We start from the raw sequence: 72,089 nt of genomic DNA, 5'->3' as shown, positions 1-72,089 counted from the left end.
TTTGAAATTGGCGTTTGATTTTCCTTTATCCCAAGTGCCTATGTATCAAATTTCGTTTAAATTCTTCCATAAATAAAAAGGTTGGCACTGCGCATGCGCAAAACCAAATTTTGAAATTGGCGTTTGATTTTCCTTTATTCCAAGTGCCTATGTATCAAATTTCGTTTAAATTCTTCCATAAATAAAAAAGTTGGCACTGCGCATGCGCAAAACCAAATTTTGAAATTGGCGTTTGATTTTCCTTTATCCCAAGTGCCTATGTATCAAATTTTCGTTTAAATTCTTCCATAAATAAAAAAGTTGGCACTGCGCATGCGCAAAACCAAATTTTGAAATTGGCGTTTGATTTTCATTTATTCCAAGTGCCTATGTATCAAATTTCATTCAAATACTTTTATAAGTAAAGAAGTTTGCAATTCGGTTTATAAATGGTCGAGATGCGAAAAGGGCACTGTGAATTTTGAATCGATTCGATTCAACTTTTGGCATTGCGTATTATATGGCTAAAGTTATGCCCATATTGAATTTCATGCAATTCAGTTCATAACTAACGGAGATGTAAAAGCGATCGAACATTTCTAAACAAAGTTATCGTTCACATTCATACGGACAAATAGATGGACAGACAGGCAAAGGAACAGACGGAGAGACCAACCGGCAGGCGACAGATAGCAATGCAAAATTATAAACGATCTCTAGGATCGTTAATAAACGGCAAAAGTGTAAAATTATGGAACATGTAAAAAACGGTTTTTTATTATACCTGAATCACAATTTCTGTTTTAAACACTCAAATGCGTGCGAAAAAGGGCCTTTAAAACACACGTGCTTTAAAGTTGCTAAGTAACGATACTTCAAGTATGACTTTTGAAACTGTCATCTGGATGCAATAAAAAAATCCTTTTAGGTCGCTTTCTGTAAATGCAGAACATTTGTTTGGCTTTTGTAGCTATCCTTTGGTTGAAGCTTTCACAAACGCGCGTAATTTAGGGTATGCTTCCAAATCTGCTCCACTTTTTAATCGCAGCATTGCTTTAGTTTTGAATGAATGCACCAAAATATAGAAGATTTAAATACCTTTGACATTTCCTTCATATATGCCAGCATTATGGATGCATTTAAGACTGTATTCGTAAGTAACTTCCTATTCATCCATGGAAACCACTTTTCATATTCTTTATAATAGGCTTTACTGGAGTTGGATTTTACACCTACCAACGTTTGTTTAGATTTTACAACAATCGATTTAATGGACGGTGTATTATCTTTTTCAACGGAAATCGTTTAATTCACAAAGACGATGATTTTTATAAGCAAACGTCAAGTGACATTTCCATGGCAATCGTGAAATTGCGAACACCCAGCCCACTTAATTAGACATGTATTCGAGTATAACGTCAATATGACTTCATTGTATTTCCTATTTTTAAATTATACTGCAGGTATAATAAAAAATACTATAAGATACACGTGTATAATTGGTCTTTAAAGCACTTGCAACGTTAAAGGCACTCCGCTTTGCGTCGTGCCCTTAAACTCGTTGCGCGTGCTTTAAAGACTTGATTATACACTTGTATCTTAATATACTATTTTGTTTTTGTTACAATAACTTTTTTTGTAAGCGGTACAGAAAAAATTCCTTCCTTGGTACAAGACTCGACACCATAACGAACCAAATAGCGAAAAAGTAGAACAATAGCTCTTAAGATAAAGAACTAGTAGCGTCGCAAAACGAGCGGACGGACGGACGGACAAAGTGGCCACAATAGCGCATTTTTTTTTGTGGAAATGCGCTAAAAAGTGAGAATATTATAAGAGATGTTTGTTGGCAAGAGCGCTTTGTTTAATTTCATGTAATAGTGACAACAATGTTTGGTAAATGTTATGAAGTTAAGTTCAGTCGAATGAATAAGATGGTGTCTATGACATCGTTCGGCAAAGATGTAATGTTCTCAATGGTTTGATTTAATAAAGAAGTTAAGTATTTTGTGAGTGTTTGTTAGAGGAGAGATAACAGTTATCAGAAGTGGGATAAAGAAGATACTGAAGATATGATTGGTGACGATCGTGAAGCAGATGTCGGGAGCGGAATGGCTGCTGGAGCGAGGTACTAGGGTTGGCTTCCGCAGGACATAACATCACGGTAGAAGATTTAATTTCAATCGTAGTCTCCACGTTAAATAGGAGAGAGGAAGTAAATCGAAAACTGTCCAATGCCGAGATAGCTGCGTTGATTCCAGAGTTCCATGGCGGCGATGAAGACGATGCTGACACATGGTTTAAGAGAGTGGAAACCGTTAAAACCACGTACGAGGTGACTGACCGCGTTGCTGTAGTTCTTTTGGCGGTAAAATTAAAAGGCAGCGCGTCCAAATGGTACAACTCCAAGCCTGAATATGCAGCGTTGCAATACAATGATCTCAAAAAGGAAATGGTAGCCATGTTTAGCAGGTGGGAAAATCGCATCATGCTCATGCGCAAATTCGATAATCGGAAGTGGAGAAAAAACGAAACTTTCTCCAATTATTATCATGAGAAGTTAATGATGGGTAACAAGTTGGATTTAGGGGAACACGATTTAATTGCCTACATGATTGACGGATTGGATAACCCAGTGTTGCAGGCACAGGCAAGGTTGAGTCGCTTCACAACTTTGGTTGAATTGTTGGATACGTTGAATACACTTACTGCAAGCGAACGTAGTGGGTATGTGTCAAGACCAGGCGGCAGTGGACTCAGGACCGAGAGTAGAAGCATACCCACACTGGCAAAAGAAGAAATGAAGAGAATTACATGCTTCAGGTGTTCGAAGGACGGTCACTATAGTCAGTAAAATGAGTAAGTTCGCATATCGGATTAGCGCCTATATTCACAGCGCGCATGAGGTTATACATCTTTCCTTATTTAAAACATGACATTTGAGGTAGAGGGCAAGTGCGTATCTAGTTTTATGTCTTACTAACCTATCATAGCACATTTTATATCTGTGATACGCGGGCATAAAGTACCACTTTATGCCCTAGGGCATAAAGTATCACCATAGTAACTCATTTATGCTTAATGACAAAACAAACAAATATTTGCAGATCATTGAAAATTAGAAACGTCAATTATTAATTGTCAATAGGTACCTACTAAATCACAAGATTGGCCTTATTTCGTATAGTTTCTGGAACTTCTTGCTCATTCACGATGAATTGAATTATTTAAAATTACGTTTGACGTTTGGATGGTTTCAATCGAATTAACAAATTCGAACCACGCATACTCGATCAAACATAATGAATTATTTTGTAAACGAATTTTGACGAAGAAAACTATTTGTAAAACATAAAATTGTGTATGTACCACGGGCATAAACTGATGTTTATACTCTCGGGCGACTAAAAAGCTCTCGGGCCATAGGCCCTCGAGCTTTTTAACTCGTCGCCCTCGAGAATATAAACATCACTATTATGCCCTTAATACATAAATAACTATTATGAACCGCGGGCGGTGAACTAAGAATTACACTGGACGTTACAGACGTTTAAAATGGAGGTTGTTGCAGCAAAAAGAGAAAGCAATAGTTAAGGTATGTTGGTTTCGGAATGGGAAACACCCACTTAAAAGCGTCAAGCCAGTGACACTCAAACGTGTTTTAAGTGGGTGTTTCCCATTCCGAGACCAACATACCTTAACTATTGCTTTCTCTTTTTGCTGCAACAACCTCAATTTTAAACGTCTGTAACGTCCAGTGTAATTCTTAGTTCACCGCCCGCGGTTCGTAAAACTAGATACGCACTTGCCCTCTACCTCAAATGTCATGTTTTAAATAAGGAAAGATGTATAACGTCAAGCGCGCTGTGAATATAAGCGCTAATCCGATATACGAACTTACTCATTTTACTAACTATACGCCTCAGCATGCACGGAGGTAAAGGCGTCGGTCTGTTACTCTTGCAAGCAGCCCGGGCAGTGGGCACCTACGCTGAGATTGTCCGCAGAAGGGTAGTGGTTCGACTACAGTGCAACAGCCAGATAGCACGTCAACGTTGTTGGTAGCGGAACAAAACTCAAATCCCATTTGAGGGCATCGTAGAATCATCTCGAATGAAAGCTTCGTCCGAAAACAATCCTTCCACATCTTTTTAGTTATGATCGAGGTGATCATATTTCAGGAATGGCCGAGTTGTAAGAGATGCTTGTTGGCAACAGCGCTTTGTTTAATTTCATGTAATAGTGACCACACTGTTTGGTAAATGTTATGAAGTTAAGTTCAGTCGAATGAATAAGATGGTGTCTATGACATCGTTCGGCAAAGATGTAATGTTCTCAATGGTTTGATTTAATAAAGAAGTTAAGTATTTTGTGAGTGTTTGTTAGAGGAGAGATAACAATATCAGTGAAAACCGCATTTTGAAATCTGTTTTCTAAGCAGAGATATGGCGAAAATACGAACATTCACACAATACCAAAACAAAAACCTAGTTAGCTCTTTATTTATTATCACGGCACAAAACTTCTCCCCGGCACAGAGGAGAGATTCGACTCTGCTCTCAGTTAACCTGTTAACTTCCAGCAGATAGTGGGTCAGACCAAATGCCTTAAACTCCAAACTGAGCTTCAAAATTTTTAATAATTAAAAGGACCTTGGGCAACATCCAATACAAACAACAGGTAAATTAGAAAAGACTCGTTGTGAATGAAACACACGGAAACCAATGTGAAAATTAGAAAAGTGCGATTAAATCTTATCACACAAAAGAAAAATGGTACAAAAAAACAAATAATTATTACAAATAGACTTAAATTAACGACTTAACTACATTACTTGTCCATAAAAGGTATCCTTACACAGCTCACAAAAACAATTTCAACACACTTGTGGGACGCCGACAAACACCTCTTTTTGCAGCACCTTTGATGGCCAAAATTTTAAAACGTAGAACAAAAACTAGCCGCGAATTAGACTTCCGGCTACGCAAATGGAACTTCAAACTCACATTAGGCGAAACTTTCAATGCTGGCTGTTTTTTCAACACAAATAATCCACGATGGAACTCGCAAAAATTCTTCTACGAAACGTAACCTGGTGCTAACGTAGCAAAAAGCTGAATTAAATTGACCGCACTTTGACCCGAAACTTGGCGTAAAGCCGACTTTAAGAACGTAGTTCCGCTCTCATCGTGGCAAAAGGCGACCCTTTTCTTCTTGACGTCCTATTTAAGGCGAAAACCCTTCTTTCGAAAATCAAAATTACAACCAATCCTACACAATTGATAACAAAGACTTAAGGTAGATTAATCTTTATAAATCAATTTGTTATCAGACATTAAGAAATAAATCCAACTTAATTTCTAGGACAAAATAACATTTCATGTCTCTTAACTACACAAAAAAGGCGATAAATCACATCCACTTGCAATTAAATTAAGCATTTACAACTGATAACAGATAACACCAAGCAGAATCTGCGCAGAATCTACGCCGACTCTACGCAGAATCTACGTAGAATCTACACAGAATCTACACAGAATGTACATACACAAATCTACGCAGAATTTGGTGAATTCACTTTGAAAATCGCTGAAATTAAAAAAAATAAAAAAATAAACACTTTTCAAACACAAATTCAAATACGTTAGCGGACTCCCGTTACAGAATTGTCATGAATCAGTCAGCACGATTAAGTCGGTCAACTGCAATTGAGCGTGTGGTACGTTTGATAGGTTGGTTGGTTGGTTGGTAAAAATTTCACGTCCAAACACGAGCGAAATTTAGTCACCCACCTGTAAATTAACGTAAGGGAGATTTTATTTTATATCAGCGTGAACCACCTGTAGATTACCGTGGAATTTTTGTTAATTCCAAGAGAAGTTAAACACGATTAAGTTAACTGCCTGTAAATTATTACTTTGGGAAAAATTACGTGCGACTACTTTGGCGACCGTTTAAGTACGTGTGAAATAAATGTGAATTAAAGTCATACTCAAGGAATAATTTAAAAATTAGGAACTATTACTGCGAATTCTAACAAATGCGTTAGGTTCCAAAATGAGAATTAAAGTTGGGTAACTTGCAAAACTATTACGATAAATTCGAACAATAGCGGAAATTTTAACCCACAACGATAAAAACGGTGTAACGTTAAATAAAATTAAGTTGCGAGACAATATTACCTCTTGGTTGATTTCCGAATGTCACCATGCACTAGAGCAAGTAGCAAATAGCAACACCTTTGAGCTCGCATGCGTCAAAGGGCATGTTGGAATGGAAGGTAATGAGAGAGCCGATGAGTTAGCCCGACTTGCCTCAATACAGGTGTTTTATGATCCAGAGCCGGCTCAATAGCTCAAACTCAGAACAGGGCTAGGTGGAGCATGATGTTAGATTGGCGCCGTGCGAGAGAAGCCTTCAAATGGAAATCTCGCTGCCTGGTTCGTTATTGAACAGCGTTATCAAGATAGAACCTGAGGTCTCGGGGGAACACCTTCCGGGCCCTGCAAACTAGACAAACGCATGCACCGCATGGGTTTGGTAGAATCACCAACTTATAGAGGACGAGATGGCACACCACATACTTTGTGAATGTCCCGCTCTAGTCCACCAGAAAGGATCCTTGTTGGGAGTATCCTGTCGGGACATGGCTACGATTACAGTTGCCTCTCATTCCAGCATCTTTAGGTTCATCTCACGTGTAGGATGGTTTGAATGACGGTCAAGAGTAGGACCCGAATTTGCGTTACTTTCATCTAGACATAGATAGTCTCTTTCCCCACGGGAACGGTTACACAACTGATACATTGTTTTTTTACTAGCGGCAGTTGAAAACGGTTTTACCAATTAAATCAATTACTTATACACTTCATTGGCACCTTTTGAAATATAAATAATGAGAACCTTGACATAAGGAAAGCTGAAACAATTTTTATTTTATTACACCAACGAACACACAGGAATGTACAATGTACGTACTTTAGATAGTAATTATGGGTGTGTGAATATTCCGGATGTGCCATACAACCTGTTACGGCATTTCTATTAACTAATTACAAATTCTGCCCGACTACCCTTTACCTTAAGTGCCTTGTTTGGACTTCAAGTAAAATACTCATTTTAAATTAATTTTTTTATTAGGAAACTTATTTGCTTCTAACACATATGTGAAATTTATGATGACGTTTGGTTCCAGCAGACGGTATGGTATTTTCTTGTGCACGTGCAAGTTTCGCCGTATCGACTAGTTGTCACTTTTCCGTAGTCGGTACAACTTGCCATCCTTAGACTCTCTTGGTGGCCGCTAAATCGGCTACGTTAGTAACATTTACGCGTTAAAGTTATACTAACCATCGCATCCTGGTACATGCCAATCCTCCATCCAAGCAGTTGCAGTAGTTGCAGTCATTTTCGCGATAGCTCACACCACTGTTGCACGCTGAAAACCGTTCGGTTAGCACAACATTAAAGTAAAGGGATGTTGCACTTACCCCATTCAGCAGAGACGTACACTATCAAGATTGCGATGAAAAAAATAAGTTGGAGTTTCATGGTGCTGCACATGGAATACCCCAGATAGATCCATCGCTTTTATACTCACCTGGTCGTTGCACAATGAGAGCTAATTACAGATAAAATTACTTTGTCAATACAAAATTGCGCAATTTGCTGACATTGGGAGATTAGTACGTTACTGTCAGTTTTTGTTGTGGAAAAGGCCAGACCAATTTCCTATGTATCACCAACTTTAACACCTGTTACCGACCGAGGCTTTGATAAATAATTCAATTCATTATCTCAATTTCAGGTATTTTCTTTTGTTACGCTCCAGTTTTAATATTCAAAGGTGGCGGAGCTCTGTTTTTTTCCTAGATACTCGTACATAATCTCACTCACACTCGGAAGTGGATCAGTAATGCTCTCTCAGTGTCGCGATATCTTCCAATTTACTGATTATGCCATATATTCGTTTCAGTATCAATTGGTGTTTACTACTTGAGTGCCTAATAATAGTGCTAAAAATATCGCTTATCATTCTTATCAGTCCCAGCACTGTCGCAAATATGCACCGCCCCACTAGGGGATAGGGTCGATAAACTTTGGCACCTCCGAACTCTCCGAATTAAATACAGCCAGTTCTGAATGTGACACCCTTGTTTGAATTTATAGAAGAGGTGATAGGCTGAATTTGTCATCTTTAATTTCTTTCATACAAAATGCTTTTTGTTACATAAAAACAAGTCGAAAAAAAAGGGACTTTTTGAAGAATTTGTTGCAGAAGCAAAAGGAGAGTCGCTACCTACAACATCCAGCAAAGTATATTACATGGAATATGAAAGTTATTAGCGAATGTATTAGTGAAAGCTTCAAACAAATGATAAGTATAAACCCAAGAAAAATGTTGCATTTGCAGAAAACGACCTAAGAAGATTTTTACTTCAGCCCCACATGACAGTTCCATACTACTTGAAGTAAGGATACTTAACAATACGGTGTGCCTTAACCACCTGCACACTTGAAAAGCATATGCTGAAATCATTGGGTAACCTATCCTTTCTACTTTATTTTAGGGGAGAGACCGCTCTACGTTTAATCGTTTTCAATTAAAATTTTATTTTGCTCAGTATTGGAAAATTTACACGTTTACCACTTCATAGCGAACCTGAACGAAAGTATGTTTGGAAATAAAAGCGATACAACGCGTGCGCATTTGTAAACTTGTCCTCGCATAATTGCGACTATTTCGCAGCTAATGTCGCGAACGGCTACGTAACATTTTAGGTACGCTAAAGCATTTGAAAATATTCATCAGGTGGCGATAAAGTGTCACCAGTTTTATTTTGAGCGAAAAACTCCAATATTATTGATATTGCTGCTATTTTTCCAATCGCGTCGTTAACGAACATTAATTGAAACCAAATTAGTGACCTACTTTTGCGTTGGGACGGGGGTTTTGGCCTAACTCGTAACAACACCGTTTATTTACGATTGAATTTATGCGTAGGATTATTTTAGATGACCGTTTTTGATTATTTTCAATTCCCCTAGGTCAAAGTTGGTATTTGTTGGTACACGAAGTTTTTTATCTACGGGAAGTTGACTTCCACCAGGTCAAGGATCTCAATAGTTAGATTCGCAATTGAAAAATTAATAAAAGTTCATGAACATGTGTACTGTCTTGGCGCGTATCGCCTATTGTGTTAGCCATTGTTTAAGACAGTAACCATCTATATTAATTTGTCTGTAGGTAAGCCGCTTCAAACTCTTACGCTCAAAAAAAAATTAAGTTGCCGTCACTAACGTTTTTGTTAGGATAATGTTGTATAAACAACGCCCTGCATACGTTTTGTTTGTGCTCGCAACCCGTAATAATAATGCGTCACTCTGGTAACCTTTTTATGTGGAAATTTGGTCGCCGGTTCTAGGTTAAACACGTAGTTCGTTCAATTTAAATTTGTAGTTTAACCTTGTTTTGTGTAAGAATAGGAAAGTTCTGTTTAATTGATCCCCTTCTAATTTGTGAAATTTGGTGTTAAAACGTAGGATCATCTGGTCGTATTTGCGCATTGGATTGAAAGGTTCATCTGCCCATTGCGATAAGAACATTTATTATCGCGTTGCGTAAGGTGAAATTTAACTAGTTTCAAGATACACACATGATATCGCCGATAAGTAAACAACACATGTGTGTAGTTTATTTTGAATCTGGTGTTGATCAAGTTTGGTTTTGGTGGTCTGTTAGTTTACAACATCTTGAAGGAGGGTGGAAGGGAGAAGTAACTTTAAATTCGAGAAAACGCACGTTCTAAACGCTGTTCTCTTATTGCTTGGGCAGTCAGCCTGTTGGATGTGAAGACGGCGTTCATATTTTTGAGCGTGAAGTTAGTTTATTGAAGAAAATAATAGTGTGGGTCTGTGTCAATCAAGCCGTTCTCAAAGTCGTTTCTTTCCACCATTCGATAAGCTACAAGTTTGATAATCAAACTCAACAGAGCGAGTCCGTGTTTTTAAAACCTAGTGTAGTGTTTTGAAGCTGTCGGCAAGTGTTTGTTTTATTCTTTGTACCCCAGAAAATCGCAGTTAGCGACCAGATTATTGCATTACTAAATACTACGAGCAATTAGGTTTTTTTTTAAATTAATTGTCTATCGGTCGCTTGCGTGCGTGGTATCTGTAAACAGGCCCTGAGATCTTCTTTTTCTTTCAGCTTTGTCAATTTGTATGTAGCCCAAGTAAATGTTACCTTATTTGTCAGTGATCAATTTTGCCATCTCGTGTTCCAACCCTCGTTCAATAAAAGTGCACGTAGTGCAAGATTAGCCAATATTTATAGTTTTTTTCTCAGCCCTATTGGGATCTATGCCCATGTGGCCGCAGAGAAGTATATACCTATTTCATCTAAACTGTTGGATTAATTCACAGGGTTCACTCGCTTCACTCCATGCGGTCGTTCATGGAGACTATTAAACACAACAAGGAGTTAATTTGTATAAAGAGAAATCTTCTTTGTACACTGTAAATATCATATTTTATCGTTAGCAACGGAATTTTTAGAATGTAATGTAAGATAAATCGTGTAAGTGCTCGAATGTGTAACTTGAAGTTGTGTGCAGAAGCAGCCCTAAAGGCGGGTACGCATCTGAGCATGAGCGCGAACGAGGCCACTGTGCATTGTTCCTCGCACGGGGAACTGTCGACATGTAAGCATCGAGGCACAGCGTAGGGAAGTAAGCTGTGACTGAGGCATGTGCACAGCGAGCCACTTGATTTTGATCGGGCAACGTAACGCACCGATTGAGGCGCGGCTCGTCCGTCCATCCATATCTGCTTGCCCAAGCTCAAGCTTAACATCCGTAGCTTGACCGTAACATGTCACAGTTTTGTCTATTTAAAGTAATTTTCTTTTCTTTCTAAAGTAGGGATTTCTTGTGCTTTATTCAAATTCATATTGTATCGCTAGCAAACTAAACGCATTTTTAGAATTGAATGTAAGATAAGGCGTGTAAGTGCGCAAATCTGTAGCTTAAAGTGGTGCGCGAAAACGACATTCACATTCGTAGCTTGACTTGAAGGGCATAAGTGCTCTATTGGCGATATTGACGTCACTCAATTGAATTAAGGAGTTAAATTTGTTTTTCTAAGCAGACTGAGAGGTTCCACCCTGTATACAGAACTTACCTGCGCCATCTAGAAAGCACGAACGGTGGTTACGTTGGGCATCTTGTCTTGAACGGCGGTCATCGCTCCATAAATTTTTGTTGTTATTTTGTGTTATGTAATGCAGGTAGTAATTTTTACATTTATTTATACCGTATTTGTGTTTTGTATGCCACATTTTATATTTTTTGTGTGTTTCAACCCTTGTTTTTGAAATTTACTTAGTTTCACCGCAATGTAGAATGACGTGTAATATCGTTATCCTTTTGTTTATAATCATTTACGTTTTTGGTGTAATGTTTGCTTAATTTATGTTTATGTGTTGATGACTTTGTCTTGTCCGAGAAGTTACATTACATTCATATAAATTTTGATCATTTTGTTTTAATATGCGGAAATTACCGATTCGTTTGATGTATGTACTGACTTGTTTGTAATTAACAATTTTCTCCGCGAATGAATCTGACCCGGGGTGTAAAACTGTAGTCAAAATTAACTTACGACACCTAATTCCGTGATTGTCTTCGACTTTCAACTGTAGGCTCGAAACCCCGAAACCAGGGGAGGGTTACCTATCTTGCCGGAGCGGGATTACGCTAATCTAAGCGATAAATGAGTTACGATTTGTAATTTCCACATATCTTGTTTTTACTTAAATTTGCCTACAAGGCCATGTAATTTTCCATCTTGCTTTTAACAAAAGGACTTCATTCCACCAAAGATGAGTCACATCCCGTGTGTTTCTCCCTTTCTTGGAATCTTAGTACCTACTTACTTGACCCATAATTCCCAAAACTCGTTTTTAGCTTATATGTTTACCTATTGAAGTCAACATGCTACTTTTTGTGATGTTATAATTTTATGTTACGCATTCACAATATTACAAACAATTAATTTTACTACACAATATAATATTAATTTGACGGCTGGTTTTTATATTGGTAAGTTCTTTTTTTTTCCCAGCCTGTTTTTATTTTTATTCGGTGAACTACCATTTTCAATGTTTATTTTTGCAATGTAATTTATTTCGACTTAAATTTCCGAGCTTTTACAATCATAATAATTACGCTCATTATTAATACAATGTCAGTGCTATATTTTACGTTCCTTCCCTACTGTACTTCTGGTCATAGCGTTGTTTACAACTAATGTAAGAGGGCCCTGCCTTCGATGTTTGATCACGTGCCACTTTTCAAATTTTAGCGGGATTTTGTTTAATTTTGGTGGAAATCATCTTTTGGGTGGCCATTTTTAACCGTTGCCGGGTTGACTTTATTTTCGTGTTCTTGTAGTGTGAAGTTAGCGTAGAACCTGGGGGTTAAGTACACTACAAGACGGATCTCTAATCGAGGGTCCATTTAGAAATAGAGATTTAATGAACCCGAATGTAGCAGCGCCTTGTTGTAAATTTGAAGCGTTTCGTTTACGTTTGTTTTGTTAATGAATTTTTGGGTAATTGTTACGAAAATGAAAGCAATCGAAGGAAATGGTGTTGCCACACTTTAACGAGCGATTGAAGTACATATGTTGGGGAAGGTGAGTTGAAAGGTTTGGACTTTGTGAGAGAAATAAAAGAGGAGAAAGGCTTACAGATTTCTTCAAGGAAAAGAAAATGTTTGTGACAAACGCGTGGTTTAAAAACCATACGAGGTAATTTTACACTTTGGAATCGCCTGGCAATTGTTATAGGAAACAAATAGACTTTATAATGGTGGGCTACAGTGTAAAGCACTCGCACGGGTTCTCAGGAGGACGGTGACATCAACAGTGACTACATGCTGCTGATAGCGGCGCTAGAGTTTAGACTGACGCTACCATTTGGAGAGATTAAAGAATGGATTGGCATAGAATTGGGGATAGGCTACTGACGTGGAGTGTCTTTCTATATGGCTGTGAAACGCCGACATTAGAGAAGAAAAGGAATGGAGGTGCGTTGTCCAGAATAGGGGAGAAAAAAAGTTTCTGAACAACATAGCACCAAAAAAAAGTGATTGGATTGGACAGGTATTAATTAAGGAAGGACTGTTACTTGAGGGAGGCGTTGGAAGGAAGTATCGAGGGAGGATCCAAACAAGGAGGCAGAAGAATGACAATGAGTTGAAGGGATGACACAGAGGATACCTGCGTGAGTATTTCTGAACAAAGTGCTTTGATCGTTTAGGGATTTATTCGAAATCTATTGCTGCTCTCCCGACGTTGAGAAAGATTTTTCGGGTTTTTCGAAAACAGCTGGGCTACAATGGGAGTTTTGGAACATTAAAGGCCGATACGAATTATCGGTCACGTCACGGTCAGATCACGGTGCGGTCAATTGTTATCGCGTATATTTCTTATGTACATGTTTTGACCGTAACCTGACCGATTATGTGAATCGGCCTTAAGGAATACACGCTATAACAATTGACTGCACCGTGAGCGGACCGTGATCTGGCCGCGACGTGACCGATATAGTGAATCGGCCTTTCATTCTAAAGAAGGAAATTAATCGTTTAGGGATTCATTTAGCGCCCTTTCTGTGACGACAAATATTTCAGGAACGACAACGGTAACGGTACAACGGAAACGAATCTTGCTACAATGAGGTTCATTAAATCGGAACCACCAACTTCAAGACAGAGACGTACGATTGAGTTAGAATGCGAAAAGCTATCGTGACGTTACGCTTTCTTTGTCTGGCGTTGAAAGGAGCAGAATGCGCGTTTTGCGTAAACGTAAACTTTAATTACACGTTGGCTCTATTAGATACAAGCCATGGTTAAAGGAGGGTATACATTGGCGAAAGTTTTAGGAGCATTTTTTCACACTGCAGACCGTTCCAATATCTTCCACGCAGTAGCACATGTTGCAAGCGTCTTGGGCCTTGTTGGACGACCCGATTTTGCAGTGCCTCAGCTTATGGTAATTTTGGCTAGAAGTGCACAAGAGTTAGTGCCGAGCCCATTTATGACTCACACTTACCAATCGACAATCTTCTTAGCGGTGCTACACACGAGGCCCAGACTGGGATTGCAGGAGCACTCGTTGCAACCATTCTCGACGTACTTGGTATCGTTACTGCACTCTAAAAAAAAACGCGAAACCTGACTTTCTTCGTGCAATACCTTAATACTCACTGAACTCCGCCATGCAGTAGGATAGCGTCATCGTGATTAAAACCAAAAGTGTCAACTTCATCATGAAAACCGGCCGATCGTCGCAAGGATTCAAATGAGAGTGTTGCACATTTTGGACGTCCTCAATTACCTTAATTGGTTAAGCGGATGTATTGTAGAAGATTGTTATTTATTAGCTAATTGGCGTAAATTAGTTTGGTTATTTCGAAACCGGTCAACTAGGTTTGTGTGTTAAATTTTCGACACACGCAGCATAGTTTTTTCAAAAAATCGATTCGATTCTTGTCTTCTTCTTTTTACACTTTCCAGATTGACTTTTGCGGCCTGTCCACCTCCATTACACCTTACCACTTCTTTCCCTTCACATTTAGCCTATAATTATATTACGTTTGTATGATGCCCCACGTACTCCCTTGTTTTTCTTCACGTCGGACAAGTAAACAATATCATGTAGTCTACCGTAGTAGCCTACGTGCCAACAATTACGTACACGGTCTCAGTGTCTCCAGTTTTAGATTATTCGAACCTTTGGAATGCTTGTGCTCCAGATTCCTAGATAACCAGGCTTCTCGGATTCTTCAAAACATCTGAATCTTCAGGTTCTTGAGCATAAGAAGTTTTTCACTTTCTTTTTAGGGTCCCATTCTTTAAAGTGTTTCCAAATCTTCAGTTTATTTTGTCTCTCACTTTCTTCAATTCCTTTCAATTCTTCAAATTCTAAAGAATTCGACACTTTGCCTCCTTCTGGTCCTGTTTATTCTTCAAATCTCTTCTATACTCTCTAATTTTCTGATGTTTTGTGGGTTCTTCGTACGCTTCGCCTTCGTTACACATTAAGATCGTTCATATGCTTACGGGTCTTCACTCTTCATTTCGGCCGTCTCTTTTCCACCGTTATGTTCTTCAGATTTTTGTAATATTTCCGATTCCTCGGCCTTTCTGATATTTCACATTCCCACATCTCATCTGCTTGTGCCGATTCTTCAGTTTCTGTCGATTTTTTCTTTGGTTCGTCATATTCTTCTATTTTCTTGAATAGTTTCAATTTCTCGGATCCGTTCCAATTCTTTCGATCCTTCAAATTCCTTAAATTCATCAGATCGTCCAATTTTTCAGAAACTTAGGACTTTTTAAATGCTGATGGTTTCTTAGCTTACTCGAATACTACTAGTCGTTCAGTGTTTTACCTTTCTCCGTTCCTTCGGAAAATTTCAGATGGAATTCATCAGTATGTCAAAACTTCAAACCTTTTCCATTTCCACAATTTCAGGTTTTTCTGATCCTTCAATTTGATATCTATTTCTTTAAACACTGGCATTTTGACTGCTTTCCTTTTTTGAAAATGCAAGACTCTTTGAATTCCTCAATTTCTAACTTCGTTCGTCTTCATAAAAACATTCAGGTTTCTCCAAATCAGATGAATTTTTTTGAATCCTTTAGATGTTTCAACTTCTCAAGATTGTTTGCTTCCTTCATTTCTATGAATTCTTTCGATTATTTAATTTTTTTTATTTTTATGGTGTCAGATTCTTCGTTGAAGATTCTCTTACCTCAGACGTTATCTTTCAAACTTCTTTTCTTCTCTCTTCTTAAAGCTTGCCCTGGCACATTTTTTCACCCTACCTTTACCTTATTTTATTAAAGGAAATTTTGATTACCACTTCCCTGCATCCTACCATTCGTATACTCATAAGAAGGGTGGGAGAGATTCCATACTCCCCCGACACCACGGTGCTACGTAAGATGGTGTCATGCCGAAAACTGTAATGAAAGTGATGAAGCAGACGGTTTTGAGGGAGAATGCAACAACGGAGGGTCTGTGGGGGTTTTCGATCATTTTCCGACAATCATTATCACAATGAGACCATTCGTATCCATAATATCCAGTCTTACCACTTTAACTTTTTGTGCTCGTCTTTTTATGTGCCTCTCTTGCGTACTTCTTCCCTTTCTCCTATGCATCGTTTTGTTTCTGACTTTCTTTTGGTTTCTTCTACACACTGACCGAATCCTTCCACGCAACGTTAAAAATTACCTGTATAAGGTAGTTATCTTCTTTTCCTTCTTTTCCATTATTCTTCTGATTTTACTATCTCACGTTCCGGCGTCCTCTTTCGGATTTCGATTACGGTTGTTCACTCTCTTTTTTTCACTTTTTCACTTTTCCACTGACCTCTACTCCTTTTTATATTCATTTTATCACTATTTTGTCTTCGACACCAGTCATTGACTTTTTTCCCAATATCACTTTTTCATTATCGTCTGGTTTTTATCACCCGCACGTTAGTAAAGGAGGTATTTCATTGGGGTAAAAATCCACCCTCCACTTTTTTTTGGAAATACACGTTTTACAAGAAGCTGAATCGAACAAAATGTCGATGATGTCGGTGTGTCTTTCTATCGGTCTGTCTGTCCGTCCGTAGCCTCATTTCCAGCTAAACGGCTGAACCGATCGGAACCAAATTTGGTATGTACATATTCTTAGACATAAAAGGAAGAGCGGAAAAGTTTTGGGGTAAAATTGCGCAGCAAAAACTAGCGGAGACGATAATAATTTTGCTATGGACGCGGCGTCAAGCTCAATGTTATTTATTGCATATTATAATTAACTCGTTGAAAAAATGCCCGTAAAGGCACGGTAATGGTTGAACATACAAATACCGATAGGTTGCATAGCAACAGGAGATGCTAAAAAAAAGAGAAAGAGTGAGATTAGAACTTTTGGGGATTACAGAGAAAGAACCGATTGGGACTAGGATTGGGAGAACGTCCGAACTATTTTATCGGTCGCGCATTTAAATAACTAACCGACTTTATCAGCTTAACTTAAATCGGAGTGCGCACTTAACGCCTTCGTGACCATAGACCGAATTTAACCGTAATTCGTCTTACCATCTGTGCCACCTTCAAAGCTTAGTGCTGAATGCATGCCTAGGCCATCTCCCTGGACGCATCCCTACATTTTCAACGCACCGAAATGTCTGCTAATTGGTTACAGCCGCCATATTTTCTTCTTTGTTAATAAAATTTTTTCCGTCTGACCAATATCACATTTAAAAGCCACTCTTCCGTCAGATAGGATTGACTTCGTTGCTGGGGCAATTCAAAACTTTTCATAAGGATAATGAAATCAGTACAATCCATAAATTCAATAATTTGAAGATGTCCATGATGGTTGGAAGTGAACCAGCAGCGATTGTGGATAGTCACTTCAAAGTGGGAGAAGCTGGTTATACATCTGCTATTGAAGAATTAAAAGAAAGGTATGATCGAGAGGATCTTCTTCTCCAAGTTTATGTAAGAGAGTTGCTGAATTTGTTTATCTCAAAAGCAACAAGTAAGGACAAGCAGGTGAATTTGACCAAGATGTATGTTGGTTGGTGGGACAAATTATGAAATGGTCATTTGCATCGTATACTGATCAAAAGTACTTGTGCCACTTCAAAGGAAGTTGAACTGATCATACGTGAGAAGTTGAAGCTGAATGGTCAAGTACCAAAGGTTCTAGTCCCTATTGTCCACTGGAAAAATTTTCAAGTGAGAAAACAGCCTAACTGCCGTGGAGACGTTATTTGGATGGACCATTTCTGGTGATACTCATGGGTTCAGCGTTACTCAGGACAATATACAGGTGTTTTTGTGCAATGGAAGAAGTAAGCAAAATCAGTTATGAAAAATAACTACAAGAACGCAGTGAGGAGGCTGTACTCAACAACGAAAAGATTGGAAAAGGGAAATAAGTTTGAAAACTATCATAGCGTATTCCAGTCGTGGTTGCAAGAATGGATCATGAAAGGAGATCCAGACAAAAATTTGGATGGTCATTTTCTGCCACATCAACCAAACTAATTCAGAAGTCTAGGTGACGCATTTATATGAAGTTGAAAGGAATTGACAATACCTAGTTTGAAGCATGTGGCCTTACGTTCCGCCCAGATTTCCATAGGGTTCATCTTTCCCGGTGTCAAGGTGCGTCTTTAGTGATACTTAATGGGCTAATTGGATCAGAGATAAACGTCCGGCAGACTCGAATCACGAATCCGAATCATCAATAATGGATTCGAATCACGGATACTTTGATTCGGATCCTTTACCGCTTGCGACATGATTTGAATCCTAGTACTCGAATCATTTTTCGGATCACGGATCACATATTAACAAAAAAACAAAAACCACAGAATTTTAAACAGTATTTGGAGTTTACCTCTCTTAGAATCCTACAAAACTAACACGGGTAGTTATAAAAATCATCACTGGGGTCACAGGGCTTTCTCTAGGTTCTCAATTTCCGAAGTGTTCCGTTCTTATACTATAATATTATTAAAGTATCATAAAGTAAAGTCCGAGAATATTAAGTAAAAACAAGAATAATGAATATGAAATTTATTTAACTTTAAAATAGATAACCGAACAGGCATTATGCTAAACTAAAAATAAAATTAACAAAATAGTTATTTATATAACAAGAGCGCGAAGTTCAATTTCGCGCATTGAGACTGAAGGTATTTTGACGAGGCGAAGCCGAGTCAAAATATCAGTCAAATGCGCGAAATAACTTCGCGCTAGCGTTATATACAATATTTTTTCTACAACTGAACCGATTGTTAATTAAATTTGCTGTTTAAGTTCAACTTTGTCACGTGCGCGAAATACTTTTTTATTATACCTGAATCACAATCTCCGTTTTAAACACTCAAATGCGTGCGAAAAAAGGCCTTTAAAACACACGTGCTTTAAAGTTGCTAAGTAACGATACTTCAAGTATGACTTTTGAAACTGTCATCTGGTTGAAATAAAAAATCTTCCTAAGTCGCTTTCTGTAAATGCAAAACATTTCTTTGGCTTGTACCTATCCTTTGGTTGAAGCTTTTACAAACGCGCGTAATTTAGGGTATGCTTCCAAATCTGTTCCACTTTTTAGTCCCAGCAATAAGTGAAGTTTTGAATGAATGCACCAAAAGATAGAATATTTATATACCTTTGACATTTCCTTCATATATGCCAGCATTATCGATGCATTTAAGACTTTATTCGTAAGTAACTTCCTATTCATCCATGGAAACAACTTTTCATATTCTTTATAATAGGCTTTACTGGATTTGGATTTTACACCTACCAACGTTTGTTTAGATTTTACAACAAGCGATTTAATGGACGGTGTATTATCTTTTTCAACGGAGATTGTTTTATTCACAAAGACGACGATTTTTAAAGATACACGTGTATAATTGGTCTTTAAAGCACTTGCAACGTTAAAGGCACTCCGCTTTGCGTCGTGCCCTTAAACTCGTTGCGCGTGCTTTAAAGACTTGATTATACACTTGTATCTTAATATACTATTTTTCACTGTTGACGATTTCGCGCACGTTGTCAATAGCAACCTTACTTATTAATTAACCGTTTAAAAATCTAGGACTTCGCGTTTCGAAATCCGTCAGAAAATGACAGGTTTTTTTGACAGTTGTAGAAAAAAATATTTATTGTTGTTTGCCTTAGACAAAACTCATATTTCAAAATTGTCGGTGATTCGGATGCATACACTGAGGATTCGAATACGAATCCTTTCTGATAAATGCAACGAATCCGGATCACGGACCGTTTTATTTTAAAGTATTCGGATCCCACTTCCGAATCACCGAAAATGATTCGAATCCAGGATTCGATTCCTAAGTGATTCGAATCCTCCCCAGCTCTGCCGACAGATACGGTGTGACTTGGATCACGGAATGCATGTGTCCAATATTTTATTTCGTTAAAAATAACTTTTCTATTACAATTTCAATTTTACGATGATTCTGTATACTAATGGACCCCGTGGCGATATGTCTCTACCTAGGTTTGACATTGTCTCCAGACACCCATATATGGTGGTGGGGAGGATTTAATTATTACACCCCATTTGTCTTCAATATTTGTGGGAACTCCATCATTCTATCTAATACATTAGTGAGCATTAATATTTTTAGCGCATTTCCACAAAAATAAAAAAAAAATGCGCTATTGTGGCCACTTTGTCCGTCCGTCCGTCCGCTCGTTTTGCGACGGTACTAGTTCTTTATCTTAAGAGCTATTGTTCTACTTTTTTCGCTATTTGGTTCGTTGTGGTGTCGAGTCTTGTACCAAGGAAGGAATTTTTTCTGTACCGCTTACAAAAAAAGTTATTGTAAAAAAAACAAAAAACCGTTTTTACATGTTCCATAATTTTACACTTTTGCCGTTTATTAACGATCCTAGAGATCGTTTATAATTTTGCATTGCTATCTGTCGCCTGCCGGTTGGTCTGTCCGTCTGTCCATCTATCTGTCCGTGTGAACGATAACTTTGTTTAGAAATGTTCGATCGCTTTTACATCTCCGTTAGTTATGAACTGAATTGCATGAAATTCAATAAGGGCATAACTTTAGCCATATAATACGCAATGCCAAAAGTTGAATCGAATCTCTTCAAAATTCACAGTGCCCTTTTCGCATCTCGACCATGTATAAACCGAATTGCAAACTCTTTTACTTATAAAAGTATTTGAATGAAATTTGAAACATAGGCACTTGGAATAAAGGAAAATCAAACGCCAATTTCAAAATTTGGTTTTGCGCATGCGCAGTGCCACCTTTTTTATTCATGGAAGAATTTAAACAAAATTTGATACATAGGCATTTCAAAATTTGATTTAGCGCATGCGCAGTGCCAACTTTTTTATTTATGGAAGAATTTAAATAAAATTTGATACATAGGCACATGGAATAAAGGAAAATCAAACGCCAGTTTCAAAATTTGGTTTTGCGCATGCGCAGTGCCAACTTTTTTATTTATGGAAGAATTTAAACGAAATTTGATACATAGGCACTTGGAATATAATATATACTTGAAATCACGAATCTTTGTCCCTGCGTCATTGATTTGTGAATCAATTTCAGACAAGTTTTTTATCGATTTCGCATACTTGACAGATATTACAGTGTTTTAGCGTATGTCTGAAATTGATTCACAAATCAATGACGCAGGGACAAAGATTCGTGATTTCAAGTATATACGGTTTTCGCTATAAATAGCGTTGCACGTCATCAACAGAAGAAAATGGCATGCCAATTTAAATCAAGATTTGACGGATTTATATTCATTAGTATTTAGTTACTTTTTGGTAGAATAAGTTGGCAGATTCGGAATTTTTTTTACAATGTTGTCAAACGTTATTTGTAATATTTGTTGACATTTGACACTTTTGTTCGGTTTTTGCGTGTGAAAGTTTTCGGTTATTCTTGTGGTTGTTGTTATTATTCATCTTCACTCTTAGTGCAAAAAAATGTGTTCTGTTCACAACAAAATTGCTGTTTGTGTACATTCTACCGTTATTTGCATTTGTACACGCCACAATGCCGAAACATTTGACCAGTGTAAAGTGAAGGAACTCCTTGACTCTTTAATTCAATATTTTGAACAGTAACGAGATAATCGGGGTTCTTTTATTACCATTAGGTTCAGTTCGAGAGGTAAGAATGGTTTCAATTACTTCTGACTACTTCTACTAATTGTGATTACCTTCAGCGCGTTGCGGCAGCATTACATTTAAACATTTCTACGGTCAGCAGAATTTCCCAAGCTTTTAAACAAAACGAAGCTTTGATATCGCAGATCTTGTATTTGCATCTAAAAGTACTGACGATTACCACGGAGAAATGAATCGTGAAAACTTTTTACATTGGTTTGAAAAACAATTATTAGTAAATTTAGAAGAACCAAGTGAGTGTTATCGTATTGGACAATGCTTCTTACCACAGCACCTTATTGACACAAAATTCGAACAACTCGTGGAGAAAAGCAGATTTTCAGGATTGGTTACACAATAAACTTGCACTTGCAATTATTGTAACCTCAGAAATTTGGAAAAATTCAATTAATCACACCGAAAAGTTAATAAAGGAATGGTATGAACGCGAAAAACAATTGGATATTGCAGAAATGGTCCCAATTATTATACACTGGGCGAAAATGATAGTTGAGTGATGACGATTAACTGGACAATAAATAAAACTGCAATTACCTAAGTCACGAGAACTGTGTATTAAAATTTATTTTCTTTTATGTTAACAAAATGGAATGTTACGTAGTCTGAAAAGTATCTTTCACCTTTTTACGATCATATCAGTTTTTGTTAATTATCATTTTATGTAGTTCAATAAAATTTCTTGTGTTTTTGTCTCGGTTGAACTTACTAGTCTCAAATTCCACTACAGCAAGAGTTGGTCAAATAACGTAAAATCAGTCAAGATTTCAAGCAAGCATTAACTTGATATTTATTTGCTGATGGCCTATGCAATGGTTTATAACTTCCGAAACATTTACATAATGCCGCAATGCCCACATTCCTCATCTTTATGCTCACAACGGCAGCGATACGTTATAAACAAAATGCCAATAGTACTCCACTTAGCGGACTGCACTTTCCATGAACCCGTCACAGCACAGTAGGAATGGGTTTTATTGATGCACAGTATAGGTTGGTTTCACACAGAGAGCCCAAAAAATGATCTCTGAATTTTCTAGTGCCTCTGGAATCTGGATGGTAGAAACATAACCTAAAAGTGTTTCCTTAATAAAAGATTAATATATCAGCATACCTTAGAAATATTTGGCAATGCCGTGTATTGTTGATGTCATCAAATCAATGACGTGGATTTTAACAGAAGTTGCATCTTACAAATGGGAAATGAATGCAAGTGGAAATGCGCTTTATGTAAATAGTTTACGATTACTTTTTAAGGTTTGGATTTAGAGAATATAGGCAACTGGTGATGCACATGTAATTCAATGGGGCGTGCATTGCCTTGGAACTTCATTCACCATTTCATAAGCAAGGGGTGTATATGATCGGAAAAATGTGTATTAGGTAGATAGATGTACAGAGCATAGTTTCCATACAATATAAACTTGTTGGGTATGTATAAATTTATTATCCGAACTTTGTCGGGGTACACACTTAACTATGTACACTAATATAGATATACAGGGTGTTTTTTTGGGAGCTTTAGTTAAAAGTTTCTGGGAAAGTAAAATAGGTAGGTTTTTGAAAATTTGTACTTAGGAGTTACTCTGAAGGCCGAATCGATGTAAAATAGGTTCAAAATGGCCGCACTTCCGGAAACACCGGAAGTAGATAGTAACTTCGTTATTTTAAATGGCAACCCCTATTTTTTATTGCATTTTTGGATTCTACGTGAAATTTCAGTTCTTTTGATACCCATATGTCGATATCTGCCATTTATGGTTTTTAAGTTATTTTGATTTTAAGAAAAAAAATGGCGGATGCAACTGGTATCTTGATAATTGATTACTTGAAAAAGGTTATAGTCATGGCAACCCATTTTTATCAGTGCATAGAGAATGAATAGGGCTTTCTTTTACTGTACTTAAAACAAAGTTAAGTTGCGTACAACCGCACCTATGGAGATCCAAATTTAAGAAACTTCAAAGTCTATAAACTCAGTTTTTTTTAAATGGAATGACCATGTTCTTAATATTGCATGAGATAGAGAATCGAAATTGGCATATTTTGACTATACATGTTCCTATAGCTATCTTTAACAGTTTCTGATTTATTCCCATTTCATTGAATTGATCTCGGAATTGATACCATTTTTTTCGCATTTTCTTTTTAGTAGTTGGCCATGATTTTATAACAATCGAATTTTAAACAAATCAAGGAATGGATTCTTTAATACCATTGATTCTAGTTCTAGTCTAAATAATTAATTAATAAATAACTCATTTATTAAGGATATAGGACGGAAAATTTTTGAAAAATCTAAACAGAGTCGTTCAACTGAATTTCTTAAACAACTTATAAGTCTGGAAATTCAGAAAGGTAATGCGATATCTGTTCTAGCAACAATTCCATACCAAAAATGTTTCAACGAAGTTTTTTATATTTTGCATTGAATTTAATTTGTTAATCTTGCATTTGCAATTCAATTCATTTTCTTAAATATTCTCTTGTAGAGCTTTGTATCACTTGTGCTTCAACGGTTTGTAGTGCATTAGGGGTACAAAATTTCCAAAATTCATACAATTTCGTTTCAGTTTTCGAATGAATGTAAGGAAAGCACGCGCCGCGATTCTGCCCATTTCACCATAAATAACAATTAAATTCCAAAATAGGTGAAACCACTGCGAGTCATTTTTCGATTTTTGAAAAACTTATGTTAACCTATCACAGTGGGTGATGGATCAGTGTCACTAGATTTGTTTAAAATTCAATTGTTATAGAATCATGGCCGACTACTAAAAAGAAAATCCGAAAAAAATAGTGTCAATTCAATAAAATGGGAATAAGTCAGAAACTGTTAAAGATAGCTATAGGAACATGTATTGTCAAAATATGCCCATTTCGATTCTCTATCTCATGGAGTAGTAAGAACATGGTCATTCCATTTAAAAAAACTGAGTTTTTAGTTTTTGAAGTTTCATAAAGTTGGATATCCATAGGGGCGGTCGTACGCAACTTAACTTTTTTTTAAGTGCACTAAAAGAAAGCCCTATTCATTCTCTATGCACTGATAAAAATGGGTTGCCATGACTATAACCTTTTTCAAGTAATCAATTATCAAGGTACCATCTGCATCCGCCATTTTTTTTCTTAAAGTCAAAATAACTTAAAAACCATAAATGGCAGATATCGACATATGGGTATCAAAAGAACTGAAATTTCACGTAGAATCCAAAAATGCAATAAAAAATAGGGGTTGCCATTTAAAATAACGAAGTTACTATCTACTTCCGGTGTTTCCGGAAGTGCGGCCATTTTGAAAATATTTTACATCGATTCGGCCTTCAGAGTAACTCCTAAGTACAAATTTTCAAAAACCTACCTATTTTACTTTCCCAGAAACTTTTAACTAAAGCTCCCAAAAAAACACCCTGTATATATACACCTAACCTAAAAGAGTTGGATTTCCAGCACTATAAAAGCGCTGTTGGGTTATCTCACGTATTACGCACACACACACGCACAATGCACGGGTGGTCGGATCAACTGCACGCTCGATGTACAAGGCGTTACCCGTGACTAAGTTCTAGCTTGCGCTTGATGCAGAGCACTGGTGTTGATTGATTGTTCTGGTGCGTGGGTGGATTCTTAAACCCCTACCGTAGAGTACGACAGATGAGTATCTCTCGTAGCGCCACCTTTGCGGTGCGCGTCGCGAGTTACGTTTTGGCGCGTGTTTGAGGTGGTCCTTCGTGCGATGTAAGGGATGACGCCGTGTAATGTGGGTTGTGGTAGGAAGGGGTTTGTGCGTACGTTACAAACTGATATTTTGCCCATTATAATCCAGTTAAATTATATTTCTACCAGGAAAGTTGTGGGGTAGTTTCGATTTCTTTGATTCTATATGTTTTTTGGGGTGCTGAATCCGAATCTGAGGTTTGCCAACAAAATTTCATGACGCAACATTGAAAAAAATACAAAAAAGTTGAAAAAGATATTTTTTGGGAGTTTTGTGCTTACAACTCGAAAACTATCAACTTTTCGAAAATAACCTTCCTATTCAAAATGAAAGTACATAAAATTTCCTACAGATTCCACTATTAATTTTTTTTCCTCGATGAACCGTTCGGGTTTAAGCGCCATTTGAAAATTGGCGTATTTCGGCTGCCTCCACAAAACATAGTTTTTTCGCACTAAAACCCTAAATTAATATTAACAGTCATCAATAATTGAATTCCTTGCATTTATATACTATTATTTGAACTTTATATGCAAGGGAGATTTTTTTTTACATAAAGGTGTTTATTGTAGCCCAGAATTGTATGAAACGTTAATTTCTAACGAAAAACGGTATATCATATTATTATATTATTTATAATATATAATACTTATACTGTGCTATCTAAAACTATTCCCACTCTCTTCCAAATCAGATAATAAATTACAAGACCCTACCGTGGCATGTTTCAATAATTATTGTTGAATTTGGAAAAGTGGCGCTGTGGTCATTATTAATTCAAAAAATTCAAATGGCAAAAGGGATATATTGATTTCCTATTCAACGGAATAAAAAATAAAAATCTCTCTTGCCCCGGTGTTCTGAAGAATCACGTACACTTTGAGTTTTATAGAATGTTTGTTCTATCAATGTTTAGGTCTTTTAAATACACTATCCAAGATTGTGAGCCGATGTCGTTTAGAAGGTCCTGGATGAGGTTTTTTGAAGTCAGGTTTAACGATTGGACTGGATTGTTCTATGATAATCGTCGGGGCATTCTTTGTTTTTTTCCACCTCCACTCGTTCAGGTCTTTTTGTTGTTCGTCTAGTAAAGTTTGACCGTATAACCACTGAGTTGCACTTGAAAGTAAATTCTCAATGAATGTTGTCAAGCCGCAGCCAATGTTAGTTTTACTTTTATACGATGAAGATATATATATATATATATATATATATATATATATATATATATAATCAAATCATTCAGGCTAGTTTCATGTATTTTCCCATACAGAGCCATGAGAAATACTTCAAGACTTCAAACGCAGGTCCACGGTGACGTAATGGGCCTTGGCTCATCTGTGAAGGAGTGAGAGAGTTTTCTACCAGACGGAACAGTTATAAAATCTTTTGAGGAGGCCGGTAGACAATGAAATGTACGGATTTATATTTGCACAGAATAATAATAAAATAATAATAAAAGATGGGTATTTGCGGATACAGCCGAAATATGCCAATTTTCAACTGGCGCTTGAGCCCGAACGGTTCAACGAGGAAAAAACTAAATAGAGGAATCTGTAGGAAATGTTATGTATTTTCATTTTGAATAGAAGAGTTATTTTCGAAAAGTTGATAGTTTAATTTAATTAACAATCGGTTCAGTTGTAGAAAATAGTATATTAAGATACAAGTGTATAATCAAGTCTTTAAAGCACGCGCAACGAGTTTAAGGGCACGACGCAAAGCGGAGTGCCTTTAACGTTGCAAGTGCTTTAAAGATCAATTATACACGTGTATCTTATAGTATTTTTTATTATACCTGCAGTATAATTTAAAAATAGGAAATACAATGAAGTCATATTGACGTTATACTCGAATACATGTCTAATTAAGTGGGCTGGGTGTTCGTAATTTCACGATTGCCATGGAAATGTCACTTGACGTTTGCTTATAAAAATCATCGTCTTTGTGAATTAAACGATTTCCGTTGAAAAAGATAATACACCGTCCATTAAATCGATTGTTGTAAAATCTAAACAAAGGTGTAAAATCCAACTTCAGTAAAGCCTATTATAAAGAATATGAAAAGTTGTTTCCATGGATGAATAGGAAGTTACTTACGAATACAGTCTTAAATGCATCCATAATGCTGGCATATATGAAGGAAATGTCAAAGGTATTTAAATCTTCTATATTTTGGTGCATTCATTCAAAACTTTAAAGCAATGCTGCGATTAAAAAGTGGAACAGATTTGGAAGCATACCCTAAATTACGCGCGTTTGTGAAAGCTTCAACCAAAGGATAGGTACAAAAGCCAAAGAAATGTTCTGCATTTACAGAAAGCGACCTAAGAGGATTTTTTATTTCATCCAGATGACAGTTTCAAAAGTCATACTTGAAGTATCGTTACTTAGCAACTTTAAAGCACGTGTGTTTTAAAGGCCCTTTTTCGCACGCATTTGAGTGTTTAAAACGGAGATTGTGATTCAGGTATAATAAAAAAAATATTGTATACAGGGTGATTCCTATAGTACCTGCCACCGTTTGGGAGCGTATAGGGGGTGCCTAGGGGAGTATTTTGATATAGGACACTTGGGGTCGGAAATCTAAAATAAGGGCGCCAGAACCAAATTTATCTTCTGGAATTTCACGCCTGTATGTAGGCAACCCAACCGACCGACGTTTCGCGCGGAGCGATGCAGAGCGAGTTAGCGCGAGGAAGCGACATGGGAGGGAAGGAGGGAAAACGACAGTCAAAAGCAATAACGTTTACAAGTGTTCAACGTGGCCACCGTTGTTCTCAACATCTAGCCAACTATTATTATACTATTGCCATAGTGTTTATTCACTTGATACGCGTCGTTGCAGACGGGATTTCGTGGGTTTAAACAAAATTCTGATCAAGTGTCAGCCACACATCGCCGCCTGAGATCGCTCCGTGTGCACCGCCGGCCGGTTGGGTTGCCTACCTACAGGCGCGAAATTCCAGAAGGTAAATTTGGCTCTGGCACCCTTATTTTAGATTTCCGACCCCAAGTGTCCTATATCAAAATACTCCCCTACGCACCACCTACACGCTCCCAAACGGTGGCAGGTACTATAGGAATCACCCTGTATAACGCTAGCGCGAAGTTATTTCGCGCATTTGACTGATATTTTAACTCGGCTTCGCCTCGTCAAAATACCTTCAGTCTCAATGCGCGAAATTGAACTTCGCGCTCTTGTTATATAAATAACTATTTTCAACTTCTTTTGTATTTTTTTCAATGTTGCGTCATGAAATTTTGTTGGCAAACCTCAGATTCGGATTCAGCATCCCAAAAAACATATAGAATCAAAGAAATCAAAACTACGCCCACAACTTTCCCGCTAGATGCCCGTTTGAGCACAAATGGCCTGTATTATTAATAATATTAATATATGTTTAAAAAATCTAGAAAACATGCGTCAAAAGAGTTCATAGTTTAGGAATTAATTGCAAAAATTAGGGAGCATTTTAAGCAATACGAGTGTATGGGATCGGTAGCGTGAATACTTATCAATATTTTGGCAATTTATGTGAAGCTCAAAAGTTTTCATAAAAAAAGTGGTGAATGAAGTTCTGAAAAATGGGCATGTAAACTGGAGAAATGGAAATAAACTACGCAGCTGTGACTAATATCGCGGTCAACAGTGTAGCTTCTTTCTCACAGAGGGTGCCACCAAGAGTTTTATGAAATCAGTAAAAAATACGAGAAAGATATGAAATAGGTAAGCACTTTTATCTTGCGATGGAGTTGTTCTTACTTTTTAACTAGGCTAGTACTAGTACAGTGTAATGGGGATAATAAGACAAAAATTTACGAGCAAAAAAAAACTAGCAGGCTATGTAAGTTGCCTATGTTAAATCATTTAGCGATTCTCTTTCAAGGTTGAACAGAGCGTACGTGTAATAGTAGAATTCGCTGACAGCAAGAAAAAGATAGTTCAGTGGCATGATACTAAGTTGTAGTATTATGGTTCACTGGTATATTTTTATTTTGTCAACTACTTGCTTCGAAATTTATTTGGTTTCTCTTTCCTATTCATTGCAAAAGATACCTCCTTTACCTATCGTTTTATAAAATAAATAATAGAAATAGGGATAGGTAACATTCCTTTACAACAAATATCAAAATTTTACGTTATTTTTAGAACAAAGGGCTGTTGTATATTGTTGTTGATGTCTGTCAAGCTGCGACCTTGTGTGGGTGTTTATTTGTAATGAGATTTGTTTGACCGTCTTCCTTATTCTTTATCTTTGCTTATTGCAGATTAAAATACCGTAATTTATAATTATAATCCATACCTTGTCGCAAATTAAATTTTTTGAACTTCAATAGTACCATTGAATAAAGCTCTTTATTCAATGATAGTACCTCTATTACATATTAGTATTAGCATTGAATATTTATTATTCAATGGTATTAGTTTAGTCAGTTTAGTGTAATGTCAAATGTGTAATAATTGACCTATACAGGGTGATTCAAATTCGAAGGCAACCATGGGGATCTCGGGAACTGTAAGAGATAGGTAGAGGTAAACACTAAACTAAACTACTAAACTACTTACGTACGTTAAGACAAAGGCAAAAAAAGGGTAGAGGGAAAAAAGTGGCCATAATAATTTGTCATTTATTATTAAATATCTTTGTCAATAACTTCAGTAAAAAACAAAAACGATTTTCAAAATTTTGTTTTTTCCGGATATCTCCGAAAGTAGTCAGAATTTTCAGTTTCAAAACTGTTTTTGTTAAGCATCAACATACACAACTTGGCCAAATTTACTATCTACCTATCTCAGTATCTCTTACAGTTCCCGAGATACCCATGGTGGCCCTCAAATTTGAATCAGCCTGTATATTACTAATTTACAAAAGACCATCCCTCGAATGTAAGACATGGGGAACAAATGTATATTTAGGTATAAACGGCTAAAAAATTAAAAAAAAAAATCGGTATACCGTATGTCCCCGGATTGACTTTACAAGAAGAAAAACTTTTACTATACTTTTTGACAAAAATGCATTATCCATAAAAGCTTTTGCTTGTTCTAATTCGAAATTTCCCTACCGTTTCAAAGAAAAATACAAAAAAAAACGAAAATATGGTTGAACTTTTTCCAAGTCCTAAAAGTCAAAACGCGTCTCTACTGTAATAACATTTCGTTAGTTACAAAGTCTTCCTTACTTGTTATTTAAATAGGCACTAGGATCGTTATACCTAAGTATAACAAACACACTTCGTAATGACATTGAATAAAAACCTCTTTATTCAACGGTAACAATGAAAAAGAATTGAATTTCCAAAGGTGTTTTTTTAGAAATGTCGGTGCCCAATTTTACGACCTTAATTTTGAAAGTTCCCCATGCCAATAATTACGGGATTTTTACTTCATACGTTACGTTACAAGCGGTTCATTGTTCTCCTCAAGTTATGTGCGGTAGAGAGCTAATTATAATTTTGTTAACCTAGCAGTCTGTAAGGAGCCGTGAACGACCTTGCGTTTGTGTTTTGTATCTTCTTGTCGTGTGGTTATGCAAATCAAATTGCATTTTTTTTAAAGCTCCCTCTGTGTTGTTTGGGGCCCACTTAAAGAGAGTATAATGATTTACATATTTGTATAGAAAACTGCTGTAGTTACGCTATTCATTATTAGGTACCAGCACAGTCTAACGAAAAAAACTTTGTCCTTTACAATGGGTACTTCTCTTTTTACGAAATCCCAGCCTTAACCAAAGATCATACTACACTAGATAGACAGCGCTGTATAAATTTTAGACTCTCATAATTTGTCCCGCCACATAAGTCGACTGCGTCCTCCAGCGGCTATGTTTTTATGAGAATAGTACAAACTACCTGGCGGGGTAAGAAGACGCGCGAAATGGCAAAGCACAGTTATTTTTAGAACAAAGGGCTATTGTATGGGATATCGGTGTCATTCTTAAGCGCAACCTTGTGTGGGTGTTATAGATGTTTTATCTGGTTACCTTACTGTACATTAAAATTCCGAATATTCACATCTTGTTTTAAATTAAATTTTTTATCGTAACACAACGAAGTTGAGGTAAAGCTTATGTGCTCGTGTTTCTGTCTGGCCGTCCGTCCGTTCCATCGAGATCTCGGCCCTTGGGCCACCTAGAGACTTCGGGTTTTCGCTAATTGATAGCCGTTATGGTCTATATTTGCCCATTTCGATCAGTTTCATATTTTCCATATTTTGCGCAGACTGCGCAATGCCAACTTTCATATTTATGGAGATATTTCTTTGAAATTTTAACCACAGACGCTTCTAGTTCCGACTCACTTTAGCTGGATACAATTTTATTATGTAGGAGGCTAAGCGGGATATCTCGTTTATCCCAATCAAAAAATGCTTAATTACAACAAATCTTAAGTATCGTAGATACGTGAAACCATTGAATTTATAATAGTTATAAATTCAATGGTGAAACTAAACGTTTTCAGAAATTATGCTAAGAAAAAAGACGCTTTTGCAATTATTAATTTAATCCGAAAATCTGGAAAATGTATTGGTTAGCGCTGGTTAAAAAAAAGCAAAAGGAATATTGTGTACAACCTTTCAAATTATTTCTTTCATTGTAACGTCCTGTCTGTAATAGAATCTACCTTGTCTTGAATGACGCCCACGTACAAATGTAATTTTATCCCATAATGATAGTGAAGAGTGTTCAGTAGGTCGTGTCTTGTGTTTAGACAATAATCACTCTTTGTATTTATGATATGATTCGAACTCGTACGAAGACGGCTTCGGATGAATCAGTTACGTTCTTAACTTTGAAAGCCCCCTATAAATATTTTTATGGAACTACTTAAAGTCTTAAACCCGAAACAACTCTTGCATATACGCTGGCTATCTAGTGTAGTATGATCTTTGCCTTAACTTGTTTTATTAGACCTTGTAACAAAGAGGAGGGAGCAGAGCAAAACAGATGACCAGATTTATAAATGGTTAATCTGTTACAGATAGCGACTGTCGTGGCAATTAAATTCGAATCAAAAATGAATTAGACTATTTCACATGATGTTCAGTGATTGAATCATTATAAAAATGCTGTTGCTACTCGCACTACTCGCGCAAGTGAACGCGTTTGTATGGGAAACTGCTTTTAAAATCACCACTAACTAGACTTCTTTAAGCAAAATGCGTACGATGTTCTTCATGAACGTATGGAAGTCGAATATTACGATCCTACCCTTTTGAATGTTTCCTGCACTAACTACAAGTATAACCGAACAACGCGTACGTTTATTTTGACGGCAACGTTGAAGACTGATGTAACTGAAGGAGATCTCGTAAGAATTGACTTACCCTACTTGCTGTACTAAGTAATTTTTAGCTAATGGTAACGGGTTACAAATGGCTGAGTAATCGTTATCGCCTGGACATTCTCCAATTCAACTTGACAATCAAAGATGCAATTCGCTTCAAGTACTTTGATGTAAATCGCATGCTGAATTCCTGCACGACACCTCGCCTCGAATGGCCTCTCATTAAAGGGGTAAGTTCTAATTAGACACGCCCACCCTTCTTTTAACCATCGATGTAGGTGAAATATACATTAAGGGATTGGGTGCCTGATAGTACTAAGTTTCCTCCGGGCATGCCAGAAGGAAGGTGGAAAATAGGGATGCGATCTGTTACGGCCTACGGGAAACACATCCTAACTACTAACTGGTATTGCGCCGTGAAATACAAGCTTAAAATGGAATGGAAGTAATGCGATAACCAAATAATTTGCGTTGAAACTATTTACGATACTTTAAACACTAGTAGGATAGTAAATTGTGGTATTGTAATGTTGGTGATAGTAAAACACAAAGTTTGTAACGACCCTTTCCTACACCTGTGCACACACCACTCACATAAAGCTCTCACACGTCCGTACGAGGTCATATAGTTTGATATTCGTGTGTGTAAATAAAGTTAGTTTACCCACCAGTGTATAATTTCGGTACCATACATAACCCAATAACAGTGGCACACAACGGGGGACTGTGTTTTTCAAGACGCCGCCAACAAGAGCAAGATCAAAGATGCCCGAAGGAAACCCACCAAGTGCATTCACAATTGAAATGCTCCTTCGAACTCTCATCGACCCGAAGACCACCAACGGAAGGTCATTCTCCACCTGGACGAAGCCATGACCCTCCTCGAACTAGCGTTCGGACCACTAAAGCCATCCGAACATGAAAAAACGGACCCTCTTAGAAAAAAAAGCGTGCAATCCTCGCACTCTATAACGGTTTATTTTCTTCGTTACAATACTTATTGAAAGATCCTCGTAACAGTCGTAACCTTGGAGGAGATAACTCAATCTATCGTTGTAATTTTAACCACGCAATTTGCCGCGCCGTGGTTATCGGTTGTCGGCCTTCGTCTTTTTCTTTCGTTTGTGAAAGCTTTAGCTGATTGTATTTCGCTGGAAAAACAGTCGAGACGTTGGTGAAAACGCATGGAATTTTAATTGCCGCCATCCACATTCTATTAATCTTTGGCAATTGAATTTATTTCATTGGGAGATTCCGCCGTATTGAACGGATTCACCTTTACTATTATATTATAGAGAGGGTATAATCGTGTTTTTACATCTTCTTCGTAAGTGCTCCATTTGCATTTAATGTACTTTAAGTGTATCTTTCTTTAGGTTTTGGCTGATATTTGACATATTGTAATTTCCATCAACGATTGTTGCATTTATCTATAATCAGCCCTCTTATTTAAGGAGGTTTGGTTTATCAACGAAGAGCGTCATCTTTGATTTTCTTTTAGAATGCATAATTTCGACAAGGTTAAATGTAATTAGGTCCGTCTTAGGACCACGCCTTTAAGGAAGAAATTTGCGCCCCTATTTCGAGGCAATTAGTCTACTAATTAGTTTAATAATTTACTAAGGGGCACATTACATCTTTCCCCTGTAAACGGTATGCTTAAGTACCCACCCGAGCGCTTTCTTTACAAGTTAAAGGGATAGCAATTCCTTTCACCATATCAAGCGATTAGAAACCCTCGAACAAGTCTTTATTAACGTTTTTGTTGCACAACTTTATTTGTTAAAACAATTAATTCATTGCTGCGAAACCGTCAACATCGACATTGTTCTTATTAGAAAAACTGGTTTACTAAGAAAGAAAAATAATTGGCAATGTAGAACGTAAGCAATCGAGAGCAATTTAATAAACGATCTTAAATTATTGCAAATAGTACACTAGATCTGAAATGTAAACGTTTAAATTCAACTCAATTTTTAGGGGATCAACTCGTGGTCGGAAAAATTATCAATTTCAAAACAGATTTCCGCGGAGCTAAAATTAATAAATGACAATTCAAACAAATATAGTAATTACAATTCGATTATATCGAAAACCAATATGTAATGTAATAAAACGTTATATCAAAGAGTCGTCACCTTGGAACTCTGGTCGTAATGGCCGTATTAATTAAAAAGGCGCTTTTCTGCCTTATTCTGTAACAGATAAAAACCTTAACATGAAACAAGGGAGATAGTTAATAGCGTGTATAACGCGGACGCTGAGGAAAAGGCAGGGAGCTATAACTATGCCTTGTGCAGAACACACACCGCTAACCGTTCAGCTCCAACTCCATTACGCTTAAGCCATGACATATTTTCAAAAAGCGGGGGGGGGGGCATGCGCAATCCAATTTTTGTATTTGTTAAGATATTTAAATGAATCTATGCCATTTGCTTATACGCTCAATTGCACCAATTGAATTAGAGCTAGCGCAGTCACTGTTAGTCATGATACATTTTCAAAAAGGTTGTAGGGGTTAACTTCACGTTTTCAAAAGTTACGTTTTTAACATGTTTTTTTGCACTACCTTGTACCTTTCACCATGCGCTCAAATGCGCCGTAACCAGACATGTTTGCGCCTTTTCGGACCCCTTTGCAATATACACTGTGTCCAAGATATACACATCCGAAACTATCCAAGATGTGACGATGGTCAAATTAGGGAAAAATTGCGCAATTAAAGAGCTATTATGATGCTTTAAAGATAACCAGGTTGTCATTACTTCCGCACCCGCGCACAACGTCCTAATTGTGCGAAAATACCTATCGGACACATTTTTCATTTTGCAGGAACTTTCTTTGTAAAGTTGATGATGATTTCTCTGAAACGAATCAATAGAATTTAAAAAGCAAAGCAAATTAGTAATCAGGATTAAATTGGCTTTCAAATAATGTGCCATTTGCCATAGGATTCCATTTAAAATTTTAGGGATTAAGCTCCCTACGTAGAGGGGCGAAGACTTGGATTCGTAATTTGTATTCCAAAAGTTGTCCCCCTCGAATACAAAATCTACGTGCTCGAGGATTTTTCTAAATTTCTAAATTTAACACCCTAAAAGCCCTCTGTATACTTCTCGTTGGGTCACTCTGTATATTAAGAAATAAAAAAAGATGCTACTTGATTCGTAAGAAGCACTTTAATGTTGGGCAAACAATAGTCATTACTTGTCTCTATTGGAAATGCATGATTTGGAACGATAAAAAATATCATTTTGTATGCACTTCAGGCATTACTCGATATCTAACCCTCGGGCGACTCATAATCCCTTGGGTCGGAGGTCCTGGGGCCCTGTCGCCCTTGGCATAAATGTCGCCTTAATGCCCTTGATGCATAAATAACTATTATAGTACAATATAATTTTATAGTATAAAATTGGTGGGAGTTTGTAGAAGACAGATAATAGTATTTTACATTATTAGCCAAGTAAGTGAGTTTTTACTGGCGATAGGAGAAGTTGACTGGCGAGCCGTCAGGCGAGCCTGTCATCTCCTAGAACAGTGCTAAAAGAAATTGAATTTAAATGAAAAAAAGAGCCCAGGCGAGGTCTAATGGAACTACCCCTTGTGGCAAGTAAAAGAATTTGTTTTCTGCGCCAGTACAAAGATTTCAAGGAAAAAGATTTGTGCCAATTTGTTGAAAACTATCAAAACTGATGGAAAGCGGTTGGTTTATTATTAATAGTGGTAACAATAATTATAGCAAAAAATATGTTACAGACAAATAATTGTGCATGCTGGAAATGAGAAAGGATTCATACCTGGTGCAAATTTAATATTTGCATCAAAAACTTCAAGTCCGTTTTTCCCCCTTTCCTTTGTGCGATACAACCCATTTTCCGATAGCTGATTAATCGTTTGTGTGATTTCAAAGTCGATTCGATAGGCCCCGAATCGTGAAGCGTGTGGCCCTGTGATTCCTTAGTACACTCTTGTATACCCCCACGTGGCTTATGGGCTTTGATCCCGAATAGCCTATAAAAAAAAATAAAACTTCAAGTGGTGATTATCACGGAGAAATGAACCAGACGAATTTCTTACATTGGTTTTAAAATCAATTGCTTCCAAATTTAAGTGAACCGTCTGTCATTAGTTTCCAGAATTAAACCAGAAAAAACATATTTTGTTGACCAATTAGCGGAACAATATGGTCATAAAGTGTTGCGCCTTCCACCCTACCATTGTATTTTTAACCGTATAGAGTTAATATGGGGTATAACAAAAACTTATTATAATAAACATATTGCTAGAGATGGGAGAACAGAGGCTGATTGTTTAAATATGTGGCAAGAAGCAGTTAATGTCGTGACACCAGATATGTGGAAAAATTCAATCAAACACACTGAAGGTGAAATAATGAAATGGTATGAAAGAGAAAAATTGTTAGATATGCAAGATATACTGCCAATTATAATAAATTTAGGGGAAGACAGTGACACAGAAGATTCTTGTTAATTTGCAAATTAAGTAATTTGTATTTATTTAATTGTAAGATTATAAAATAATTACATAAAAGTGACTTATTACTGCAAAATTGTAAGCAATTGATAATCCCCTGGCTTTGATGGTGAAGTATGACATGTAAATTGTGAAGCCTTTAAACCATGTAGAAAAGATAATTAATGAATTTATCGAAATTGCTGTCGTCATGGTCGCAATCGCGACGTCAGATATGACGTCATTACTAACGACCGCAACGAGCCCACGGCGCTCGCCTATCGTGCCTGGGTTAGCGTGAGCGTTCTATTTTTATAACCTTACATTCTTGACAGGAGACATTTCTAGAGACATTTAACTGTCAGACACTGATTGTTCGAACACGCATGCGTTACAAATTTTTCGTTTTCGTTATGGAGAAAATATAATTACGTGTTTCAGAACGTAACCTTGTGGTGGACATTACACTATGGATGTTCTACATCCACAAACTGGTAAGTATATTATGCTGATTCCTGAATGTTAAAAATTATTTGTTAAGGAAAATTCTGCTTTAACACAATTTTCTTTATTGTAGATCTTAGATTTGCAACTAGTTTGCTGCAAAGTGCTTTACCAGGGAATGCGAATGAGACTCGTATAAATGGTAATGCAACGATTGATGAAAATGAGAATGCACGTTAGTTTTGAATGAAGAAGGAAATTGTTTTCGAAGCAGCATTCCCACAAGAAATTCTGGGGAGGTGTTCATTATCATCGTATTAAGTATGGCGGCAACATTTATGATAGAAATTCAAAAGTCGTCTTCAATATTTTATTAACAAGAAGCAATATCTTGTGTAAAGCGAAGAAGTATGTGTCAATAATTGGTACTGGTTCTAATTGTTTGTAGTATTGCCCTTTTGTTCCCATCCTGTACTGTGCATTCCATACCTCTAATATGTGTGCTTTAATACACACCATGACATCTCTTTTAGGAATATGATAGCTAAGACTAATATCTCTACTGTTTGCTGCCTCTTTAGCACGAAGGTAAGCAATTTCGTTACCTTCAATTCCTGCATGCGCTTTTATCCAAGCTATGATAACATTTTTTTCTTGCTTGCGCGCTTGGAAATAAAGTTCAAAAATATTCTTAAGGAGGTGGTTATTATTTCGGTAGAAATCAAAATTTTTCAATTTCTTAATAGCGCTTAAACTGTCAGTAAGTATTATAAGTCGATTGTACCTTAAGCTGAGGACGTATTTTAACGCTTCTACTATTGCAATCAATTCTGCCGAATAAATGGAAGTGTATTTAGAGAGTTTTGAACTAAATCTAAGCTTGTAGTCACTATGATATACTGCGTATCCAACATTGTCATCATTCTTTGATCCATCTGTAAAAATTAAATGGAAATTTGGGTACTGCATCTTAACATCAGCTAGGAAAGCGTATTGTCTAAATGGTAGTGGCAGCCTGCTATAGTCTGGGAAAGCGAAAGTATCTACGGTTAGATTATATATATCAAACTGGTAAGGGTAACCGCTATTTCTTTCAGATGACTCAACTACTTTCCTGTATTCTATAGTATCACAATAACTTTGTACTATTGTGGGAGTAGCTTTATTTTTCCAATATGAACTTGTTAAATGTAGAATAAAGAGTTCGTGCAATCTATTGTATATAGGTGATCTTCTTTCATACAAGCGTAACACCAAACTATTGCTTAATAGTTCCCTCCGCCTACTAAGCTGCATAATACCGCTTTCGGCATACAGAATATCAATTGGTGTACTTATAAAAAGTCCCAAACAAACACGTATACATTTATTTTGTAACACTTCCAATTTTTTTAGATGACAGTTATTGGCCGCGCCGTAGAACGTAGCGGCGTAGTCAAGAATAGATTGTATGTAAGATTTATAAACCATCACTGCAATGTCTGGCGATGAACCCCACTTGTTACGTGAAATTGCTTGTAACACGTTTAGTACATTTTCTGTTTTGCTCAAAAGATGATTAATTTGGCACTTCCAATTCAACTTTTTGTCAAGCCAAACCCCTAGAAAACAGATATGATCCCTAAGAGGAAATTTAATATTGCCTAATATAATTTCTGAAGGTAACTGAGTTCTTTTCCTGGTAAATGTGCATATCCCAGATTTTGTTTGGGATATATTTATATTGTTTCTAAACGCCCATTCAGAAAACTGGGTGAATGCAACATCAAGATGTTTATACTTAGGTATTCAGGTGCTTTTTATCTTCTGTATATACGCAAATATCATCTGCGTATTGTAAAATCTTTATAATTGGGCTAAATATTTGTTCGAGGTCAGCTACGTACAAAAAATATAAAGAAGAGGTGATAAGATACTCCCTTGTGGTAAACCCAATGATGTTTTTCGGGGCCCAATTAGACCTTCGTTTGTTTTTACATACACATTTCTGTCAATATACAGGGTGTTTTTTTGGGAGCTTTAGTTAAAAGTTTCTGGGAAAGTAAAATAGGTAGGTTTTTGAAAATTTGTACTTAGGAGTTACTCTGAAGGCCGAATCGATGTAAAATATTTTTAAAATGGCCGCACTTCCGGCACTTCCGGAAACACCGGAAGTAGATAGTAACTTCGTTATTTTAAATGGCAACCCCTATTTTTTATTGGATTTTTGGATTCTACGTGGTTGTTAAGTTAGTTTGACTTTAAGAAAAAAAATGGCGGATGCAGATGGTACCTTGATAATTGATTAGTTGAAAACGGTTGTAGTCATGGCAACCTATTTTTATCAGTGCATAGAGAATGAATAGGGCTTTCTTTTAGTGCACTTAAAAAAAGGTTAAGTTGCGACGACCACCCCTATGGAGGTCCAAACTTATGAAACTTCAAAGTCTATAAACTCAGTTTTTTTTTAATGGAATGATCCTGTTCTTACTATTGCATGAGATAGAAAATCGAAATTGGCATATTTTGATATTACATGTTCCTATAGCTATCTTTAACAGTTTCTGACTTATTCCCATTTTATTGAATTGACACTATTTTTTGCGAATTTTCGTTTTAGTAGTCGGCCATGATTCTATAACAATAAATTTTAAACAAATCTAGTGACACTAATCCATCACCCACTGTTATAGGTTAACATAAGTTTTTCAAAAATCGAAAAATGACTCGCAGTGGTTTCACCTATTTTGGAATTTAATTGTTATTTATGGTGAAATGGGCAGAATGGCGGCGCGTGCTTTCCGTACATTCACTCAAAAACTGGAACGAAATTGTATGAATTTTGGAAATTTTGTACCCCTAATGCACTACAAACCGTTGAAGCACAAGTGATACAAAGCTCACTAGAGAATATTTAAGAAAATGAATTGAATTGCAAATGCAAGATTAACATATTAAATTCAATGCAAAATATAAAAAACTTCGTTGAAACATTTTTGGTATGGAATTGTTGCTAGAACAGATATCACATTACCTCTCTTAATTTCCAAACTTGTTTAAGAAATTCAGTTGAACGACTCTGTTTAGATTTTTCAAAAATTTTCCGTCCTATATCCTTAATAAATGAGTTATTTATTAATGAATTATTTATACTAGAACTAGAATCAATGGTATTAAAGAATCCATTCCTTGATTTGTTTAAAATTCGATTGTTATAAAATCATGGCCAACTACTAAAAAGAAAATGCGAAAAAAATGGCATCAATTCCGAGATCAATTCAATGGAATGGGAATAAATCAGAAACGGTTAAAGATAGCTATAGGAACATGTATAGTCAAAATATGCCAATTTCGATTCTCTATCTCATGCAATATTAAGAACATGGTCATTCCATTTAAAAAAACTGAGTTTTTAGACTTTAAAGTTTCTTAAATTTGGATCTCCATAGGTGCGGTTGTACGCAACTTAACTTTGTTTTAAGTGCACTAAAAGAAAGCCCTATTCATTCTCTATTCACTGATAAAAATAGGTTGCCATGACTACAACCGTTTTCAAGTAATTAATTATCAAGGTACCATCTGCATCCGCCATTTTTTTTCTTAAAGTCAAAATAACTTAAAAACCATAAATGGTAGATATCGACATATGGGTATCAAAAGAACTGAAATTTCACATAGAATCCAAAAATGCAATAAAAAATAGGGGTTGCCATTTAAAATAACGAAGTTACTATCTACTTCCGGTGTTTCCAGAAGTGCGGCCATTTTGAAAATATTTTTTACATCGATTCGGCCTTCAGAGTAACTCCTAAGTACAAATTTTCAAAAACCTACCTATTTTACTTTCCCAGAAACTTTTAACTAAAGCTCCCAAAAAAACACCCTGTATAGGTTGATGATATTTCTGATGAATTTGTCCTGGAGTCCAAAATTCCTTAGTTTATTCTTTAATAATGGGAGTTGGATACCATCATACGCTTTGCTTACATCTAAAAATAGAGCTGAAACCGAATTCCCTTTTGAAAAAGCTATCATTATATCAATAACCAATTGAGCAATGCTATCGGTTGTGGCCCTACCACGCCTAAAGCCATTTTGAGAATCGGGTAGTAACTTTCTAAGTTCTGCATACCACTCTAAACGCCTCTTAATTAGTTTTTCAAAAAGTTTCAGAATGCATGATGCTAGTGATATAGGGCGATAGGAATCAACTTTCCCTGTAGCTTTATTGCCTTTTAAGATTGGCTGAACAATATAATTTTTAAACATATCAGGATACCTTCCATCTAACCAAAAGGTGTTAAAGTATTTCAGTAAGTTTGATTGCATTATTTCTGGCAACTGAAGAATTTCGATGTAATGAATGCTGTCTAACCCAGGATTGGAATATAAATTTAATGAGTTCATTGCATTTTCCATTTCTTTCCTTGTGAACGGTTTAAGTAGGAAGTGGTTGCTATCTGGATCAATGTTATAATCGATTTTATTATTGACAAAAGTGGGAGTAAGTAACATTAAAAAATCCTGAACCCAAGGTTCTTTATTCATTCTTGTGTAATTGCACTCCCTTCTATTTTTTAATTTGCCTATTTCTTTCCATACATTTGAGATTGGAACACTTTTATTTAAATTTTGAACATATCGTCTCCAATTGGCACTTTTAGTTTGCTTAATGATGCGTTTAGTTTTAGCATCTGACTGCTTGAGTAGCAGATAATTGTTTAAATTTGGATTTGCTTTATAGTTCATTAACTTAGTTTTCCTTTCGAGAACCGCTAACTGACATTCATTGTTCCACCAAGTCTTATTAGATTTTTTGGTGGTATTGCTTTTAACTCTCGGTATTGCAGTATTGCTTGCCGATACTATTAAATTGATAAAAGAATTGAAGTCCGTACATTCATTGTTACGAGTATTAAGGTGCTCTTGGTATTTGCTCCAGTTAGCTTTCTTAACATTCCAGATCTTATGAGTAAAATATATTGCTTTGGGAGGCTCTACATTAGTTTCAAAATTGATAACCAAATGGTCAGATCCTAATGGTTCATTTGTAACAGACCAATTAAATAAATCCCAAATTTCTGGAGTACAGACAGTAATATCTACCGCAACCTTAGGACTGTTGGGTGGTATAATAAGGGTAGCTGACCCATCATTTAATATAACTAAGTTACTTTCATGAATGGCATCTAGCAAATAATTACCTTTGTTATCAATCCTATCACAACCCCAAGCAGAATGATGAGCATTTACGTCCCCGGCCATTATAAATGGTCTGGGAAGAATTGAAAATATTTCTGACCAGTCATCGGATGATAATACCATTTGCGGTTTACAATAGATTGAGATGAGGTTAGTGATGGTTTTATTTAAATGGATATTCACTGAGACGATTTCGGTGTCACGGATTGGACTAACAATAGGATACTCTTGATATTTAATGTTCGCCTTGACAATAATCGCTACCCCACCATAACCATCGTCCCTATCCTTACGTACAGTATTATACCTAGGGAAGTTAACATATTTTCCTGGTTTAAACCAGGTTTCACAAATAAAAGCTACATCAATACTCTGATTGTTTAAATAATGTTCTAGTTGATCTCTGTTTGCAATTGCTGACCTAGCATTCCACTGCATAAATTTCATGTTGAATTTGTATTGAATTTAGATTTAATTGTTAATAGTAGTTTCTCTAAATCATCTTGACTAATACTATTCTGATCGCTTTTATTTTCTTCAAAAAATTTGTAAATTATGCCCATCAAAACATTAAAATTGTTTGGTTCGTTAGTATTTTCTTTGTTTATGTTATGGTACCTAGGTGGGTAAGGATTTTTTGGTACGGGTAGTTGTTGGGGATTGAAACTAAACTGATTCAGAATTTCTTTATGTTCTTCTTTCCATGATGGCAAAGGTGATATTGTTTTCCGTTTTTTAGTACCTGATTGTGAAAGGGAAGGGAAATTATGTTGATTTAATATAAACTTTCTATTATCTATGATTCTATCTTGCGGTTTCGTTCTAATGGTATCCTGGTTTGAGCTAGATTTTAAAACCGTAGAATAATTATTGTCTCTCACAATTCTTGATGCGTCCTTGTATGATACATTTTTGTGCGCCATAACTTCCTTAATCTGTTTTTGCGCACTAAACTCATCACATTTACTAAGCTCTGTCGCTAAATGATTACCTCCGCAGTGAAGGCATACTGAAATTTCGTCTGTGCAATCTTTTACCTCATGACCCTCTTGAGTACATTTGCTACATCTCACAACGCTTTTACAATTACGACCAATGTGCCCAAACCGTTGGCAACGATAACAAATTACCACTTTTTGTACATATGGAACAACCGGGCATACTACTTTATGTATATAAACATAACAAGGTAACAGTTGGCCCCGAAAAGTGACAATTAAGGACTGCGTTGGGACAAAAACAGTCTTATCTTTATCTTTGGGTCTGGTCATACGCTTTATATTATTTATTTCATACGACCAGTTATCTGGAAATTCCATAACATCTTTTAAGTACTCTTCATCTAAATTTGTATCGACATTCCTTATTACCGCTTTTCTATATAATAGAAAATGAGGAATATATGCGATAAAGTTATTATCATTTAGTATACCAGAATCGAGCAATTTATTTGCAGAATAGAAATATTTGAAGGTTACTCTAATTTTATTTCTACCGATGGAATTAATTTCGACCACCTGATCATCCAAATCTTTATGATGTAAATGAATTAACTTACCTATTGCCATTGGATGTGTGTTTTTTGTGTTGTCCTTATTTTCTATATATACCTGATACGGGCCAGAATCCTTATCCGAATACCGGCTCCGTTAACTTAGCACCACCATTTCAGATTTTGGACTAAAGACAGATTGCGCTAGAATCTCTATGGCTAGCGCCAGCTAGCGCCACTTTGAGTTCAGCTAGCGCCATTATAGATTTTGCAGAAAAGCCCTTGATTTTCGGGGGGTGCTATGTTAACGCTAGCACCACCATTGCGTCCGATCATTTCCAAAAGCAAGCGCTGTGTTCGTCAGACCTAGCGCCAGCTAGCGCCACAAATTTTAGAGCTAGCGCCACCCCCCAATAGTGAGGGGAGCAATTTTTCCTAGCACCACCATTTTGTCTTTTCATGTAAAATTTTGACGTTTTGTGTTCTGCTGACCTAGCGCCAGCTAGCGCCACTTTGAGTTCAGCTAGCGCCATTATAGATTTTACAAAAAAGCCTTTGACTTTCGGGGGGTGCTATATTAACGCTAGCACCACCATTGCGTCCGATCATTTCCAAAAGCAAGCGCTGTGTTCGTCAGAGCTAGCGCCAGCTAGCGCCACAAATTTTAGAGCTAGCGCCACCCCCCAATAGTGCGGGGGGCATTTTTTCCTAGCACCACCATTTTGTTTTTTCGGGTAAAATTTGGACGTTTTTCGTTCTGCTGACCTAGCGCCAGCTAGCGCCACAAATTTTAGAGCTGCCATCACCTTCCAATAGTGTGGGGGGAGGGGGCACCGCCATTTTGTCTTTTCGGGTAAAAATTTGATGTTTTCTGTTCTTGTAGACCTAGCGCTCAAGTTAACCTAGCGCAATTAGGTATAAATCCTAGCGAGTTTATAATTTTGCGGTGTCTGTCCGTCTGTCCGTTAGCAGGATATCTTGATAACGATAACGAATTGACCGTTTACGATGAAATTCTGTAGATGGATTCTTTATCAAATTTGTAGATCGGTTTTCGTGAATTGGCAATGTAGACCAAAAAATAAAGTAGGCACTTTTGACATCTCTGTGAGTTATGGACCGAATTGTATGAAATTCAATATGTGTATAGCTTTAGCCATATAAAACGCAATTTCAAAAGTTGAGCCTAATCGATCAACATTCACAGTGCTCTTTTCGCATCTCGACCATTTACAAACCGGATTGAAAACTTTCTTATTTATGGAAGCATTTAAAAGAAATTTGATACATAGCCACTTGGAATAAAAACAAATTTAACGCCAGTTTCAAAATCTGGTTTTGTGCATGATGTGTGGTGCCAATTTTCTTATTTATGGAAGCAATTAAATGAAATTTCATACATATACACTTTAAATAAAAGCAAAACTAACACCAAGTTCAAAATTTGGTTTTGCACATGCTGTAGCCTTACCCAGGAGCTCGTTTTCTATATTTATTTACACGTCGATGCGAAAAGGGCACTGTAAATGTTGATAGATTAGGCTCAATTTTTGGAATTGCGTGTTATATAGCTTAAGCTATTCGAATATTGAATTTTATGCAATTCGGTTCAAAACTCACGCAGATGTCAAAAGGGCCTTAATTATTTTTTGGAATACATTACCAATTCACGAACTTCGATCTACAAATTTGATAAAGAATCCAACTACAACATTTCATCGTAATCGGTCCATTCGTTATCGAACTATTGTGCTAACGGACAGACACCGCATCTGGGATGGTCAAACTCTTTACCTTTTTTAAACCCGAATGTGCAAATCTGTCCCTGTCCCTAATAATCAAATTATTTCAATTTGAAATCCTTTACTTTTGGGATTGATCGTTCTGTTTAAAGTAAAAAGTTCCAATAAAAATACTCAAATTTGTATATAAAGTAGCAAGATTGTAACCCTTCATTTCGAATTAAACTGACGGTGAGGTATGCAGGTAAGGTACAAACTTACTTAAATCCTTTATGAATGCGCAAAAGTTGTAAATTATTTGTCACATCAAGGGTTTACAGGCGCGTCAATTGTGTGAATGTTGGTAAATCTGTATTGTTAAAAAAACACCTTTAGATAGTAGTCGACGTGACGTACATAGGTATATAATTTGTCGAGAGTAAATACACGAGAGCTTGATTTTTAATCGCATAATTTTATTTTTACACGAAAGTTTTGTTGCAACGGAAAAAACTCGAAATCAAAAGTGTGATAAAATCACGACAGTTTTAGCTGGAGCGATTTTATTAATATTATCCTTTTGATCGAGAGGTTTTTCCAGGAGGCAACAAAATTTGAGTGAATTAAAAATAAAATTATCCTTATTATTTACGTATTCCTACACGCATTTTTATCGCTGTAAAAAGCTACCTAGCATTTAATCAGGTAAAAAATCATCTGATTGGTTAGAATTTGAAACAATCACCTAGCTGATTGGTCGTATATTAATGGAGTGTATTAATCATATAAAATACATATGCCTTATTTGCACCATAAAAATTAGTTAGCTACGGAAATTACACATAAGTATATAAGAACTGCTTCTTTGTTTTTTAGCAGAATTAACAAATATGCTGATTGATTTAACGACTTTATATAGGTTATGAGTAGGTACGTTCGTTGAAATTGTCAAATTTTGCACTGCGCTGTGTTCTAAACGATTTAGCTCGCAATACTGTGGTAGTGAAATTAATACTGTGACTTACAAAAAGAATTGTTTAGTAAGTAGAGCACAAAACAAAAAAATTTCACAAGAAACAGTACCTAATATGGAAATTTTAAAATTAAAAATTCATAATATAGTACGGTGCAATTAGTCGACAAAACGGCTTAACCTAAACATCAAAAGTAAAAGTTTCCCATTAACTGCAAATTGTTCTATACAGTCCACATATTGTTTGGTAAAAAGTTACACCAGTTGGTAAATTAGTAGTTTTTGGTGTTTTTCTTAAATATTTAGAAAACTATGGGGTTTGGCGAGAAAAGTACCATATCCAAACTAATCTACATTAAATTGTGAATAAAAATGGTCTGTGTATAATCTTGCTCAAGTCAACGATTCCAGAGTTACGGAGGGTGTAAAAGTAGGCATTTTTCGTATTTTTTCGATTTTCTGGAAAAATGAAATCATGTTTGAAGTAAAGAACACTGAAGATCTGGCTTGTTTTCGTTACCAGTGTTACTTGCAAGCTATTTCAAAGCATCCTATACATTCACTGTTCAAGTTGGCTGCGCTTCTCCCCACTTCAGCAGCTACCAGGTAGAACATTCATTTAGAACTTACCATCAGGTGCAGCAGTGGCTGCATGAGAAGAAGAACCCGATGAAGTGGGAATGCAAGATTGTCGAACACCTGAGAGCAATAACAACACATCCTGCAACTCCCCAGGAATTACTGTCCCTAATAGTGGAAGTCTCTTGAAAAAATGGCCCCCCTTGAGAAGGTGGTAAGGTTATGGTTCCTTCAAGGACTTATCAGTAACATACCACTGGTCACTAAAGCGCAATTTGTTTTAACCGGTTTTAACAAAAAAAAATAGTTTCCTTAGTGATAATCTCATATTTTTTCCAAAAGAATCTAAAAAAAAAGATGAAAAATTTCTACTGTTACACCCTCCGTAACTCTGGAATGGATCAATTTAGCAAGATTATATATGAGGCCATTTTTGTTCGCAATTTACTGTAGATTATTTATTTTATTTCGCGCTAAATAGTATAGTTTTTTTTAATATTTAAGAAAAACTTGTCACAACTATTAATTTTCCAACATTTGCTTTTATTCAAAGTGGCTATGTGTCAAATTTCATTTAAATCCTCCATAAATAAGAAAGTTGGCACTGCGCATGCGCAAAATCAAATTTTGAAACTAGCGTTATATTTGCTGTTATTCCAAGTGGTTATGTATCAAATTTCATTTAAATCCTTCATAAATAAAAAAGTTTGCTATTCGGTTTATAAATGGTCGAAATGCGAAAAGAGCATTGTCAATGTTGATCGATTAGGCTCAATTTTTGGAATTGCGTTTTATATGGCTAAAGCTATACGCATATTGAATTTCATGCTATTCGGTTCATAACTCACGGAGATGTCAAAAGGGCCTTCCTTATTTTTTGGGTTACATTGCCAGTTCACGAACTCCGATCTACAAATTTGATAAAAAATCTCGTAAAGAATCCACCTACAAAATTTTATCGTAATCGCTCCATTCGTTATCAAGATATCGTGCTAACGGACGGACAGACGGACAGACACCGCAAAATTATAAACTCGCTAGGAGCTCGTTAATAAATGATAATTTTCTTCCATGGGGATCGTGGTCCCCATTACACTGACTGGCCACGTTACCTGCACGTTGTATGGCAATATTTAAATTTGTCGTAAGTAAGTGGTAGCTCGGGGTTCCCCAGTAATATTGGTAATGCGTTTTCCCAGGTATTCCACAAAATTTTTGAGCTTCTCTACACCAAGGTCCCAATGTCTCTACTGCGAAAGGTATAAAAATATGGTTCTGTTCTATAATAATTGAACTGTATTTCCTTATTTTAATACTTTCCGCAGATTCAGCTACCACACCACTCGTTTTACTAGAAAATTAATCCAAAATATTTCAGTGGTGCCAAGTCATAAAGCTAGGAAAAACTGTCCCAGACTACTTGGGTGTGGCGCCTACTCTTAAGATTTTGACTCTATCTGGGAGATGTCAGCAAAACACAAAATAGCAAAATTGTACACGAAAAAACAAACCGGTGGTATTATAAAAAAAAGGACCCCCACAATGTTGGGGATTGGGCGACAGCTCTGCGCTACGTTTAAAGAACACACCGCAGCGCTTGCTTTTGGTAGTCATCGAACACAATGGTGGTGTTAGAGGCTAATAAACCACCCCCAAAAATTAAAGGCTTTTTGCAAAATTTATAATTGCGCTAGGTTAACTTGAGCGCTAGGTCTACAGAACAGAAAACATCAAATTTTTACCCGAAAAGACAAAATGGTGGTGCCCCCTCCCCCCACACTATTGGAGGGTGATGACAGCTCTAAAATTTGTGGCGCTAGCTGGCGCTAGGTCAGCAAAACACAAAACGTCAAAATTTTACCCGAAAAAACAAAATGGTGGTTCTAGGAAAAATTGCCCCCTGCACTATTGGGGGGTGGCGCTAGCTTTAAAATTTGTGGCGCTAGCTGGCGCTAGGTCTGACGAACACAGCGCTTGCTTTTGGAAGTGATCGGACGCAATGGTGGTGCTAGCGTTAACATAGCACCCCCCGAAAGTCAAGGGCTTTTTTGCAAAATCTATAATGGCGCTAGCTGAACTCAAAGTGGCGCTAGCTGGCGCTAGGTCAGCAGAACACAAAACGTCAAAATTTTACATGAAAAGACAAAATGGTGGTGCTAGGAAAAATTGCTCCCCTCACTATTGGGGGGTGGCGCTAGCTCTAAAATTTGTGGCGCAAGCTGGCGCTAGGTCTGACGAACACAGCGCTTGCTTTTGGAAATGATCGGACGAAATGGTGGTGCTGGCGTTAACATAGCACCCCCCGAAAGTCAAGGGCTTTTCTGAAAAATCTATAATAGCGCTAGCTGAACTCAAAGTGGCGCTAGCTGGCGCTAGCCATAGAGATTCTAGCGCAATCTGTCTTTAGTCAAAAATTTGAAATGGTGGTGCTAAGTTAACGGAGCCCCGAATACCTCAATTTTTCTAATTCTTGCATACGTTGCAATTGTGTGCGATTACGTATTGCGCCATCGTCCATATCTACGTCTTACAACCATGGTATAAAAATATCTCCAGCAGGCCTTTTATTGCAACCATTTGTCGATTGAGAGCCAATCATGGCAGATTCCCTTCACATCTACATAAAATAAAATTAGCAGACACTCCAATATGTTTGTGTGGTAGTGAAGGTTCAATGCAACACCTTATGTTGGAGTGTAGCAATCACTCGACTTTTAGAAATGAATTCTACACAAATCTACAAAAATGTAATGTCACTTTCCCTACAACATTGTTTCTTCTTTTAGAATCCAAAAATATTTCGATATATTTATACATATACCAGTTTCTACAACAAAATAAAATTGAAATTTGAAATGTAATAGAAATCTTACTTATAAACTAGGCTGGCTTATTGGTACTGCCAAAGCCAAAAACACAAAAAAAAAAATAAAATAAAATAATTGGTACTGAAAAATAAAAAAATATTTACTAAGTTAATGTGACTTTTGAATTCATAATCCACCCCACTTTGTATCCTTTACGCATTACGATCTCCTCAACGGCGTCCATGTTGGAAAATTGTTCACTCACACGTGACGTCACAACGTACTCAAAAGCGTTCCACTTAAGGTTTCGCCCACAACGCCTCTAAGCTAGTGGAACGACAAAACCGCGGTCGCGGTCGTGATCGTTACGGGCGTTAAGTGGAACGTACCCAACGTATTGTCACGTCATATTCGATTGAAATCTTATAAAATACACTTTTATAGCTATTTATATACCAAGTCCATAAACTGAGTCTTTATGGACGAGCCGTTTATTAAGCCGAACGAGCTTGCGGGCGAGGCACAAATAAACAAGGCGAATCCCCATAAAAGGTTTTAAGGTCTCGTCATAGTTTGGCGAGCAATCTTTGTGATCAAATCACTATTAGATAAGTTTAAGAACAAATTAACGTAGTAGTCGTTATAGTGGTTTTTATCTCGTTACGTAACACACTTCAAGTACATTAAATGCAAATGGCTCACTTGCGAAGAAAAAGAAAAAACACCTTCTCTATATCGGAGAAAAGGTGAATCCGTCCGGAATCTCCCAATTAAATGAAATCAATTCCTAAAGATGAATAAAATATGGATGGCGGCAATTAAAATTCCATGCGTTTTCAACAACGCCTCAGCTGTTTTTCAAACTAAATACACTCTGTTACAGCTCTCACAAACGAAAGAAAAATACGAAGGTCGACAACCGATAACCAAGGAGCGGCAAATTGCGTGGTTAAAATTACAACGATAGATTGAGTTTGAGCATTGTAATGAAGAAAACAGTGTGCGAGAATTGCACGTTTTTGAAAGATGAAGAGGGTCGTGTTTTCATGTTCGTCTTGTTCGGATGGCTTTTGAGGTCCGAACGCCAGTTCGAGTAGGGTCATGGCTTCGACCAGGTGGAAAAGGTCTTTTTCACCCCTTGGCACGATGTCGCGGCGTCCATTTCAAACAACACTGCGAGTTTTTTCGTTTGTGTCCGTACATTGCTTGCTACGTGGTAATCGGATCGATAAATGCTTGGGCGTCCTTCGTACGGTGGAAGCTGGTGGTAAATTTTGCCGGTGGTGGTCTTCTGGTCGGTGAGAGTTCGAAGGAGTATTTCCATTGTGACTTGGTGGGTTTTCTTCGGGCATCCTTGATCTTGCTCTTGTTATTGACGGAGCCTTGAAAAACACAGTCCCCCGTTATGGGCCACTGTTGCTGGATACGGGTACATAAATATTACACTGGTGGGCAAACTAACTTTATTTATTTACACACACGAATATCAAACTATATGACCGCGTACGGAGGCGTGAAGGTGTTATGTGGGTGGCGTGTGCACTTACTGTAGATACAAACTTTGTGTTTTACTATTACTAACATTAAAACACCACAACTTGCTATCCTACTAGTATTTAAAGTGTAAATAGGAATATTATGTGGTTATCGCATTACTTCCATTCCATTTTAAGCTTGTATTTCAGGGCACAGTACCAGTTAATAGACATGATGTGTATCCCGTTGAACGAAAAAATTCGCATCCCTATTTTCCACCTTCCCTCTGGCATGCCCGGAGGAAACTTAGAACTGTCAGGCACCCAATCCCTTAATGTATGTTTAACCTACATCGATGGTTACAAGACTTGTGGGCGTGTCTAATTGAATCTTACCCCTTTAATGACAGGCCATTCGATGCGAGGTGTCGTACAGGATTGCATCATGCGATCTATATCAAAGTACTTGAAGCGAATTGCATCTTTGAGTGTCAAGTTGAATTGAAGGATGTCCAGGCGATAACGATTACTCAGCCATTTGTAACCCGTTATCAAAACCTAAAAATTACTTAGTATAGCACGTAGGGTAAGTCAGTTCTTACGAGATCTCCTTCAGTTGCATCAAATTTCAACGTTGCCGTCAAAATAAACGTACGCGTTGTTCGGTTATACTTGTAGTTAGTGCAGGAAACGTTCAAAATGGTGGGATCGTAATATTCGACTTCCATACGTTCTGGAAAAACATCGTACGCATTTTGCTTAAAAAAAGTCCAGTTAGTGGTGATTTTAAAGGCAGTTACCCTTACAAACGCGTTCACTTGCGCGAGTAGTGCGAGTAGCAGCAGCATTTTTTTTTAATGATTCAATCACTGTAGGTACATCATTGTACATTTGTATAGGTAATTCATTTTTGATTCGAATTTAATTGCTGCGACAGACGCTATCTGTAACAGATTAACCATTTTCAAGTCTGGTCATCTGTTTATGATGTCATTCAATAAAATTATCTAACAGTTTGGAAATCCTTTAAGACAGGTCTAATAAAATATTACTGATCACTAATCTATTAGATAAAGTCATGGAGTTCCTAAAAATATGGAGTGTAATAATTAAATCCTCCCCACCACCATATATGAGTCTCTGGAGACAATGTCAAACTTCGGTAGAGACATATCGCTATGGGGTCCATTAGTGTACAAGACTTAGACCATATAGTACGTGGACTGCTATTCGCCCTATGCTTTCAATACAAAATGGATGGTCACGGGTAGAGGGCACTGTAGTCGTGGGTATGTGAATCTCAGGGTAAACTAAAGTCGTGTAAACACCACTAGGATCGCTTAAAGAACAGCTTTATAGTAACCGCGTAGTACGGGAAGCTTTAAATACTCTTTATTATTTGCTATACGTCCACAAATAAGAATAAGTTTGCTTTTTTTGGGATATCTAGGCGATTCATTAATTGACGTTTGTTAATTTATAGGTTGACAGTCTCAAATCGTGTCTCATCGGACAACTTCGGACAGACTCGTTTACCCTGAAACTCACATACCCAGGCGATGTCCTTGACCATATTTTAGTTACAATTAGCAGTCCATGTACTATATGGTCTAAGGTACAAGATCATCGTAAAAAATTGAAATTGTAATAGAATATGTTGGAATATAATTATAATCAAGTGTGATATTCATACAGCGCCAGCTTAATATATAAGTAATTTGAATAAGTGTCAAAAATTTAATTCAAGAAATGTGTCATTGTAAGTTTGTATTAAAACTGATTTTCGTGTTGACTGATTAAAAACTTTCATCGAACTCATTCTGCTAATATTCTCACAGGTTATGCGTCCAGATTATGAAGTGCGTGTGTGCGTTTTAGTGTAAATCGATAGAAAAATAAGTTAGTACGAAAGTCAACGTTATACATCAGAGAAGTGTTAAGTTCAGAAAACTTGTATAAAATGGCAGAACACTCGAGTATATTCTTAGGATTCGAGAAATTAGTCGGCAGGGAGAACTTTAACAACTGGAAATTTGGGATGAAAATGGCGCTTATGCATGAAGGTCTTTGGGGATGCATAGAAGACTATCCTGAAGATGACACAACTAAGGAAAACGTCAAACAAAAGTCAGAACAGAAAGCTCTAGCCAAAATATGTTTGATGGTACAACCGTGCACTTATCCACATGTCTGTAATGCTCGATCTGCGAAGGAAGCTTGGCAAAATTTATCAAAGGCTTATGAAGATACGGGATTGTCAAGGAGATTGAGTTTGATCAGGCAGTTAGTAAGAATTAAGTGAGAAGAATATAAAACTATGGAGGCATATGTAAATGAGGGAATGTCACTAGCTCAAAAGTTACGAGATATGCAACATCCGGTGGATGATGAGTTTTTGGGTGTTATTTTGTTAAGTGGCCTTACTCCAGAATATGATCCCATGGTCATGGCAATTGAAAATTGTATTTAATCGATTACAAGTGATTTTGTAAAAGCTAAATTACTTCAAGATGATAAATACAACAAGGAAAATCATGAAGTTGCTTTGTTATCAAATAAAAAGACATGGAAGAAAGGTAGTAAATCGGGAATAAGATGTTATTCGTGTGGAGACATGGGACATTATAAAAATCAGTGTTCCTATAATAGCTCAAATTCAGAAGAAAATAAAAAGTCTAATGAGAGAAAGAGTAAGTACCAAAAGGATAAAAAGGATCATTCCAAATCCGAGAAGGCATTGCAGACTTCTGTTACTAACAACAGTGTCCAATATTCTCAGAAGTGGTACATTGACTCAGGGGCAACCACACACATGACATTTGAAAGGGATTGTCTTGAAGATTTTGAAAATCTGATAGATTCCAAGATTGTAGTTGCTAACAATCAAAGGATATCTGGTGCAGGTATTGGAAATGCACAAGTGCATACCAAGTCGGGTATCAAAACAATATCCGAGATCGTCTACGTTCCAGAATTAAGGGCTAACTTACTGTCGGTGAGCAAAATGGTAGAAAAAGGACATGCTGTGGTCTTTAATGAAGATCAATGTGTTATTTATGACTGTTAGGACGTATAGTTTTATTTATAGTAAAATTATGTTTATATTGATAATATTGTATTGATTAGCAGCGCTATTTATTTTGTACATTTTATACCAGTGCAGCTCAATGCCTCAAATAAAGCAGTTCAGTTATTTAAATTAAATACAATAAATATAAATCATAAAGCAAGTACCAAGTTACAACAGTGGCGACGAGGATTATGGCTAATATCGGGAAAATCTCTGACTTTAAAATTGGTGAGAAAAGCTGGACGACATATGTTGCGCGGTTAGAGCAATATTTCCTCGCAAATAAAGTGTCCGATAATTTAAAATTACCGACCTTATTAACGGTGGTAGGAGACGATACTTATGAATTGATGGTAAATTTATGTGATCCGGCTAAACCGGAGGAAAAAACATTCGCGGAATTAGTCAAAATTGTTAAAAAACATCTCGAACCTGCACCGTCGGAAATCGCGGAAAGATACAAATTTCGGTTACGCAAACAAGAATTAAATGAAAGTGTAAGCGAGTATGTCACTGCATTAAAAAGTTTAGCTAAAAAGTGTAATTTTAAATCCACTTTAGAAGAAAATTTAAGGGACCAATTAGTGTACGGGCTTAAAAGTGACGTAATTAAACAGCGTTTATGCGCGGAAACAGACTTAACATACGCAAAAGCAGTGGAGTTATCAACAAATATGGAAAGAGCCGAAAAAGAGGTTAATCTAATAGATAAGGCAAGGCGGTGTGCAAGACACAACGTGGTGTTCAGAAACCAAACGCTTCGAATTCCCGAAGGTCAACTCCTCCATCGGTGTACCATAGACGTCATTACCAAGATGGCGGAGAGCGGAAATACAACAAGGCGACAGCAGTGCCCTCCAGTTGTTCCTCTTTGGAAACGTCCTGCAAATGTTGCGGTAAATCCAACCATTCCAGCCAACAATGTTTTTTCAGAAATGCAGTTTGTATGGCTTGCAAGAAGAAGGGGCATATTAAGCCTGCATGCCCACTTCAAGTAGGTAAATTCAACCGCAATAATTTTGTTGTAGAATTAAATACGAACGATGATTTGGACGAACAATCGGAAACTGAGGAAGATTTGTTTAGTGTATCGATGGACAAGAAAACGACGCCCATTATCGCTAACGTAGTGATAAACGGAGTAAACTTAAATATGGAAATTGACACGGATAGCGGAATTTCAATTATATCTGAAAAGACGTATCAAAGGTATTTTAATCAATTATTAATTTTGGATACCAAAATTAAACTACGCTCTTATACGAGAGAAGAAATAAAAACTCTTGGTTACATAAAAGTTGATGTAGATTATCAAAAGCGTAATTTTAAGGATTTAAATTTGTACATTGTATATAACGGTGGTCCGCCACTTCTAGGTAGAGATTGGTTGAGCAAATTAAATATAACGATTGGTAATGATTTTTTACTAAATAATGTAACCACGATAACCAAACATTCCTTATTAAATGATTTTTCTGAATTATTCGAGGAGAGTTTGGGTACGTTACGTGGATTTAAAGCTAAATTACATTTAAAAGAAGCCGGAACCAGTATTTTGTAAAGCAAGACCACGTCCGTTTAGTTTAAAAGAAAAGGTCGATATAGAATTAGATAGATTAATTAATTTAAATATTCTATCACCAATTGAATATAACGAATGGGCTACTCCCATCGTCCCGGTGATAAAAAAAGATGGTCAAATACGCATATGTGGCGACTTTAAAATTACTGTAAATCCAAAATTGCACGTGAACAAGTATCCTTTGCCTAAAATAGAGGACATTTTTTCAAATTTACAAGGTGGAGAAATGTTCACAAAAATTGATTTGTCACAAGCATATGCACAATTGGAATTGGATGAAGAGTCAAAAAGGCTTGTCGCAATAAATACTCATAGAGGGTTATTTGTATACAATCGCCTACCATATGGTATTTCGTCAGCTCCCGGTATTTTTCAACAAATGATCGAACAAACCCTTGCAGGAATAAAAGGTGTTGCAATTTTTCTCGACGATATTCTCATCACGGGTCGAAACAAACTCGAGCATCTAAATACATTAAGAATCGTTTTTGAAAAATTGAAACACTGCGGGTTAAAACTTAGGAAGGATAAATGTGATTTTTTTTAGATCAGAGATAACCTACTTAGGTCATACAATAAATAAGGATGGATTAAATACATCTCCAGATAAAATTGAAGCAATTTTAAATGCAAAAATGCCATCGAATGTGACAGAATTGAAAGCTTTCCTTGGGTTAATTAATTATTATGGGAAGTTTATCCCTAATCTCAGTTCCAAATTACACGCATTGTACTTTTTATTAAAAAAAGATGTAGTGTGGAACTGGAATGATACTTGTCAAGATGTATTTAATTCAGTGAAGAATGAATTAACTTCGCACAAGATTTTAGTTCATTATAATCCTAAACTACCAGTAACATTAGCCTGTGATGCCAGTGCTTACGGTCTAGGCGCAGTCATATCACATAGGTACTTATCAAAATGGTGATAGTCGACCGATTGCATTTGCTTCACGCACTTTATCTAAAAGTGAACAACAATATTCGCAAATAGACAAAGAAGCTCTTAGCATTACCTATATTCGGAATTAAAAAATTTCACCAGTATTTATATGGTCGATTTTTTACATTACTGACTGACCATAAGCCCTTGGTATCTATTTTTGGTAGTAAGAGGGGTATACCGGTAATGGCAGCCAGTCGTATGCAACGTTGGGCAGTTATCTTATCTGCTTACCAATTTGATATTAAATTTATTACCTCCGCAAAGAATGCAAATGCGGATTATTTGTCGCGATTGCCATTGCCGGTGTCTAAAAAAGATACGCCCGATTTAAGTAATTTTAATTATATATCAAGCAGTTTACCAGTAGCACAGATTAAATGTCTGTGCCAGTAGATTTTAAGCAAATTGCAAAAGAAACACGTAACGATTTAGTGTTAAATGCTATTCTTGGGTATTGTTTACATGGATGGAACACTTGTGATGACAGGAACGTTGGTAAAAATTTTAAGTGCTACTTCGAAAAGAGAGATCAACTACACGTTGAACACAATTGTATTTTATCCCAGCTAGCACATAATCTTGGCATTAGAAAGGAGATATCTAGGCCCAATATAAATATTGTAACGTTATTTATAAATTCGGGTTCGATTTATATCAATATTTATTAAACAAAATTAAAACACTATAAAATCCGTACAATTTATATCGATTATTTATATCACTCACACTTCGCAATTTATATTTCAGCGATCGATGTTTACGTACTCGTTCTCGGTAGTAGACTAACTGCCGCGATGTTCGGTCCGCAACCATTTATACACGCAAGCAATGTAAGTCCAGTACATTCTCGAATACGCGTAGAAAATTCCAGAGTGATAAAGGCGACGTCATGTCTGCAGCATTTCCGTTACAATATGTTGGCGCAATATTGCATATCGTTTTCTATATTGGACCTACATGTTAAAATCTCTGTAAAATTCATATGGAACATCATCAATGTTACACCTACATATGACATATATTGTAAATCCAACATTTTAAAAGTTAATGTTGGATCAATATAGAATATCTAATATAATTCTATATAGATAATTCTGGCATGGGCGCAATCTGGAATAGCCAATATAATGTTATATGGATATTTCTAATAATGGTTCAATATTGGTTTAACATTGTGTAACCAACATTGTTTATATCGACGTTGTACATATATTGTTTAAATCAATGTACAAAAAAACTATATACGCGCAATGTTGGTCAGTCAATGTAGTCTCACACGTATATTTCCAATATTGGTTTAATATTGTATAGTCAATATGGTTATTATATCGATATTGTCGGTATTGGACCTATGTTCTTTTAATCGACATAGAACAAAACAATATTGGCACAATGTTGATCTAATGTTTGAATTCGATATCTTATTATATTGATATTATCGACATTGGGCCTATATTGTATCAATCAATATAGGAAAAAATATATGGGCACAATCTTGGGCCTTTATGTAATTAAAAACATGAGACAGCACTTTTAAGTATAGCATCATTTCGGAGAGTTTGCGCACCGCTGCATAAGCACGCCATTAAGCATATCTACCTACACCACGGTGACATACTTGTTTACGTGATCTGTGTGATTATGAATGCACTTCATTTCATTTTGTATTTGTAGATGTGCAAGTGTTAGTATTGTCAGCGAGTATTTGGTGACTTTCTTTATTAGTGCATCCTGTGAGAAACTGAGAATAAAGGGTAAGTACCTATTATATAGGTATTATCTTATAAGATTAAGTTTTTTGGTTTGGTAATGCTTGCATAAACATTAAGATGTAGGCACGAAGTAGATTTTGTGCTAATAACCAGATATATCAATTTTCATAAGTAATTTTTTAATCTTTGATATTGTTTAGTTACAGTTAAGAATAAATTCCAAGCTGTTGGGTCTTGTGAGTGGGACTTTGGCATCATGCTGCAGAATAGGACGGGGGTCGCAAGGAAAGGGAAAAGTATAAATCATTAATTGTAACATCTTAGTTTTACATCATTTTCTTTCTTTACAGAATAAATTCGATATTCCGTTTTCCTACGCTTTTCAATTTACCTGTTATTTTATTATGTTGTACAGTTACATACGTAGAACCACTCTGGTTTAATATCCTCCAACAGTATTGATTCGGCCTTGTGTGAAAATATTGAATCAAGGTTTAATAGCTTTCAAATTCTATGTTGGTACAACAGAGATTACATTATTCGCCCAATATTTCCATTCTATATTGTGGTAATATAGTTCAACAATATTGGCCCATGTTTACAAAGCATTTGCATCCTATATTGGTCCGATGTAGGCTGCAATATTTCCCCGATATTGTAACTATGAGATCGGGCCAATGTAGTATAACAGTATTGGTTTTATATTGTAAGTGACATTGAACCAATATTGTTAACTATATTGGCCCAATTTTTAAAAGCGTTCACATTCTATGTTGGCGCAATATAAAAATACAATATGAAGTCAATGTTGCGCCAGTTTATAGCCATTATTGCTTCCATATTGCGTGCTACTTGGGATGGGGTTACCGAGTGATAATTCCCACAAAATTAAGACAAACGATTTTAGATGATTTACATTTGAGCCATTTAGGAGCAAATAAAATGAAATCAATAGCACGCTCATATTTTTGGTGGCCCAATATGGATCTAGATATTGAACAAGTGTGTAAAACGTGTAAAACATGCACAAAATTTTTACCAAATTTAAATAAAAATCCTGTGAATCCGTGGCCACGTCCTACGGGTCCCTGGCGACGAATTCATATCGATTTTCTTGGTCCAATACAAGATTCTAAATATTTGGTTGTAACAGACGCATTTTCCAAGTGGCTAGAAGTTTTTAAATGAAATAGTACCACTGCGGATAAGACTATTGCTTGTTTACGATCCTTATTCGCACGATTTGGTTTAGTAGAAACGCTAGTGTCTGATAATGGACCTCCTTTCACATCTAGCGAATTTAAAAATTTCTTAGCTAACAATGGAATTGTTCATATTTTTAGTCCCCCATATCACCCCGCAAGTAATGGTGCGGCTGAAATTAATGTGAAAACTGTAAAAAATGCAATTAAAAAAGCGATCGAATGTAAAAAAGACGTTAATTTAGCGTTGCAACAATTTTTATTTGACTATCGTATAAGTAAGCATGCAACTACAGACGCAACACCCGCTAAATTAATGTTTGGTCGTGAATTAAAAAGTAGATTTAATTTATTGTTACCAAAGACTAAATTTAAGGATGAATTGTTATTACCTAATGCTGAAAAATGTAGGGAATTTGAAATTGGTCAAAAAGTTTTAGTCAAAGATTACAGAAATCCAAATGCACCTACTTGGAGGGAAGGCTGGGTAGAAAATAAGGATGGTAATGTGACGTATGATGTAGCAATTGGGAAAGATCAGGTCATTAGACGTCATTCTAATCAATTGAGGCCTACAGAAACTAAACGTTTTTCAATTCCAGTTGCTGCACCTAACGATAATGATCCTGTTATTAAAAATGATAAGGCGGATGATGATGATAGTGCGATCTTAAGTGGTGAAGTGGAACCTAGTGCGCGCGAGAACATCGAAAGCGAAACTGTTAAAAATCCAAAGACTGACGATCAAGCTGTAACGCCAAGATACAATTTTCGAGCACGTGTGATTCCGAATACTTCTAAGTTTTTTAATTAATGTTAATGTTAATTTAAGTATTGATTTTTTTAATTAAGTTTTCCCATTGTCTTGAGAATTGTTTTTAATTAAGTGCGAGGGTGTTAGGACGTATAGTTTTATTTATAGTAAAATTATGTTTATATTGATAATATTGTATTGATTAGCAGCGCTATTTATTTTGTACATTTTATACCAGTGCAGCTCAATGCCTCAAATAAAGCAGTTCAGTTATTTAAATTAAATACAATAAATATAAATCATAAAGCAAGTACCAAGTTACAACAATGACAATGAAAAATTCCATGTTAAAGGAGAGGTTGTGGCTACTGCGACCATGAACGGTGGGCTCTACGAGTTGGATGTTTTGGAGCAGCAGAGTTTGCTTACTGTGGCAAATTCAAATTCCGAAGAATTGTGGCACAGGAGACTAGGCCATCTCAATCGAGTTAGTATGCAGCTATTGAAAAATGGAATGGCTGATGGCATAATGTACCTATGGCAATGGAAAAGGGGACCAATGTCAAAGGTGTTTGCTGGGAAAGCAGATGAGGCAACCGTTTAATAAGACAGGAGGTAAGCGAGCTACAGATATTTTAGAATTAGTACACACAGATTTATGTCGACCTATGCCAGTTTCCTCTTGGAGTGGGGCAAGATACATTTTTGTACTAATTGATGATTATACTAGAAAAGTATTTGTATATTTTTTGAAATCTAAAAGTCAAGTCCTAGATCATTTTAAACAATTTCAAATATTTGTTGAGAATCAAACGGGTAAGAGAATTAAGAAGGTTAGAAGTGACAATGGAACAGAGTATGTGAATGAAGGTTTCACAAATTATTTCAAAATGAAAGGCATTGATCATCAAACCACTGTCACTTACACACCTCAACAAAACGGTGTAGCAGAGAGGACAAATAGGACCATAGTAAAAAAAGCTGTATGTTGCTTGAGGCAGATCTAGATCAAAAGATGTGGGCTGAAGCTGTCAACACCGCAGTTTATTTGAAGAATAGATCACCTCACAAAGCTGTAAAAGGATGTACGCCAGAAGAAAAATGGTCAGGATTGAGAATTAATCTCAAACATTTAAAAGTTTTTGGCTGTATAGCACAGGCTCATATACCGCAACAATTAAGAAAGAAATTCGATCCAAAGAGCAAGGAATATGTGTTCGTGGGTTACGATGAACATAGTAAAGCTTACAGACTGTTTGATATTGAAAAATCAGGTCACATCATCAAATCTAGAGATGTCGTTTTCTTCGAAAATCAATTTCAATCTAGGAAAAATGATCCTGATGAGATGAAGAGAAATCTGGTTATTCAAAAGGAGGATGCTCACGTGAAGAAATTCCGATGCACAATCTAATGATGATCTGGAAGTGGATGTTCCACAAGAAAATGATGTACAACTCAGAAGATCGGAAAGGTTGAGAAAAGAAAAAACTTATACAGACCATGTACTGTATTTTGTATCGGAAGCGATGAATGAAGAATCAAGCACTGTATCTGAGGCCTTGAGTCGTGATGATGCAGAAAAATGGAGAAAAGCAATGGATGAAGAGTACGAGTCACTAATAAACAATGAAGTATGGACATTAGTTGAAAAACCAGAAAATCAGAAGATTGTTCAGTGCAAGTGGGTTTATCAATTAAAGTGCGATTCAAAGGGTGAGAAGAGATATAAAGCCAGACTAGTTGCTCGTGGTTTTACTCAACAGTATGGAATAGACTATACAGAAACGTTTTCACCAGTTGTTAGAAACTCTACTTTAAGAATGCTTTTTGCCATAGCGGTAAGTGTTGATTTAGAAGTAGATCATGTTGTGGCGGTGCTTTCTTTTTACGGATAAACACAACCACCTCAGGTACACGTACCCGCTGCTCCCTTCTCTCCTCTCTCACCTCATCAACCCCTTTGGATAGCTTATCTCACCAAAATTCGCTAATTCTTAATAAAATCACAAAATCTTTACCTCGCTTCCGACTAGCTCAAATACTTACACACAAAATTTCTACTGTCTTACTTCCATCGAAAAATCAGGTATCTAATTCCCTTTTTACTGGTGTTAATTACTCTACTTCTCATCTAACTTCTCGTTGAAAAATCATCAACTCAATAGCCATAATTTCATTCATTTATTTTAATGCAAAATCCAATGCATTCCAGAAAATTGCGATCTTTACAATCAATATTATAAAAATTGGGAAATATGACTAAAACCTTATTAAGCTATCAAAAAATTTGAATATTATTAGTTCTGTTGGCCAACTCACAATATGTTCTCTCCCTTGAAGAGGTGAATATTATTTTTTATACTGAATTTTCCTTGACACAAATTCCACTATTTCAAATATAATTAATTACCTTCTTTAAGGAAATTGATTCAATAAACAATCGATTAAAACCTATCATAAAACATATAAATACACACAAATTGACTTTATTTTTATTACAATGAAAATATTCAAAATAGACTAACCTTGAAAAATCCAGGACTTCGATGAAGATTGGGAAGCCCTTTACATGCTAGTTGATTGATGGATGGGGTAGACTGCAACTTTTGGAATGCCAACTGATGATTACAGTTGAAAAATCCTTGGCTCGCTGTTGAGTAAGTTATTTTCCTTGTAGAAGGTAGACGAGATTTTCCAAAAACATGTAGTTTCTGTAGGTATACTCCCACAGTGAAATTTTATTGATGTAAACACCTTATTTTACGTAAGTTCGTGAATTAATTTGCCTGATTTTTTTTTTTTTTTTGTCGATTTAAAGAAGTTTTTTCATAACAAACTATTACATTGAACTTTTAAAACACATTACTTTGATGAAAACGGCTATCCACACTTAAAAAACTTTGATGGTTATATTCCAAGGAGGCACAATAGTAAATTTTAACACAACGGCACATGGGTGAAACGTTCAAATTTGTTCCGTCGGATAGATGCCAAAAAATGCGCTCGTATTATTTTCCTTTAATAACAATGGTTCGTATCACACAGCTATTATCGCTCGAATTTACTTAGCGCTTTATATTTGATACGTAATGTCCACGTCTAATTTTAATTTCAACACTACGTGGATGATTTCCTAGCACAATACGCTTGACAAATTTTTAACTAAGATTCCGCGATTTACTTTTTTTCTTCGGGCGTGAAATTTACCCAATGGAAATTTCACGTTTTAACTAATGGTGCAAAACTGTACTTAAACTCGGACTAATATTGACCGTCACTTAAACGGAATCACTTATTTGGTGCTTAATGCACGCGATCGAAAATTTACGATCTCTTCGGCCCGGCTATGCAGTACCAATCTTTTTTTTTTAAATTTTTTCCTCTTAACTCTCTCCTAACAGATTCACGCCCCTTAATCGTTGCAAAATGGCTGATCTTTTTTATTACTGGTACTTCTCATACAATGGCCTCCATCTAAACCAATTAACTGGGGAATACTTATCAACTAATTTTTTCAGCGTTTGCAGAACCAGCTTTCCCAAGCTTGGCTGATGACTCAATGATAAAAAACTTATCTAAAGAAATCCGATATTTATTCGTTATCTGCATCCTGTTTTGCACTGAGAATTTTCTGTGATCCCATTTATTGCGAATCGCGGCACAAGGAAGTTTAATACAATGAACCCAACATGATGTCATACTACAATAGTTACGAAGCGAAAAAAGTTTTATCCCCAAAAGGAAGAAAGGTTTATCCAATTTTAGTACAAATCCAAATCGATATCCGAAAAATTTGCAAAATTTCGACCGGCCATTACTTCACCCGTTACAATGTAGACATTACCACAGCTTTTCTTAATAGTAATTTGAACGAAAGAATTTTTATGGCTCAACAAGAAGGTTATATTAAAAATAATAAGGTATGTTTATTAAACAAAGCCATATATGGGCTTAAACAAGCTTCACGTATGTGGAATTTAAGAGTTGAGCAAACTTTGACAGAATTGGATTACAAAAAGTCTAAATATGAATCTTGTGTTTATATGAAAAGAATTGAAGGAACAATTGTTATTGTTGCCTTGTATGTTGATGATTTTTTGATTTTCTATAATAATGCTGGTGAAGTTGCTAAATTAAAGGGTGTTTTATCAGAGAATTTTAAACTTAAGGACTTGGGTCAAGTCAAGAAATGTTTAGGTTTAAATATTGAACTAGATAAAAGTAAGCAGGAATTAAGAGTAAATCAAAAGCACTATATCTTATATTTGTTAGAGAGATTTGGTATGAAAGACTGTAAACCAGTTTCAACTCCTATTGAACCAAGGTTAAAGTTAGAAAAAGGGAATTGTGATGAAAGTATTCCTTACAGGATGTCTTATAGGTTCTTTAATGTTTTTAGCAATTAATTCGAGACCTGATATACCTTTCTCTGTAAGCTATCTAAGTCAGTTTAATACTTGTTACACAAATACTCATTTTCAACATGCTAAAAGAATTTTGAGGTATTTAAAAGGGACCATTGATCAGAGTTTAATTTACAAAAAGGGTGATTTGGGAATCAAAGGATTTTGTGATGCTGATTGGGGAAATAATTTAATCGATGGAAAATCATATACTGGTTATTTGTTTTTATTGTCAGGAGGGGCAATTTCATGGGAATCAAAGAAACAAGTATCAGTAAGTTTATCTAGTACCGAAGCAGAATATGTATCTATTTGTCAAGCAACTAAAGAAGCTATATTTTTAAAAGGTTTTTTTGGTGAAATTTTACAAATAGATGAAACTATTTTGTTATGTAATGATAGTCAAAGTGCGCAGAAGTTGGTTTCAAATCCTGTATTTCATAATAGAACTAAACATATAAATGTAAAATATCATTTTATAAGAGAGGCAGTTGCAAGAAAAGAGATATGCTTAGAGTATATTTCAACAGATCAGATGCCAGCTGATATTTTTACAAAAGGTTTAGCAGGGCCAAAACACAAATATTTTGTGAACTATTTAGGATGTATGTAATTTCAAATATATATGTTTGTAAGTAGGTAGTTTAGTTTACAAGTTTTGTGTATGTATCTTCACTAGATTAAGTGGGGCTGTTGGAATATAATTATAATCAAGTGTGATATTCATACAGCGCCAGCTTAATATATAAGTAATTTGAATAAGTGTCAAAAATTTAATTCAAGAAATGTGTCATTGTAAGTTTGTATTAAAACTGATTTTCGTGTTGACTGATTAAAAACTTTCATTGAACTTATTCTGCTAATATTCTCACAGAATAGTACATTGAAATACAAGTGCAGAAACGGTATTATTGAAAAACGAGTAGAAATGTATTATACGAGTTTTTCACTGACCGTTTCGGCATGCGTGTTTCATACTATTTTTTCTACGAAAGTGAAAAGTTCTTCTCTAGAAATTAGACATTTAAACTATTCAGATAACGGCAGAAAATCATGTAGTCTGATTGTAGTTGGATGTTTCAATATTGTAAATGATCAAGTAAGCCGGTTGCCATGACAAAACATAATTGTTTGAAAAATCGTAAATTTAAGTCAAACAATTTGTGGCGTAGTGAAGAAGTGTTAAGATGGATTTTGACGAAACTGAAGATGAAGAAGGTATGTGCACGCCGCCGGACGTTGTGGAAATGGCTAATGCGGTTTCGCATGAATTGCTACCCCAAAAGTCTAAGCAGCGTTTCGGAAAGGAGCGTTTTCATAAGAGAACAAATCGCTAAGTTTTTGGGAGAAGCGCCTGATGAAACATTTGTAATGATGAAGGTTTGTGAATTTATATTGTATTTTTAAATAATAAATAAGCATAATTTAATTACAGGTTGCTCTCGTCCTTGGAGTGGCTGGAGCTTGCCGTCGGAGCGAACGTTGTAAAATGACTGTAACGGATTTCACAGAACAAGATACAATTTTATTGATAACGATTCCTGACTCCAAGAATCATGTCCCAAGAACGTTTTCTGTAGCAGAAGGCAAAGAAAATTGGATACAGATTTATACCAAATCCCGAGCATTACGTCCCTCTAATGTGCCAACTAATCGGTTTTTCTTAAATTATAAGAAAGGTAAATTTACCGTTCAACCGTATAGGTAAACACGTTTTGCAAAATTCCTCAACAAACTGCAAATGATCTAAATCTGCCAGATCCTTTTGCTTTTACCGGTCATTGTTTTCGCCGGACTTCGGCCACGCTATACTTGTTAATGCTGGAGCAGATATTCTGAGCCTAGAGTGTCACGGAGGCTGGAAGTCGTCAATGGTAGCAGAGGGTTACATCGATGAGTCTTTAAGAACGAAAGTTGAAGTTTCAAAGAAAATAATTGGTAATGCTTCTGATATTTCTGAATTAACTGGTACCTGCACATCGTCTTGGGCGTTCAATGTAATAACTTCCAATCTTTCGATTTCAAAATCTATTAATCAATTAAAGTCGACAATTCCAGGTGTAAGTACAGGTAATTGTTCATCTTGTACTTTTAATATTAATATTAGTAATTAGTAATATTTCATGTATGATTTTTTAGTTGTAGTTTCATTGTAGTTTTTAGTGATCCAATTTTTCTACCATTGTCTTATATAACGAAACTGTGAATAAAGCAATACAATTACAAAGAGTTACTTCGCATATGTTTATTAGCGTGTAGAAAATGCGTGCAGAAAATATTTTTGCCGCACTAGTGTTTCAAAGACCTGTTTTCACAATCAATTTACCTACAAAAACAACCGTGTTTCTACACTTTCGTAGAAAATAGTTATTTGTGTACCAAGGCCGTAAAAGTGATCTTTTTTGGCCGAAGCTGCTGTTTGTGGCCGAGGCGGTAGCCGAGGCCGCAATTCAGATGAGGCCTAACAAATCACTTTTGGCCAAGGTGCACACAACATTTTTTAGGCGATCATCAAAAAAGAATTCAAAAATTTTCTCATAAACATTTTTTTTCTGAAAATCATAGTTATCTTAGACAATTAAAAACAAAGCATTCTGCATTTCCTGTCATATGTAATTATAATTAGCATCTTTGCGTGTGTTTTGTGCATATCAAAATGGATGATAGCGACAGTTCAGATACCCCAAATGAAATTTTGGAAGCTGCAAGCGTTGCGCTTGCGACCCTAAGTCATATATGATATAAAAGCAGGCGTTTGAGAGTAAAAGTACAATCGCAACTTCCTCGGTTGCACAAGATTTTAATAATGTCAAATGCAATAGGTCCTTCGTAACTGTGGCTTCCAAGACCTTATAGTTAACGTACAATATATTATTAGAAACCTGATTACCTACTTTGATGGTAGGTATAAGTAGCTACTTGTGTTCTCGGTTAATTTATTGCTGGTGATTCTTCGTATAATAATGTAAGCAATAACATCTTCCTCATGTTTTGGTTCTACACTTCAAAAAGGTCTCTGCAAGCAGCAAAGATTGAAACGTCAAACTATAATTTTAAATGTGAACATTGTGATTACGCAAAATAGTGTGAAACATTCCTACAAGTCCGAAAATGAAAAAAAACGCACGTGGATGGACCAATCCTTGATGTGGACAGACCAGATAGACGCTTTCTATCAAACAGATTACTGGTTCTCACACATCAGTTTCAAATAAGTACAGTTTGACAGAAGCGTACAATAAAGTGAATCTTTATGGCCGCAAAAGCGACCACAAAATCAACGTTTTTGTGATGATAGCCTAAAAAAGTTATTTTTACACAAAATAAAATATTGGACAAATTCATTTCGTGATACAAGTCACACCGTATCTGATGGTCGTTTGTCTCTGATCTAATTAGCCCATTAGGTATCACTAAAGACGCACCTTGACACCAGGAAAGCTGAAGCGGTATAAATCCACTAAGGGAATCTGGGTGGAACGTAAGGCCACCTGCTTCAAACTATTGTCAATTCCTTTCAACTTCATTCAACCGAATCAGAGGTATTACCTATAAAGAATTTGAGCACTGTATTGTATTTCAGTCGCAGTGAGTTAGATACATTTAGGGGTATCATAACAATTCCAGTGTGTTGTATATAGCTCATTCTGTGTGCAGTTAAAATTAAATGAAAGGCCCCTTTAGATATTACGACTGCGTATTTAATTAGCCAAGAAAGTTTTTATTTTATGTGTAATTTTAATAAAACATAACTGGGAGGAGTCCAGCTTGTTCATGATTTCTAACTCTGTCCAGCCGTCTGTGTTCCTCTCGCGAACGGTTTCAAATTTTCCAATTCTGTTTTCACAATTATCTAGACAAAGGTCAAGGGAATAACTGACTAAATTTTGGTTTTCATACAATTGATCATTACAAGGATTGCATACAGCTAACCAATCATACCTTTTTATGGGCTCCCCTACGTACAAGTTGGATCACTGGCGAAGTCTACAACAGAAACGAAACCAACCAATGCCGTATACAACAACATGTGATAAGTGATCAGTTTACTTGAAAAAGAGCTTATCTGTAGTGAGTATTACTATTACCATAGCTCTTTGGAGTTTTCATTTCTATTTCGGATGCGTTGCGGCTGCTCCATTAAAAATACGCTTAGCGGATTTTTGTTTACAAGAGGGCATGCTTATATTTGACTCAGCATTCCATTCTTTTAGGGTTTTGTCTTCTCTCCTAAGTTTCTCCTTTTCTTCTCGTTCTCCCAACTTTCTCTTGTGATTGATCTTTTCGGTATTATCACCTAGATACTACTACTAAGTCAACGCCCGTTGTGAAATATTTATCTACGCCAAATTCGACTGCCACACCTTTGAAAATTTCCACGGCCATCTTATGTCAAACCCTAGGTCAAACCAATCACTGGTAGGTAAACTTCGAAATATTTACACCTGGACATATGAATAATGTTCCTGAAATGTAACTGTAAGTATTAATTACGAAACCTTTTGGAGATTATTGCCCTTGAGAATTACTTCGACACTCCTAGTTCTACATACAATCCTTTATCGTTACAAAAATTCATCTTTCGCATTCCGATTTTGTTTACGTTCTATCCTTCAGATTAGTTTATTATACGCAGATATTTAGTTACCCGTGCATTCTGAATTAGTTTGTTAAGTTACCAGGACCTATTCCGAAACCAATATCTACGATTGTTTTGTTTACGTTGCTTGTCTCATTACGAAGAATTTGTTCGTGTTAATTCATTTACTTTTTAAATTAATTAACTTATTATTGTTTAGAAAATTAATTATTTGTGACTCTTAAATCAGTTTGCTTGCAGCTAACGTCACGTTTATGCTTCTATAAATCAGCGATTTGTACGGACGATTCTTTATCGATCAAGGTTTTACTTACGTTTAGTTAACGTAAATAGAATTAGTGGTTCTTATTGAGTGTTAATTACGGTTCTCGCGTGTCAAACATTGTTATTGCAATATTTACGTACCACGCTATTGACTATCCTTGTTTTTTGTTTGGGTTTTTTATGTGTTACAGATAATGCAGGAAAGCGCCCTTCTGAATTCAGACGGGCGTTACGACCAGATTTCAAAGGCGACGACTCCTTGATGTACCGTTTCATTACATCACATATTGGTTTTCGATACAATCGAATTGTAATTTCGATATTTGTGTAATTAGTCATTTAACAATTTTAGCTGCGTTGCTTTCCGCATAAATCTGCTTTGATATTGATAATTTTTCAGACTACGAGTTAATTCCTTAAAAATTGAGTTAAACTTTTTCAGATCTATTGTCTTATTTGCAATAATTTGAGATCGTTTGTTAAATTGTCCTCGATTGTGACAACAATTGTTGCTTACGTTCTAGCCTGCCAATTATTTGTTTTTCCTTAGTAAACCAGTTTTTCTAATAAGAACAATGTCAACAGGTGTTAACGGTTTTGCAGCCATAAATTGTTTTAACGCATACAGTTAGTAATAACAATAATGTTTCTTTATTAAGCAAATAAAATATATAAGTAATAGAAATAATTTCAAATTAAAAAAAAAATTGCTTAAATGTTGGAAGATTGGCCAAAAGCCGTTTTTCACTCCTACCATCGGTACATTAAGCGACCTGAATTCATAATCCATAAAAAAAACAAAAATAATACTTACTCACAACAATAATACAAAAGTAAGATAAAGAAAATTAAAAACAAAGAAAACAAAAGACTAAATCGTCCTATTGACATTTGTTTCTCTGGAGAATTAGAAGATTTGTACGTAACATGCTTTTGAAATTATTAACATTTTTGCAGTTGGTGTAATAATTAAAATAATTGTTTAAAATCTTACACGACAAATATGAAAAGCAATTTTCAAATTTGGAGGACTTATGTTCCATGAGTGAGTAATACTCGTTATCCCTCAAGGATTTACTTTGTAAACTATTACTTTTTTGAGAACCGTATGATGGTAGAATGGTTCACAAGAATTAACAATATTAAATAGCAATGCAGCATAAAATAACATAAATCGGTTTTCGCATTTTAACAATTTAAGTTCACTATAAATCGGTGGAACATGTTCATGACTAAATACTATAAAGGAAACGCTCCATACATGACGTCGCCTTTGGCGCTCTGTAATTTTCTATGCGCGCGATAGTGGGAATGTTTGCAACGTATATCTGGTAATTACGCGAATGTTCTGGACTTGCATTGCTTGCGTGTATAAATGGTTGCGGACCGAACATCGCGGCAGTCTACTACCGAACGAGATCGAGTAAGGACGAAACATAGAGCGCGGAAATATAAATTGCGAAGTGTGTGATATAAATAATCGATATAAATTGTACGGTTTTTATAGTGTTTTAGTTTTGTTTAATAAATATTGATATAAATCGAACCCGAATTTATAAATCACGTTACAATACACAAAATTTGGCTGTGCAACAAAATCGTTAATAGAAACTTACATTCGAGCGTTTCTAATCGCTTGATATGGTG

The 72,089-nt window shown here is 36.2% G+C and overlaps 3 protein-coding genes across 3 annotated transcripts; 1 reads left to right on the top strand and 2 right to left on the bottom strand.

Annotated features, from left to right (window-relative positions):
- Nucleotides 1-7,096: 7,096 nt before the first annotated feature.
- LOC116181414 (protease inhibitors-like) lies at nt 7,097-7,879 on the bottom strand. Its single transcript, XM_031501779.1, has 3 exons — nt 7,470-7,879; nt 7,330-7,417; nt 7,097-7,282 (listed from the first exon to the last, which is right to left on the bottom strand). Exons 1-3 carry the CDS (start codon nt 7,540-7,542, stop codon nt 7,153-7,155), a joined length of 291 nt encoding a protein of 96 aa, XP_031357639.1. The 5' UTR covers nt 7,543-7,879; the 3' UTR covers nt 7,097-7,152.
- Nucleotides 7,880-32,419: 24,540 nt separating this feature from the next.
- On the top strand, nt 32,420-33,428 carry LOC116180903. The gene is made up of 4 exons (XM_031501083.1): nt 32,420-32,579; nt 32,627-32,782; nt 32,827-32,988; nt 33,037-33,428. Exons 1-4 carry the CDS (start codon nt 32,538-32,540, stop codon nt 33,205-33,207), a joined length of 531 nt encoding a protein of 176 aa, XP_031356943.1. The 5' UTR covers nt 32,420-32,537; the 3' UTR covers nt 33,208-33,428.
- Nucleotides 33,429-51,866: 18,438 nt separating this feature from the next.
- LOC116180379 lies at nt 51,867-52,846 on the bottom strand. The gene is made up of 4 exons (XM_031500346.1): nt 52,713-52,846; nt 52,509-52,664; nt 52,303-52,464; nt 51,867-52,254 (listed from the first exon to the last, which is right to left on the bottom strand). Exons 1-4 carry the CDS (start codon nt 52,752-52,754, stop codon nt 52,084-52,086), a joined length of 531 nt encoding a protein of 176 aa, XP_031356206.1. The 5' UTR covers nt 52,755-52,846; the 3' UTR covers nt 51,867-52,083.
- Between the last annotated feature and the right edge of the window lie 19,243 nt (nt 52,847-72,089).

This window comes from Photinus pyralis, unplaced genomic scaffold, assembly GCF_008802855.1.
Source record: "Photinus pyralis isolate 1611_PpyrPB1 unplaced genomic scaffold, Ppyr1.3 Ppyr1.4_LG9, whole genome shotgun sequence".
Classification (NCBI taxonomy): domain Eukaryota; kingdom Metazoa; phylum Arthropoda; class Insecta; order Coleoptera; family Lampyridae; genus Photinus; species Photinus pyralis.
This window is presented reverse-complemented; position numbering and strand designations above follow the sequence as displayed.

Excerpts from the sequence above, each read along its gene's own strand:
- LOC116180903 (XM_031501083.1), top strand. The coding sequence starts at position 32,538 with ATGCTGTTGCTACTCGCACTACTCGCGCAAGTGAACGCGTTT. Across the intron at positions 32,783-32,826 it reads ATGTAACTGAAGGAGATCTC|CTAATGGTAACGGGTTACAA; the intron begins GTAAGAATTGAC and ends AGTAATTTTTAG. Across the intron at positions 32,989-33,036 it reads AATGGCCTCTCATTAAAGGG|GTGAAATATACATTAAGGGA; the intron begins GTAAGTTCTAAT and ends CCATCGATGTAG.
- LOC116181414 (XM_031501779.1), bottom strand. The coding sequence starts at position 7,542 with ATGTGCAGCACCATGAAACTCCAACTTATTTTTTTCATCGCAATCTTG. Across the intron at positions 7,418-7,469 it reads GTACGTCTCTGCTGAATGGG|CGTGCAACAGTGGTGTGAGC; the intron begins GTAAGTGCAACA and ends AACGGTTTTCAG. Across the intron at positions 7,283-7,329 it reads GCATGTACCAGGATGCGATG|CGGCCACCAAGAGAGTCTAA; the intron begins GTTAGTATAACT and ends TAGCCGATTTAG.
- LOC116180379 (XM_031500346.1), bottom strand. The coding sequence starts at position 52,754 with ATGCTGCTGCTACTCGCACTACTCGCGCAAGTGAACGCGTTT. Across the intron at positions 52,665-52,712 it reads TCGCGCAAGTGAACGCGTTT|CAAAATGCGTACGATGTTTT; the intron begins GTAAGGGTAACT and ends ACTTTTTTTAAG. Across the intron at positions 52,255-52,302 it reads AATGGCCTGTCATTAAAGGG|GTTAAACATACATTAAGGGA; the intron begins GTAAGATTCAAT and ends CCATCGATGTAG.